The sequence below is a fragment of the Alosa sapidissima genome, chromosome 5 (genome assembly GCF_018492685.1).
Source record: "Alosa sapidissima isolate fAloSap1 chromosome 5, fAloSap1.pri, whole genome shotgun sequence".
Lineage (NCBI taxonomy): Eukaryota > Metazoa > Chordata > Actinopteri > Clupeiformes > Clupeidae > Alosa > Alosa sapidissima.
In genome coordinates, this window is record NC_055961.1 from 20,617,426 (window position 1) to 20,689,514 (window position 72,089).

General features: G+C 42.5%; 1 protein-coding gene and 3 long non-coding RNA genes across 4 annotated transcripts; 2 read left to right on the forward strand and 2 right to left on the reverse strand.

The window, feature by feature from the left end:
* Nucleotides 1–3,370: 3,370 nt before the first annotated feature.
* LOC121708814 lies at nucleotides 3,371–10,600 on the reverse strand. The gene is made up of 3 exons (XR_006031766.1): nucleotides 10,589–10,600; nucleotides 10,362–10,364; nucleotides 3,371–3,437 (listed from the first exon to the last, which is right to left on the reverse strand). It is a non-coding gene; the product is annotated as an uncharacterized LOC121708814 (long non-coding RNA).
* Nucleotides 10,601–13,392: 2,792 nt separating this feature from the next.
* On the forward strand, nucleotides 13,393–15,308 carry LOC121708795. Its single transcript, XM_042091702.1, has 2 exons — nucleotides 13,393–13,512; nucleotides 14,270–15,308. The coding sequence occupies exons 1-2, from the start codon at nucleotides 13,489–13,491 to the stop codon at nucleotides 15,176–15,178; spliced, it is 933 nt and encodes a 310-aa protein (XP_041947636.1). The 5' UTR covers nucleotides 13,393–13,488; the 3' UTR covers nucleotides 15,179–15,308.
* Nucleotides 15,309–32,660: 17,352 nt separating this feature from the next.
* LOC121708813 lies at nucleotides 32,661–33,193 on the reverse strand. The gene is made up of 3 exons (XR_006031765.1): nucleotides 33,073–33,193; nucleotides 32,873–32,946; nucleotides 32,661–32,762 (listed from the first exon to the last, which is right to left on the reverse strand). It is a non-coding gene; the product is annotated as an uncharacterized LOC121708813 (long non-coding RNA).
* A 297-nt stretch (nucleotides 33,194–33,490) lies between these two features.
* LOC121708406 lies at nucleotides 33,491–34,923 on the forward strand. The gene is made up of 3 exons (XR_006031641.1): nucleotides 33,491–33,539; nucleotides 34,582–34,668; nucleotides 34,816–34,923. It is a non-coding gene; the product is annotated as an uncharacterized LOC121708406 (long non-coding RNA).
* Nucleotides 34,924–72,089: the final 37,166 nt, after the last annotated feature.

Genomic DNA, 72,089 nt, shown 5'->3' on the forward strand with positions numbered 1-72,089 from the left:
TGACATTTTTCCTTACTAAGATTAGGTCTGAAAGGCTTTGTGAATAACTTTTAAGAGAAAACTCCTAGCTAAAATCTTTTAGTGCGAATTAGGAATACTCCTAGTGGTAAGATAAAAGGCTTTGTGAATACGGCCCCAGATGCATAAATACCTTAGGGCAGTGGTTCTCAAAATGTTCTCTGTCATTCCCCACTTTGGAAGTGGGGAATTTTCAAGCCCCACCTGACCCCATCAACTCTGCAAAATGGTAATGTTAAAAAAATGGTTCCACGTTGCATTTCCTGTGTTGGTTCGCTGGATCAGATACTATTTGAATTCATATTTCGGTCTGTTTATGACTCCTATGTTTGTGTGTGGCTATTTTGTTTTGAATCTATGATCTTGTCAAAAAAAGAAAGGCATTATTAAAGATGAACAAAAAAAACAAACAAATTCCCTCATCGCGCCCCATGACATGTCTCTATTCCCGACTAGTGGGACCCGCCCCACACTTTGAGAACCACTGCCTTAGGGATACAACCTTAAGCAAACATTGGTGTAATGTTGTATAATCTATCAAAGAGACTCTGCACCTTTGAGTTAGTGGCAATTTTTCCATATCATTTTTTAAACATATGCCCTTAAGAGCATTTTATGTGAGGCATAGTTGGTGAGAAAAAGTTTAGCATGTTCCCACAGAGATACCTGAAGTGGTTTCCCTGTGGATGAATGACTGTAACCCCTTCCTGACTCGTAGGTTTACATATTGTGATATCACTTGTTTAAGAGAAAAAGGCACAGCAATGTGATTCTGGTCACAGCACAGATATTGATATCAGACGGATGCCCCAGCAAAGCAGCCTTATTAATTAAATGCTTTTGCCACTAGATGGCAGCGGAGACCATTTGTAATTGTACACTCTTATTAAAACTAGGCCTACACCTCATTACATTATCTAAAAAAACAATTGTAACGCATCTGGACAATATGAATACCATTACACACATCAATGCCAATTACTACTAAATTGATTTGTAGTTGTATACTTACCCAGAATATCTAGGTCAACTTTGAAGTTAAAGGAGAATTCCGGTGTGATATTGACCTAAAGTGTATTGAAACATGATACCGAGTGTGAACGTATGTCTCATAGCCCATCTCGGCTTGTCCCCTGCACTCCAAAATCTGGTGCTAGTTAGCCGATGCTACCAGCAGCTTTTTCAATAGTGGTGCTTCGGCATCGGGCTAGCCATGCAAATAATTCACTGTTTTACACCCATTTACGAGGCTCAATGTATCTCCACACTTCATTGGTAGACTTCCGAGGGCCCTGACATTTAAAACGAGACATTGAGAACTTTGAAAAAGCACTGATAGTTTACTTACAAGACGATTTATACAGACAGTATCTTCACGAAGTTTAGCGTTTGCAGCCATCTTGAATTTAGTCACGATAAGTCGAGCGACGAGTAAGAATGAACAGGTATGATAAGGGATCAGATTCCAAAAATAATTCAGTGGAAATGCATGGATTCCAGTTGCTGCTACTGGAAGAAACTGCAAACACCAGCATCTTCTTTTTCCAAGTTATTAAAACTCAAAATAAAACATAATCCCTAGTCTTCAACCCTCCTCAGGTTACTGTCCAAATAGAATCAAACCAAAACAAACTTGTAACATGTATCTAGCTAAACTGAAAAGAAAGTAATTTGATGTGATGCTAGTGATATTTTATTAATCCTCCATTAAGTCTGTATCCCCCAGCCTATTGCAAAAATTGTGTCAATCCACTTGTGCAACCACAGCTCTTCACAGTTCCTGGTTCCAGTGTTTTTCCCCCCGCAAATCTTTGATAAGTACCCAGGGGCCTGGCTTGACTGGGTGTGTACTCTGTAAACTTTGTGGAAGTCAAGTCAAGTGAAGTTTATTTATATAGCGCATTTTATCCAAGGTCAATGTTGCTTTACATAAAAATAATGAAAACAGTAATAGCAAATAAAAGCATAGAAGGGCAATAGTCAAAGAATAGTTTGAGTAAAGTTCATAATAAAAGAAGAGTAAAGTTCATAATAAAAAAGAAAACATAAAACACACAAGGTAAAATCATTTAAAAATAAAGAATAATTAAAAACACAAAATCAAAGACACAAGGTAGAATAATTTAAAGACAGATTCAGAATTTGTAACTCAGTGCAGTTAGCAAAAGGTATCTGAGAACAGTTTGGTCTTAAGTCTAGATTTAAAACTGTATACAGTTGGGGCTGTTTTGATGTCATCCGAAAGTTGGTTCCAGAGCTGAACCACATAAAAGCTAAAAGAGGCATCCAGGTTATTCTTCTTGAGAAGTGGCTTTACAACAGCTGTTTTCAGGGACTTCAGGAGTGCCAGGCAGCAATGATACATTTACAATGTGAAGGACATCTGCCGCTATAAGGTGAAAAACAGTTGTGAAGAAATTGGTAGGCAGTGTCTAAGCCACATATGGAAAACCTGAGATTCTGTACCATTTTTTCTGTACCAAGAGTTTTGTAATCAATCAAACTGAACTCTGACATGAAGTTAAGTTTCCCTCCCTTTGTAACTGGAAGTTCCGGATGTTGAGTTAGTGATTGAGAAGATTATGTTGAGTCTGATTTTGTCAACTTTACCTTTGAAAAAAGATGCATATATTACTTGAGAGAAGTTCAGGTGCTAATTGTGAGGGGATTTGTTAACTTCTCAACAGTTGAAAATAGTACAGAAGTGTTATATGTACTTTGTTTGATGTTAGAGAAGAAAGACTGTTTTGCTTTGCATATTTCAGAGTTATATGTGTAAAGCATCTTTTTATGGATTTCATAGGGGATCTGAAGTTTGTATTTGCACCATTTTCTTTCGGTGGAAGGACTGATGCCACCTGCTGAGAAACAGAAGACAGAGCATCAATTAATTCTCGCATGTAACCATTGTCCTATCTGCATCTCCTAGGTTAGGTGGGTGTGGTAACCCTGGAGCCGGCAAGGGACGTGCGGTCAAAATCTCAAAAGGGTTAAACCCTGTAGATCTTGATGAACGGCCTCTGAGGTAGAGGAAAGCAAAAAAAAGCAAGAGCTGTCACACAATTCATTCCTGTTGACACTGTGATTTTAGCCAATTTTGCTTTCAACACTGAATTAGTTCTTTCGACAGCAACCACACTGTTGATGGTATGCACAATGGGTTCTGAAGTCAATTTGCAATTTCTCTTTTTACAAAATGTGCTAATTTTTACAAAATGTGCTCCATTTATCGGAGTTAGTTTCTTGGGGACTCAACATAGGCACCACATCTCATTACAGTGTAATTCCAGTGAAAATTGATCCAAGGGTGTTTTTAAAACATATCAAATAAGCCGCGGAGACTGTAATTTTCGTTGATCAACCACTACAGAGCTTGGCCTGGTATATGCCATAGCCCCAAATCGCAAACAGTGGATTAGCTAAGGGCATTAGCATCCCTGGTTTACCTTAATCCCTCTTTCCTCGGAGCCGTGCCACCACCCTACCCCATCTCAGCATCCTATCGGCCTTTCTTTCCTGCTCACATTCAGGCACCCACTTGCTAACTATCCCCAGGGTTCAGTTCCCCATATGGGCTCGGCAGAGGCCAGCACCTCTTTCCGTTTGCCTGCCTATGCTCACTCTGGTCTCAGCAGTGCCTCTATCTCCACTGGTACATTAAGTAACTTTGACGCTTAAGTCGTCAGGCCCCGCCACTCGCGTTTTGTCTTTCCCCGAGTTCGCGATTCCCAAACTCCCTCGGTCAGCCAGAACCGTCCCCAGTCGGGACCCATCTTCCAGGCAACAAGTGTGCTACCGTTTCAGTGGTGGAAAGTGCCTCCAATAAAAAATGTAAGAAGTGTTTATGTACTCCTATTAATGTGTCTGTTTTAGCTATCGATCTTGTCTCTCCTCCAAACAAAGAATTGACTAATTATCTGCTCTCAGGTCTGCAATTCGGATTTCACCCAGGTCAGGGTTGGTGCCAGAGAGCGGGTGGAGGGGCTATGAGCACTGACGGGGGGGCACCTCACCTCACTTTTATTAGTTATTTTTCCAAAATTGCCATATAATAAAGTGCATCCTTCGACCCTTTTGGATAACTAAAACAATATGATCATGGGGGAAAATAGTGCAAGAACATAGCGGTCATAGCCTATAGCGTTGAATAGACTAGCACACAACGTTTAGAATAGAATTTTAATAGAATAGCGTTGCATAGGCTACAATACAAGTAAGGCTATAACAGACTCACCACTAGCACCACCACTAACTCACCTAGGCTACACTAGGCTTCACTTGTCTTTCCATTCATTTCGAAATGTTCTTGTAAGATCCTGCTTAAAAGCAGATTACACATACTGATAATATCGCAACACTGCACGTAGGCTATGTAATCGCTCAAAATGTTCTTTAAAGTACAGAACAAATTCTAACACATTTACAAAGTGGCTAGGTAGATGCACCAACTGTAATGGAAGGTTTAAGAGCGAACAGGACAGTCAGCATGGCTTTTAGTATTTTGTGCTGCTCTGACAGTCCACTTTTATTGACTGTTAGTCTACTGTTTTTGAGTTTGGAGATGTACTGTTTTGCAGCGACAGGCTACGAATGCCGACTCCACAACTGTCGCATTTCCCAGCTAGGTCAAAGACAGATAGGCTTTTTGTCACTGCATCCAAAAATGTCTCCCTCTGGATAAAGCAGATTAATACCCGTGCTGTGTTGCGCTCACTAAAAGGCGATTCCATCGCCCCTTAAAGTAGCCTACATGATCCAAAGCACTCTCCGTTGCTCGAGTTTATCATTAGCACTGGACAATATTGGAAAATATAGGAAATGCGATGTGTCAGTTTGGCCCTTCATTTATGGTATCTGGTCTTGAGACCTTTTATTGAATCTACTGGTCGAGATTTATGCTCATTTGGCGTTTGGTGTCCGAGTGTGCAGAATCCCTCTTCATCGCGCAGTTTGCGCACACAGTCAACAGTAGCATAGTTCACACACGTGTCAGTCCGTGTCATGTTTTATTTTGAGTAGGCTAAGTGTTCAACATCAGTGTTCAATATGTATTTAATTTCAAATCATAGAAATAATAATATTTAGATTTTTTTTATGTGAGGGAGAGAACTCAGTTGGGCGGGCCTGGCCCCCTAAGGCCTCCGACGCCGACCCAGGTGTCTAAAGCCATGCTATCTCAGTCTTTTATGTGCAAAAACAATCAGAGGTTCAGTCTGGTTTCATGCTAGGTCCATTCAGCTAATCTCCATATCCAAGGATAATTACAGGATAAATCTGCTAAATCAGTCATTGCCGTTCGAAAATATTCAGGGAAAAAGAGGCTCATCATTGACCTGTCTGCTCCCCAGAGTAGCCTCGTACCCAGCATCAATAGTTTAATTCCCTTCAATGACTACTCAATGTGCTACCAGAGAGTAGATGACGCAGTAAAGCTAATTAAAATTGCAGGTTCAAACAGCTGGCTTGCTAAAGCGGACATAACTTCTGCTTTTAATGCCCCTAGATCCTGATTTTTGGCACCTGTTCGGCACATCTGGCAAGAAAAATTCTACTTCCCCGTACGTCTCTCCGCACTGCTGCCGCAGTAGTCCCAAAATCTTCGACACACTTTCAGAGGTGCTTTGTTGGATTTTACAGAATAATTACAACATCCCCCTCTTAGTTCCTCTTTTAAACGACGGGAGCGTACCTATGTTCCCCGGGTTCTACCGTTCGACGCGCATGTCCAAATAGGCCAGCAAGGGACATAATGTGAAATACAGCTCAGTCTTTGCAGTCTGCATGCATAGAAAAAAACATTAACTTGGATTAATCGGCAGAATTTCCCAATATAACAAAATAAATAAAGAGAAAAATAACTTTGTTCATGATCTGTCACTGTCTCACTTGATTTCTAGCCTCTAGACCCAGAGACAGTTGATAAACTAACTTAGCATAGCTTTGCTAGAACTAGTAGACTACCACAAAGTTGCTGAACGTGTGTTATTTCAGGTTAGTTTGCAACAATATACAAGTTTAACCAATTCCTTAGCTGCTACCTAGCTAGTGAATATAACTAGCCGTTCCCATTCACTTTCCGTTTACTGTGCTAACGTTAGCTAGCTAGCAAGCTCGGTTAAAGGGGCTCTAAGCGATGGGTAACGTCACTTTTGTTGACTTTCAAACAAAACAGAGAGCTACCTCGCTACTTCCTCCCCCTCCCTCCCGTGCTGCTCCTGTGCAATTGAAACTCTCCTAAGCGCGCATCTCGTCTGTGATTTGCTGGAACAGTTTGTTATGTTTTTATGGGCTAGGTTTGCCCAGGTTGTTTTTGTTTGTCCACAGAGATTGCATTTTTTTACAGTAAGGACACAGACAGCTAACGCTTGGTTAGGAGATGTTTGCAGTAAGTGACAAAATGTTTTAGCCTTAAAAACGCGGGCATCGCTCAGAGCACCTTTAACAGGCAAAATTAAACTATTTATTTTGTGTCCGAAAGAGTGTTTTCATTGCAGGGCTGCCAACTTTTCAAAAAACCTTGGAGTGAGATTTGGTGGGGCCAACCAAAATTTTGCTGCGGAAATTTTTGTTTGGCTCATTCAGCATTATACCGTACAGTAAAAAAAAAAGTACATTGGTTCTCAGGTGTAGGGACCAGGGTCCCAGAGTTAAATTAACATTGGTATCAAAGGGATCTAGCCTAATGCTAGGACCATGGGCGATGGAGGCATTCTGAAAGTGGGTGGGACATTTCAGGGGGGGGGGGGGGGGGGGTCCTCCCCCAGAAATTTTTTTTGGACTAGATGCAATTTCCTGAATTCTGGTACATTTTACCAGGTTATTTAGATACTTCTATATAACAAAATAAAGCCAGCCTACAAAATTAATAAAAAGTAAATCATGCATAATTTAAAAATAACTGAATATATAGGCTACGCAATAAGGTTTCCATTACAGCACTGCGGACGTTCAATGAACGCATGAAAGCGGATAAAGTAAATTAAATATCAAACTAAAGCGAAAATGTCATGCTTTTGAAGGCCTACCATTGTGCAGTCTAGAAAACCCTAACCCTAGGAAAGTGCACTTTTAAAAATAAATTCAGGTCAGACTTGCTTATTTTTATGGAAATATTTGTGCTGTAGCCTAAGCTATTTTGCACTTCAGAATTATAACCATGCATACACAGGTGGAATAGTTATGATGATATTGCAATAAGTTCACAACCACAAAAACATATGGTCCATTTCACAGTTCAGAAATGTTCAGCACTCCATGAAATTATGCAGAAGTGGTCACCTGTGTTTTTCAGCTAGTTCATTTAAGATAATATATTGGTCATTGTAATGGCCATAGCCTACAGGCTATTCCTTTTTCAGGATGTACCCATATCTGCATGATGTGAATGTTTGCATATGGCTTATGTCAGGCTTTATATCAATATTTGTGTCTCCTTATTTGATTTTCTTTATATTTTTGCATTAATGTCACTAGAAAGCACGGCAATATAAATATATTTATTTATCTGTGTAAGTGGGATTGGCTGGAACCTGACAATATAAGAACCATGATAGTGGGATAATCTACTGAGCAATTTACAAAAATGTATGTAGGCCTACTGACAAATAGTTTACATTAGAATACATTATAATTTCGCCCCAATGAGGCTATGTAGAAATGTGTTGCAATTTCAAAAACAGAGGCATGCTTTATATCCTCGTATTCGGTACGGTTTGCTGTGTATTGTGATATTAGGTTTGCCACATGTTGTGTGAAGGGTTAGTGAGATATTACAACCGAGAGTAATGGGTGTGCACTGTGTGCAAAATGCAAATATGATTAGCCTATATTGCACGTCGGTTCAATGATAATCTTCTCGCGAACCATTTATCACAGCAACTTGGCGCTAATATAATTGGAAAGCTTAGATTCTCGTTCACATGATGTGTGATATCATGTCTAGGTTTAGTTTAGTTGAACCTCATCTGCCAGGTATTTGACCTACCACGTTGACACTTAAGCGTGAAAAATACTCAAAGCATAGGCCTACCTGAAGCCGGGGGAATGCGCCTGGGATGGCTTTTGAAGTAGCATCGCAAATGAGAGAAAATTTAGAAAATTCCACAGACAGGGGGTGCTCTTGAACCCTCTCACCGTCTCTGAAAGCATAACCGTGGCTCAACAGGTAAGATCTATAGGCTAAACTCATTTTTCAGGCATCTGACCGACCGGGTTGACACTTCAGCGTGAGAAATCGTGGGTGTGGCGTGTGAGTGTGTGAAACTAATCAAATGCGTGTCTCACGGCCAATACGTGAGAGTTGGCAGCTATGCATTGGCATCACACACAAGCAATGGCAAAAAATAGTACACAAAATTATATTAATATTTTGTTATTGCTTATTCAGAGAAAAGTTTGTTTTGACGAGCCTTGGAGTCCGGAAATAGTGCCAGTTTTTGATATGTGACGGCTACCATAGTTCTAACCGAGGCAGAGCTTGAGAGGTTAATACTGATAATAAATACACACTAAATACGGGCGGTCAACCCACGTGTTGGATTGTGAGTTTAGGTGGTAATGGAGAAAAGGACGCTATACAAGAAAACTACTAACTGAATATGTGCCATAACTGTAAACCAACTACTGTGAAAGAAAATAATGCTACGGATTGTTCTTCTTCGAATCAATCTGTTGACTTTCCAGAGAGATCTGTGTTGATGGGGTCTTTTTTATCAAGTTCATTCATGGTTTGGAAATGCGCGCAACAAGCAGTGTGGTGCCATCAGTTTTACTGCTGTTTTTAAGTCCAAGATGAAGAACATGTGGACCTGGGACACCGGAGATTTCGATGACGTTTTGATTAAGGAAACTGTTTTTTACAGGTCAATGAGAGCACAGGGTAAAATAAGAGACCATAAAGGAAGGGGTTACATTGCTGTCTGAAATTCCTAAGCAATACAGAGTGTGGAATTGTGATTTTGCAATAAACTTTGTTGAGTCTTAAACAAAAAAAAAAAGGTTTAGATAGGTCAATGGTAAACCAGGGTTGAAGAGTTAATAGATCTCATGCAACTATGTCACGTTTGGGTAGCAGCGGCTATTTCATAGGGACAAACCTTATTGCTCATCATCACCTTTACAAGGCTGTTGTGCCGGTTACATTTTCCGACATGCCGCTACTTAGACATTGGCGTCTAATTGTCGAAGTGGCAGCATTAACATTCATTTTCAAGCGTCCCACTACTGCGACAAGTAGTTTACTAAGTTAGTTTTTCCATTGTCGGAGTAGCGGCACTTGACCTTTTTTCAAACGTCCTGCCATTCCGACATGAGGTCATTAACAGTGGTGTAGGCAGGATTTCTCAACAGAGTGGACTTTTGCGAAGTAGGGTGGGCCGATTTTGGATAGAGAGAGAGTATATAACCTAGGTGATGATTATTTGTGTCTGGTGGTAATTAGACTTGAGTATGGATACCGAAGAATTGTTTTGAATAAAAAAAAAAAAGATGAAGACAACAAATAAAATGTAAAGTAGGTTATTTGCTCTACAATGACCATCATGGGGTTCATTTAACCATACCGACACAAAAATATGTAATTTCATTCTGTCAATTTTCCCGAAAGGGGTTTGGACAGCGGGTGTGCTATAGATTAGCCTATTCTGTTCTTGATGCTTGACTTACGAGAGTTGTGATAAAAAAAGATTCTCTCAAAACACGCAAGAATCAGTCAAGGACTATTGTCCGTAACAAAAAAGTCCAAACCTCAGGTCCTAGAGCCTTATTTGTGCTTCTTATTTATTTTTAAGTAGCCTATCAATTATTGGGAAAAACATTGTTTGGAGTGGATGGCGGGTGGATTGTTGATGTAGCTGTGGTGCAGATGACATGACTACAGCTCATCCATGCATCTAGGAAGTTGGAATTTGATAGGATACAGGAACTGCAGAAATAAATTGAAAATGAGAATTGGTGATGTCAGAATAGAGGTAGGCCTACTAAAAATGTGATTAAAAAAAAATTAGGATAGGTCATGTCGCAATAGCGGTAATTAAAAAAAATATCACAGTAGGGGCATGTCTAAATAGAGGCATTTCATAATAACGTCATGTCGTAATAACGGGTGGACTACTGTTGTGCCATGCAGTTTAGTGTTCTTTCACAGAGATGACTTTCGCCTTCTGCAGCTCCCTGGTGTCCTCAACCTCCTCCTTCAGCATGTTCGCTGGGACACCTGACCAGTTGGCATGTCAATAAGATGGTGACCATTAAATTGTCCTTCATTAAGACATAATGTCCCTGTTGGGTAGGGATGAATGGAAGGGTTTGCAAAAGTTCTCAGCCTCTTGTCTGGAAGCACTTACTTACTCGTTGTACTTGGCTATTTGTGGTGTAGTTAATTTCCCCATGTTCTCCAAAATGTGCCGGTTGGAATCCTTGCGATAGGCCGCAACCCACCTACAGTACCTACCACATCAATGCATGCCCTTACATCACGGCAGCCAAGATGAAGCTGGTACTGCAGCCAGTAATGCCATACTATACTGTATGTAACAGGGTGATACATAGGAAGGGCCAAGGGGCCAATCACAGTAGCCTGACTACGCCACCCTGAGGCCTAATGCATCAGGGAATCTTGAGATTGTACCTCTAAACGGAGACAGCACTCACAGGTTCGAAAATTACATGGTGGAGACATGAATTCGAGCAAAGCAAAAGATTTAAGACAAAGGTTAGGAAGTGGAGATCTGAGGGTGGCAACTATGGAAGTTCACACCGATACCATGCATGCATCATAAAAGGTTCAGCTGTTACACAGCAAAGGCACACAGGAAAGCTACAATACAAGCAATACCCCAGAAACACCACACATGTGCTTAAACTAGCCCCCCCCCTCAGAGCCACCTCCCTACTAAAAAAAACATAAGTTACACAAACTTATGTAGGGAGGACAAGACAAGCAAAACAAAAACCAAACATAACAACTAACCAAAGCAAAACCAAGACAAGACAGCAGCACGACCCATGTTCCCCATCAGCATGACTGTGCTGCCTAAAAGAACAGAACACAGAAGATTAAACAATGAAAACACCACAATATACATAACAGAAAACCACAAATGTCTATGGGGAGACAGCATACCTGACGGTAGCAGACAGGGGCTACACCAGTGGAGTTTACATTGCTACTGGCTGCTGCCCCTCTTAAGTAGCACTCCACTGGTGCCAGATTGATTAAATGCCTATGTCCCGCCCCCTTCATTAGCACTGGCAGGTGCTTTTGGAAATAGCAGGCAGAGGTCTACCTGCTACATATAGATAGGACGTAAGTTACTGAAAGAATTTTTTTTTCTTGGTGTATTGCCCCAGGAACTGCTCTTGCCGTTTAGTTAAGTTTAACAACAATTTAAGGCGAGACACTACAGGTGAATAGGGTAAAATTTTAAAATAATAGACATCACCATGAAACTTCCTCAGTTGATTACTTACACAAGTATGTACAAAAAATGTATTACAAGTTTTTGAAATTTGAATGCAAATTTGCATATATTTTCGGTAGATAGATCTGAACATATGATAAAGCCAGGTACAAAATTATTTTTTCATTTTGTTTGCATACAAGATGAAAATAAAATTACAGAGGGATTTCAGGATATCTGCTTTCATTACCTAGGAAATCAGAATATACTGTCTATAGCCTTAAAAAAAATTGGAAATTTCTGTAAATATCTTCAGAATACTGCTAAGTGTATATCTGGAAAGTTTGGTGTACATAGGTGCTACAAAGGCTGAGATGTTTCTACTGGAAAATGAGAAAAACTCAGCCAAGAGATTCCGTTCTCAGCCTAGACTCGCCTTTGAACTTTCGCGATTGGTTGCGGTTACAAAGGAAGTGTCCATATTTGGATAGCACAACGTCATGCAGGAAAAACAGAGCTTTCCAACTGTACTACACGTTATGTTTTGTATTACGGTCGCGGTAGAGCATGACGCGTTAGAAGACTAACTTTTGGTGAATTTAGGAGAAATACGCTCTCCTGAAAGAGGAAATGTGTCCAGGCTTTTCTGTGGAGAGCCAAAAAGAACATAAATACAGATCCAGGGCAAGTCGCATAATCAATAACCTCTACATCCAAGTAATGATTTGTTCCAATGGCTGAAAAAAAAAAATATCATAGCCTATCACTGCTATATCCATTATGTGTGTATGTGACAAATAAAATGTTGTCTCTTATCCCTCTATGGTACTGCAAAAAGAGGTCACATGACTAAAATGCAGTTATGATGGCCGCTGCACAAGCAAACCAATCATGTAGGACACTGTCATGACAATTGAACCCCAACCCTAACTTTGGACAAAAAACAAATGATACTTAATGACAGAAGTGTTAGGTCATAAATGTTTATGACTTGTTTATAATGTTAATGACACGTAGGTATGTAGATACCTTCAAGTATAGTGTAAGCAAAACTTCTCATGGCTTGAGTCCTTCCCCCTGAACATGCCGCATGCACTTTTGTTAAGGAGCTCTTGATGCGCTTTTGCGCTGAGAAACCATATTCACATTGCGCAGCGGAAATAGGCAGAATCAGCAGGACCTCAACTAGGTGCAGGAGGTTCTGTAAAACAATTAAGTCATAGGGATTAAACAAATAATTTCATACCACATTACAATTTTGACTTGAAACATGTGGCTTATGAGTGTCTTAACACGCTGCCATTCCCCTTGTAGGGCTTCAAGCTGGCATCCAAAGCTAGAGTGCAACATAAAGTTACTGATTTATCATAATCTGATGAACCATCCAAACCATATATGATCGCAACTTGCCTAGCACATCACCAAAGTGTTCCACGAGGGCCTCCACCGTATCAGATCCATATTCGACGGGGTCATCACTGTTTTCAGGCCATGTGTCATGGTTGAATATGGTGAAACAATTCACTGCAGTGTAGCCTTGAGAGTCAGCATTGATCAGACTACCAAAGCGAGAGTTGACCACAGGGATGCCAATTACAGCACTGATGTTTTTCTTTAGCTTCTGATTGCCTAAAACACCAGTTTGGATCCTTCGCTAATCTGCTCTATGGCTATACAAGGTAAATGATTCCCCTATATCACAAGTTTGTCTACCATCAAATTGGCTTCGAAGCTGTTCTATTTGGTAAAGTGCTTAGAGTAGTACTTAAATGACAAACAACGTTGCATATTTTTCAAATACATGACAATGAATATGAAACTTAAAGTAGGTAAGTAGTTTTATGGGTTTATGGGTAGAAATCATTTTATGGGTTTATGGGTTAAGGTAGTAAAATTGGTCTGAAAATAGACAGGATGTATGGGTTAATGATTGGCTGGATATGAACATACTGTGTCAAGCAAAAGCCTAAGTCGCTCTTAGCTGTATCTATTTAGCCAGTTGGATTCCTTTTAAACAGCACCGACACAGACGGACACAGACATCAGCAGACTAAAGTGGTGGATGTGAAAAATGGAAGATCGTCGTCTGCATCAGGTAGGTAGTGAATAGTGAAATTAGGAAGGGTTCAACAGGGCATTACTAACACAGTGTTGTGTCTAACTACATAACAATAAACTAATCAATCACACTCAGAGGTAAAGTTCACTTGTAAAACATCACTTACTTTATATTGACTGACTGGTAAAGTTCACTTGTAAAACATCACTTAGTTTATATTGACTGAATTTGACTGAAAGTAAACTATCACTGCGCATGGAGAATTACCAACAGGAAAAGGAATGCATAGTGATTCCACTTAAAGGGGAACTTGGCAACTATTTCAACGTAATAAACCCGTTTAGAAATCATTCGGATGGTTAAATGACCTGTTCCGGTGAAAATGGTGACTTTCCCTGCTGCGCCTAGCTTCCCCAGGCGGAAAACCAACCTTGCAACATTGAGACTTACCGTCCCGGAAAGAGAAGTGAGAAACAAGAAACTTGTTTTAAATCGTGTTTCTTACCTTGTAACATCCACATAGTTCTGCCAAACTTATGCTAACCGTTCGCTAGCTTGTAAACAAATCCATGTGCTTTATCGTTACCTTTTCCCACAGTTTGAAATAGCATAATGCACAATTTCTCCAGCAGAGGGAAATCCTGCCAAGTTTCCCTTTAAAGAAATAGACCAATGCTTTATATGCATTGTTTATCATCTGTGTACAAAACAGACACAGAACAACAATTAAGAGGACAGAAAACAAGGATACATGAAACAGCAGAGGTCTACTAAGAGCTCTTTCCCCATACAGGTTGACTTCCAATGGAGAAGAAGCAATGAGCATTATGTCAGTAACATGCACATCAAAATAGATGATATACACTTCAGGAACAATTATCTTGATAAATGTGTGGAACCAAATGATAATGGAACATATCAAGTTCCACAATATCCTCGACCGGTGGAATTCCATGTGCCCAGAATATCTCATGTCACTGCTTCACAAGGGCTTCAAGACATTTTGAAATATGGTGGGTTCATAGGAGGATGGAGGAGTGGCTTCCTGCGATGGGGACTTGTGATTGGTCCAGAGGAGATCCTTAATGCGGAGCAGAGGTACCTGGAGACACTCTTCCCTGATCGGAGTCCAGAAGAGAAAGAAAGACAGGAGCCTTTCCTGCGCAAGTTCACCACCTCTCCTGAATTCGGGGACGCGTCTCGCTATGGAAACTTCCGGTTCACTTTCTCACTGGCTGATGTTCTGCAGATGTACAGCACACAATTCTGTAGAGAACAGAGGCCTGTACTTAGGGTTTATGAGACTGTAATCTTCAGGCAGTTGGTCAGGTATATTGTGCTGATTCATAGCCCGGATGTTCATGATTACGATGCTTACCCAGAGCTGGGTGATAATGATGAGGGGGTGTGTACTTACAGGGATGGTGAGATCATCTGGCATGCTCAAGCCATCTCTGGAACACACAGGTTCAGACTAATTGAGAACAGAGAGGAGAGACAAGTTCATGTAGATGAAGTTGACGACGAATTCTATGTGTGGGACCATGTGACCCTGGCCTTTCATATGCCCAGGGGAAAGATTCTACGATTTCCACGGGAGAATCTCAAAGGGGTCCTTTCTACATGTCCTAATGGAGACACAGACCTTAACGAGCTAATTGGGAAAGAGGCTGCAGACAAGATACTGTCAGAGATTTTGTAAACTAATAGCTATGCAAAGAATCGTAAGATTTAGTTTTATTCTGTAGGCAGGGATCGCCAAGGCTATCAATCACTCTTTATTATCTTATAGTTTAAGAATTTCATAAATGATTAATGATGTATCTCTATTAAATGCATGACAATAAACATGAAACTTGAGATGTTTATCTGAGTAGCCTATTTCTTTACCCTGGAAATCCAGAGTTCTCGCGAGAGCACAATGGAATTGTCTCTGCGAGACACTCTGTCAATGATGCACGTTACTTTTACCCATTGCATTCCGGGGAACCAGCTAAACTGATGAAGACAGCGCTGCAACGTAGGAGGACAGTAAATATTGGTCGTAGTGTTATCCGATTGCGTCGAAGTCCTAAATCATTCAGAGTAAACATGGTCTAGTATTATCCAATGGCGTGCAGTGAGATTTTTAAATGCATGCTTGTTGCCGCCCCTCAAGTTGGGCCATTACATTGTTCGTGGCCAGACCCTTAATCTTTCTAGATTACCAGGGTCTGGATTTTCCAGGCTACTGTTCCTTTGGAAGTGCATGTTATAGACCAGTGTTTCTTAACTGGTCTGGCCTTGGGACCCTCGATTTCCCATAGTCACTAAGTTGCGACCCATATGTTAGCGTTTAAGCCAACTAATGCGGTGAGCTACGAGGTAGAATGCGGTAGGATACTTCAAATACTCAGGGTTGCTTTGCCATACGTACTGCTAAAAGGATGTCTAACATGGCCTGTCACAGATATTGTCTATGTCCCTATGGCAACAGGGGCGTAGATTTGCGCGGGGAACGAAGGACTTGTCCACATCAATGTCAAATTACGACTGAAATGTCCCCACCAATATTCAGATTGAAATGGGGGAAAAAAACGCTCACATGCGCTACACAAAGAGTTAAATAGTTTCTCACTTCAGTGCTGCGGATCATCTCGTACAGATCTTGTAATGTGCAGTAGCCTATAAGGGTAAATCGCACTGATTTGAAGTTACCTATAATAAATGATGTTTTATAAACAAAGTTCGGGTGGAGCCTTCGGGATGATTGACAGCAATTAACTCACCCACTGCCGCCGCAGGGTAGGCCTATTTAAGCCGACCTCCTTTTCCATACGTCACACGCTCCGACGTTCGCGAAATCATTCAGTCTGCGTATTGTTTGCATTGACAAGACAGCTCTCATGGAACTGGAAATCCACGCCTCTTCCAGCGATCTGGAGGACAACTTCGTCCCGCCAACACCCAACACCCAGGGCCCTCCGCCGGGCGAAAATAATCTTATTCGTTCCCCTCGCCGCCAGCGTAGGGAATCCAGGACACAGGGTCGCAGAAGGTGCTCCTCCTGCCCCCGTGCGGGGCAGCATTTCCCGCTCAGCAGCCTCAACTCGCGGCAGCACCAGGACCCAGCGCCAGCAAGGCGTTGACCCTACCCACTGGACAGTGGCTCGCATCCGCAGCACTCTCCATTCCCGCGGCATCGCGTTCCGTAGGTCGGATAGGAAGTTCCATCTCCTCCGCCTTCTAACGCAGTCGGATAACCCGGTCTTTTCGCCCTCCCGCTCCCTCACTTTGTTTTCCTCCCCAGACCAGGAAGCAAGCTGCTCCTTCTGGCATCCCGACGCGGTTCCTTCCGCCAGCCATTCAGCCGGACGAAGCACACACCACCAGCCACCTCGCGAACCGGGCACGCCGACAGCACTTTCCGGCATCACACGCTTCAGAGCGTATCATTCCGCTGCTTCAGCCACAGCCACGTCAGCGGCTCAGGCCCATTCCCGCCGCATCTCCGCCATATTTCCGGGTCCAACCCCACTTCTCCAGACGGCCCCGGTAGCGACAGCGTCGCTACTCCCCCCACCCCTTCTTTCCCTCCCCCATCCACCTCCCCTAGCCAGGACTCGGTCCAGGCCTGCCCCACCTCCAGTCGTTCCGACGACTGCTCCCTCCCTCCCCCTCCCCTTTCCATTCCGGGAGCCACGTCTGTACAGCACGCCTCAACTCACGAAGCGTCAGCTCGAAGAGTCACCTCACTAGCTCCCCATCTCTCTTATGAGTTAGCGAGCACCTGGTCTCAGCCGGCGCCGATAGCGACAGCGTCACTACTCCCCCCTAACCCTCTTTCCTTCCCCGTCCCACTTCCCGCGACCCTGTCCCAGGTTGCTCACCTTCCGGTCGCATCAGCGACCGCTCGCTCCCTCCCTCCCCCCTTTTCTCCCTTCCCATCTCTTCCCCGGCTCCGCGATAGACCAGCCCGCAGCAGCGGGTCATCAGCACTCAGCGAGTGCTTCGGACCACGACGTCCCGTTCCGGCAGCAAAACTATTCTTTAGCCACAGCACAGGCCCTGCCACCGCCTCCTCACGCTGCAGCATTCGAACCACCACCCGTCACAGCGTCCACCAGGAACCTCATCTTGTCAGGTGCAGACGTAGACCTTTCTACCATTCTTCCCTCCCTTCCTATTCCCTCTCATAACCGGGATTTAGTTTGCGGCGAACTGGTTTTGTCTTTAGAACATTCCGGCCCAGCATCAAAAATGCTGTCATTCCCCGAGTTCACCGTAGCTTTTACCAACTACACAGAAGTCGTCTGTTTCGTGTTCCCCAGTCGACGCAAAGAGCTAAATGACTACCTGGCCATCATCGCCGGCCTAGCCGTATCCTACGGGGGAGCTCATTTTCATACTTAGGCTACCACCGGCTGTTTTCAGCAAAATGTGCTGCCAGAGTCGGCCTCTGGAACTAAAACCCCTACTGGGGCGCGCTCGATATGGAGCTCCATAACCGCGTTTTCCTAGGACTTAAGCCATCTTGTCCCCTCTGCAATAGCCCCAGTCACGGCGCGGTCGAGTGTCCACTAGTCAACTCATTCCCCAGGGCCGCCCTTTCATCTCGCATCTCCTAAACTGCGCTCAGCAACCCCATCTCTCGAAGACGTCGTATCTCTAGATGCCCAGTGTCTGGCCGATATCAAACTCTGGAGGATGTTTTAGACGAATGGAATGGTCTGTGCGACGACTGCCAATCATCTCCAGAAGAGCTCCAGTTGTACACCGACGCAGCCCCCTCAACAGGCTTCGGAGGCTTTTTCAAAGGGCGCTGGGTTGCATCCCCGTGGCCACTAGAGTTCAGAGAGCTAACAACTAGAAACGAATCGTCAGCCGTGTTCGAACTCTACCCCGTAGCCATCACGGCCATACCTGGGGGAATGAGTGGACCTCCAAGAGTGTGCTAATCCACAGCGACAACGAAGCCGTAGTGCACGTCATTAATAACTCAAGCTCAAAATCGCCTGCGCTTTCCCCTCTTATTAGGCGTCTAATCTGGATAGCAGCCAGCTACCATCTTATTATACGAGCCGCGCACGTCCCCGGTTGCCACAATGGAACTGCTGACTCTCTCTCTCGTCTTAAATTCCAGAGATTCAGAAGCTCGGCTCCAGAGGCGGACCCGTACCCTACTCCCCAGCTTTTCGGAGACCATCTTCCCATAAACCACCCCCTCAGCTATCTTCAGCCCATCACGGCCGACCTAGCCCTTCAAGCCCTCGCACCCAGGACCATGCAGTCCTACTGGACTGCTTGGTCGTGCTTCAAACAGTTCCACGCAAAGCACTCACTACCATTTCCCAGTTTCGATGCAGTCACCATATCATCATTTATCACCTACGCCCACACTTCACTCGGGATCAAAGTCTCGATGTCCACCCGTGCATCGCAGATCTAGAGCAGCTAGACCAAGACACCATTCGATTTACCATCAAACAGAGTAAAACCGATCAGTCCCGAAAAGGACACTCCATATCCATTTAACTCCGCCTCAGATCTTCAGCCTTTCCAATACCTATCTCACTACATCTCATATCGGTCAGCTCAAGCTTCGTCTACTAGCCCGCTCTTCGTGTCAGACGAAGGGCTACCCATCACTCGCCACAGATTCCAGACACTCTTAAAAACCATTCTAGTCAAATCTGGTTTTCCCGCGGATCGCTACTCCGCACACTCCTTCAGGATAGGAGCTGCCACAACAGCTGCGCTCAACGGCTTATCGGAGCAACAAATTGAAATACTGGGCCGTTGGTCCTCGGATGCCTACCAGTCTTACATCCGCTCCAATCTAGCGGATTTACGACTCGCTCAGCAAGCACTTATGTAGTTGGTTGCGGCCTTTCTCTGTGATCTTTTGGGGTGCAAGCGGTCATCGCTCTATCGCGATATCCGCTCCAGGCACTCCAGGACCACGGACAGCTACCTTGCCAAACACGCACTTCTCCCATACATTCTAGTCTAGCTGAAGCAATCATATAGAAGGGCGAACTAGTGAACTACCAGTGAGCCGCAGTCTCCTGCGCAGCATGCAGCGCTTCAGCTTTACTTCACTAAGCATGAAGGGCGATAAAAAAAAATAACTTCAAGAGATTTAATAATTATTCTCTGCGCCCATCTCCACATCCATTCGTCTCGGTGGAATATCGTAGGCCTACACACTCTTCACACAACACAACACATGACAAACCATATATCAGAATAAACAGCAGACCTTACCGAACACAAAGGTGTAATGCATTCCCGTGTATAGTTAGCTGTTCCAGAGTAATCCGGTTTTGAAATGAATTAAAGCAAAATTCAACATGGTCTTTCGGCTGCATTTCTTAAAACTAAGCTGTGCTTACATCGCCTAGATATCCGTAAATATTAGAATCAGAAAATATAGGCAGCTCAAGGTTAAGAGTTTGTCAATGTAGCCTTAATGATTTCTTTTCACAAAATGCTAAGCATGCATGTATTTAAGTTTCTTACAACTGAGCTGTGCTTAAATGGGCATGATTTCAAAACAGACCAAATAGAAAATAAATGTTAAATATAGCCTACATATCTGTAGCCTACATATTAAAATCAGATTATGTAGGCTACACAGTGTAGTTAGATCAAGTTGGACAGTAGCACATTTTAATCATGGATAGTAGTTGGACAGTAGCACATTTTAATCATTTTAGTGGCTGGTGAAAGAGTTGAGTGTTTTTTTTTTTTCCCTCCATACAAATGAATGGTGGAGGCTAGGCTAGTAAATCCGGCCAATTCATAGTCAACGCCATCTTGAACACTGGGGTTCGGATCCAGCGCCAGTCGGCTCTGACCATGCGCCAAGTTACAAAGCTGGAAATGACGCATGGACCAACGTCGATTTTTATTGGATATTCTGTAAAAAGAGAGTCGTCCTCCAGTAAGAGGGTGGCGATAAGTCCTTGCCTCATAACAAGAAGAAGAAAAAGTTGCTCGGGAACGCGCATGGAGTCCGAGTGAAGTCGCCCTGAAGCGCAACTTAATTTCATTGGATAACAGCGGCGCTAACTAAGAGCGGTCTGCCTGCTGTCCTGCTGCAAATATGCATTCGAACATGACGTGAAATATCCGTAGTCGAACTGTAAATAAACTATTCGGTTTTTAGTGCCAAGAGTAGCGCATTTTTACAGTCTATGATTGGTTTGTTTTTTATTTTATTGTTTGCCATCTCATAGCGGGTGCTCTAAACGTATTCTAGCGTTGGCCCATGACCAAATCAAGCCAATAATAGCCACAATAATGACTGGAGCCAGAGCCCTCAATAGCCACCCTGTTTTGAAAATAATATTGAAGATATTCAATATTATTGAAGATAGTATTGAAGATAACGCACAGAACGGTCAGCCTGAGCGGACAATTACGTCCCCAACTCATCTAAAATGTGGTGTCTTTACTTTGAGTTGTACACCGCAGATGGTGAAGTAACCGTTAAAGAGAATGTTGTCTGCGGCCTCAGCAAAAAAACAGTTTACTTGCGCATCCACGACATCCAATCTTCGCGCTCACCTGTGGAGTTACCATCCAAATGAGGCAGCGGTGTCAGAGGCACAGTAGACGGCCAGAGCATCGCCAGGCGTCCAACATCGTATGATGACATACTTTCCGTAAATCCTAAATTATGTCCGGCATCTGCTATTTACTTAGGCTGCGCAAAGCACAGGTATTTATTTGAGGTAGGCTTATTCGAGGCAGACCTTTTCTACGTTATTGTGAGACATGCGTTTTGTTTGGAGCGGCATACCAGGCTATCAAACGCAGACGATTTTCGGTTTTGGTATGAGATTTAATTTACTTTTTGACTTTTATTATATAGTTAAATGTTGAGACTGATGGGCGTTCTAGAGGGTATTTGATGATCACTAAAGTTTTGTGTAGTTGAAAAAGTGTTGGAATTTCCAGCTGTTTATTGCGAGACAAGCCCTTTCCTTCATTCATTGAACGTGCGCTGTGCTCTAATGGAAACCTTATTGCATAGCGAAGTAGCCTAAATTGAGTTTTTTTTTTTTTAATTATGCATGGTTTACTTTTTATTAAATTCGTAGGCTGGAATGCCTCGCGGCAATAATTGTGTTTAAATGTAGTAGCCTAGTGCTTCAGCCTCTGGCAAGCTCCAAAGGGGGCGGCTATAGGTTGAGAGCAACGTGTTGGAGACCCATGGTGTAACGAGACAAGGTCTTTATGCCGCTGTTGTGTAATTTATTGTCTTTAATCATGTTTAGGCTATGTTTGTTCGGGACAAACAACAACGAAACAAGATCAATACAATTTTCTTTATTTGTCATATGATGGATAAACAACCACAATATGCACGTCTTCTCATAGGCTCCTCAAGAAATACGCACTGAATAACGTTTGGCTGTAGCCGCCGGATAGGTACCCGCCCACCAACATGTACGCGCATGAAAGCTCGTGCCCAACATGGATTTTCGTGCATGGCGCTGGTTCCAAATGCTCCATGCAGCGCCATATTTGAAAATGGCGTATGCTAACATGCCGAAGCTAATCTGCACGCTCTTGACCCCCTGTATAGAACAGTGGTTCCCAACCTGGGGTCCACGGACCCCATGGGGGTCGCCAGAAATTGCAGGGGGTCCGCACAATATGTTGCCAGGGCTGAGGTTGTAAGGTTACCAGAATTATATTTGCGCACATTAAATGTATAAAATCCTAATAACACACCCAATTGGATAATCAAAATTCTGTATAATCCAAATAATTTTTTGTTCCACATTTAAATTCATGTAGCTATTTATTACCTCTGAACTTATAAGTTTGTAATTAATCACTTTATACTTTTTGTGTGTGCGGGTAGGAGTTCGGGTAGGGGGCCCTGGGTTGTCTTAGACACAGGCAAGGGGGCCTTCAAGAAAAAAAGGTTGGGAAAAACTGGTATAGAACGCCGGTCATTATTGGGAAAATAAGTCCCGACAGGGCGAACTGGAGCCCGACGCGCCTGCACCTGAAGGCGAGAGCAGAAGATGCAAGAGTGAGAGACAATAGCGACTGAGTTCCATTACCAGAGAGATAATTATTTCAATGAGTTTTTTTAGGATTCAAGAGAGGCGACTTGCCTTTCAGAAGATGAGAGCCTCAGCACACCGTTATTTACTGTTTCATCACGTTACAACAGAGAAGTTAGCTTTCACGCATTCCCTGTTGACGCTGTGGTACATTCAACCCGACCAAAAACACCCGGGTCTACATGTAGTTGGCATTTTAAGCAGGCTGATTTTAATGTGGCTGCCGGGGGGCTGAAGAAGGGAGCTGTACCACTTTACTTTTCATGGAATGGGTGCGAACTACCTGCACCCAGACCGAGCATCTGGGAACGGCGTTCGCGGGCCGAGAGTCCTGCCCCAGAGTCAGACTCGAAGATGGAGACCGAAATGGCACCAGATCATAACTACTGTGTAGTCCCTCAAACAGGAGCGAGGGTGAGTAATTTGGCCGACGAGAACGAAGCTCTACGTCGCCAGGTTAGGGAGCTAGGGATGATCTCTAGGGAGATCAGAAGAGGACATGCGCTTTTATACCAGGTTTGCGTCCTACAGGAGTTTCATGGCGTTTTGGACATTAATTGAACCTGCTGTGACCCACAAGATGGTATCCATAACCAGCGCCAAGACAGCCTCTGCCAGCATCAGCACAGTCCAACAACGGTAAGTAACAAATGTGCTAACAAGAGTTGTATGCCTAATGTAACTCTGAAATTGGATACAAACTTTTATTTCGTAATTGCCCCTGTTGGTTTGTGGAGTTAACTATATCTACAGTAACTAAAAAGTAAAAGCTAACCAGCTGATATTGGTATTATTTTCTGATTTATACTTTGTAATAACAATGTCAAGGTAACTAAACAGAGGCTTTTTGTTTTTATATCTCAACAGAAACTGAGACCCATTGACGAGTTTTTGCTGTTCCTGATGTACCGGTCATAGACGTGCAATTTCAAGAAAAAGCCCTTGTATATGGTTCTAGAGGCATTTCTTCGTAAAAGTTGGGAACAGGACTTTGTATCATAATTAACATGTGCTGAATCCAACTAGCCCTGCTCCCAAGCAGAATTTTGAGTTTTTGACCATCTAATTAGCATAAACAAAATGGCAATTTTGGGCACTTTCTTTGGACGGGCATCATTATACCATGTAAATAAGTTAATATTGTTCACATCTGTGCATCTCAGAAATCTCCCGTGGGCAATAAATAATTACTGGTCAATTATCAGAATGGGCTGTTAGTGGGCAACTCAGCAATGAATTAAAGACCTATCTTGCTTCTTAAAAAACATTCTTTGAGTCATTGTCATCATTATCATTACATTAGCTTTGGGTTTTTACTGACTTGAAATGAAAATACACAGAGATGACATTAGAACATGTAGAATTTAATAAGGAAATATTGAACACTTCAATACAATAACAATTCAATAATCCAATATCAACAATCCACATAGATTTTTACACTCAGGCTCTCATTTGGGAGGCCTACTGGTTAGCGCTTCGGACTTGTAACCAGAGGGTTGCCAGTTTGAACCCCGACCAGTCGGCACGGCTGAAGTGCCCTTGAGCAAGGCACCTAACCCCTCACTGCTCCCCGAGCGCCGCTGTTGATGCAGGCAGCTCACTGCGCCGGTATTAGTGTGTGCTTCACCTCACTGTGTGCTGTGTGTGTTTCACTAATTCAGTGGTTTTCAAATGGGGGTACGTGATGGCACTCCAGGGGGTACGTAAGATTTTAACCCTTAAAACCCAATTGACGCAAAGTGAGTCAAAAACACACCCTTTCTTCCCTGTTAGGCCTACATTGCTCCGCAACTGTTCATCGCAGCGAGATGAAACCTTTATGGAGTGACAGAGCAGAAGTGGGGCTTTCCAACAAGACCACTTGTCTGTACGTTAAAGTATAAAACTAAAACAAAAAACATGAAATTAAATCAAATTGCACCATATTTACAGTCTTCTCTGCGTTCACCTCTGCACCCATTACTCTCGTTTGAATTACTCGAGAACCCGTCAACACATAGATATGACAAGCATATCAGATGAAAGAGGAGACACAGGGCTATCCATCGATAGCAAGTATGTTAACAGACGAAGTGACTGCAAAATAATGTCATGTACAAAAACCAATGCTGCACACCCATTACTCTTGTTTGAATTACTCGGCCTGTGATCGGATAGATATGCCACGCATGTCAGATGAAAGAGGAGACACAGCTATCATTTGATACCAAGTACATCCTTCTGGGTTATAAAACAGACGAAGTGACGGCAAAATAATAACTTCATATAGCTCGACTTACCTCACGTTTTTGTCTGTTTTTGTAGCAAAGCATGTTTATAATCCAATGCTATGGTGTGTTTCTATGGCAAAGAATGTTCATAATCCGGTTTTGAGATCCTACCAAATTCCTGCATGGCATCCAATTCAAGGCACATTGCATCCCAATTTGTTCGGCAAAGAAACACCTTTTTTGCCTTTATTTTGTTCATGGCAATGCAGTAAAAAGTTGTAGAGAATCATGAGTGCAGACACCATAGGCACACACACGTAAACTCGGGTCAAGTCAGGTCAGATCAGTTTGTGTCACAGATATGGAGCACAGAAAGGTCATTTTTAATCGCTAAATAAAAAAAATGGCATTTATTTCTGTAAGGCGCACACCAGGCACGTGCAGAGAAGGGGGCACCTGCCCTTTTGCCCCTTTGATGTCCAAGTGCCCTTTTGACAAGACCCGTTTTTTACTTTTTAAAATGTGTAATACTTCCGCTAGTTCCAACGTGAATATTCGCTAAAATTAATAGTTTGTGAAATTAGAAATGTACAAAAATAAAATTTTTCTGTGATAATTGAAATGCCTTGCGGCCACCAATCCGTGACGTCATACATTGAGTGAACTCTCAGAAGGTGCACGCAGGCACAGTGCTGCAGGAGACGTTTGGGAGCACGGTAAGGTCACTTGGCAGTTAGCCTATCTGAACATGCAATAGTATTCAGCTTAGAGATAGAGAATAAAATGTTTAAAGTTGTTTCATGTTTAATGAAGTAGGCCATCAAACCCGTTTTAATCATGTCATGGTCCATCCATTTCAATAACCTGGCAGCTTCAAAAATCTAAGACTGAACGTTCATAACATATTCTGTTTAGGTTACTATGTTATAGTAGCTTAGGTTAGTAGACCTAGTTCATAAAACAGAGTAGGCAAACCTTTTCTAAATCGTCATAAGCCGACGACATAGGCAAGGCTACAAGCTTGGCTAGCTTTGAATTTAATCAATAAGATGTAGCCTTATAGCCTATGATCTCTGTAGACAATAGCCTAATGAAAACTGAAAAGACCTGTCTGTGCCCTGGCTACAGTAGGCCTACAGTACATGCACTCCTATTGAATTTTCAGAACCAAGGAGAGAAATGAGAAAAATGTGTTACAGCTCTGTCTGCTACAACACGCATTCTTCTTGATACATAATGAATAAATATGAACATTTATAAAATGTTTATCAGTACATCAGACCAGGGGTTCCCAAACTTTTCCACGACAAGGCCCCCCAAATACCACTAGGTTCTGGCCAAGGACTAACCTGATCCTAGCCAGATGAATTTCGTTTCGCTTAGCTCCACCTAGTTTCACTCATGAGTGGAGCTAGGCGGAGCGAAATTCATCTGGCTAGGGTCAGGTTAGCCAAGGACCCCCTTGATGTGTTATTAAACCCATCGACAATACTACGGCAAATGTAAAAATACATTAAGCTAATCCTAATAATTATTTTAGCCACAAGCACTTTGCGATGGAGCATACAGTGTGTAAAAAATGTATTTGGGGCTTTCTGCTATATGAGAGCTATCACTCTACTATTATTCCAAGTCATTATCATGGGAAATATAATGTTCAGATATGCGTCACATTATTATAATGGCATTGTATAACAATCCTCATAGTAATAAGTATATTTTAAACTTTTCAAATGTATTTATTTGTTGCTTTTATTTTTCCTTCCAACTTGCTGAGGCCCCCCTGGCACCCCCTCGCGGCCCCCACTTTGAAAACCACTGCATTAGACTACTTTGCAAATTGCTAAACCATATAATAGCCTGTCCCACCATCATTGAAATAGCATAATGCTAGAATTTAAATGCAAAAAAAAACAAAAAAACAATTCCAGCTCAGGTTCAGATGATTAAAGCTTTATAGGGAATGTAAAACTTAAGTTCCAGTTTACACCATTCAAATTGTGTGTATCTTTTCTAGCTTTCGTATGCATTATGTTCTATAAAACATGATATTATATTCTGCACTGCAAAGATGCCCACTAAAGACAGGAAGCGAAAGCAGAGGGAGAAGGAGCTGCGGGAGGCAGCAAAAGGCAGTGGATCTCTGACCAGCTGGGTCAAAAAGCCAAAAAACACAGGTTGGAATAATCCTCATTACAGAATTAACAAGAACTATCTGACATGTCTTGTTATTAATATCAACTATATCTTCATATTGTTGCATCAATCAGAAAGCAGTATGAAACTTTTGGCCGTAAGCATTTCTCTAAGTCAGATACACCGGTCATGAGCCCTCTCACTCCACCGGGTTACCACCTTAATTGGTTTCCATTATTTTCCACTCTGCTCACCACTCTCTCTACTCAGCCTAACTAGCTCCACCCGTCTCTGCTCTGCTCTAATTACTCTGCCAGCTGCGCTGCATTACCTACTAACCTCTCCCAGTATTTAAAGCCCTGTCTTTCAGCTCTCCTTTGTCAGATCGTCTGCAAAGCTCACACCCGTAACCTGTTTTGTGACCCTGGACCTGCCTGAATCTTGACTACTCTTCTGCCCCAGAAAACCAGACCTGCTTTCTGCCTTAACGACTCCTGACTACTCTTCGACCCCGGTAACTCTCACCAGCCTTCTGCCTTGCAACTACGATTTCGGATTTCCCTTGAACTGTACTTCTGCCTTGTTTCATCTGCCCTGTTGTGTCTGTGCTCCCCCCCCCCCAGGACTTCCGGACCACCCACCACCGGCGTCATAGGACGCATCGCTGCCACTGGGGGGGGGGACACAGACACAGTACATTGGACGGAACCCCTGTGATCCCGGTAGCCCCTGGAACCCCTGGAGCCTTCACTCACTCCCTACTTCCCTTTTCCCTGAGTTTCAATAAACTTTCTGGTGTGACGCAATTGTGGTCCTCTGGTCGTCTGTCTGAAACGTGACAAGACCTTGTGAATTCTGTACTAATAATGTACCATTTGTTCACATTGCAGTGATAGCTGAATAGGCTATTCAATAGTAAATATCACTGTTACTTGTTCTCAGGAGTAGAAAGTGCGAGATCAGATGAGGAGGTTGAGGCAGAAATATGATATAATTTGCATGTAGCCTATGTATTCTCTATTGGGTTGTAATCAAAATTTAAAGTTTTAAATAAAGTTAACACATTTTCTGACAATTTTGTTCCATGTGCCCTTTTTTTAAAAATTTGAGCCCCTGCCCCTTCAAAGGTCTCTGCCCGCCCCTGGCGCACACCACATGTCTAAATTGCTCAGCCCCAGAGAATCCCTCCACTATAGCAATGATATTGCCAGATTCAGGATAGTCTGCCCTACACACACATGAAATGCACGTAGAGCTATGAGCTTGCTGTGGTGAGATACATGTCAAAATATAAGAATTTTTAATAATACGCTTTTTATATTTTAATTCTAAAAATCAATGCTAGTACTAATACATGGCAGATCTGGATAGCCTAGACTCTGCTGAAAAAAACAATATATAATGTGTGTATGTGGCACTTACAATGACCAGAATAAATCCTTATGATGAATAAAGGTAGTGAAAATGCCCTAAAAACAGCTTATGGTTAAAATATACATAGATTTAAAAATAAAGAATCCATGGAGAATCCATGCAAAAATACTTCATGGATACGACCTCCAGATCCTTATAAATTCTCTGTACAAGGTCCTCCTCTCCAAAACCCACAAAATCGCACCACATTCCGGTGATAAGCAGCTGGCCTTGCACCTGCCAATATAGCTGTGGCCTGGCTTCAGGATCTAGGCGCCACTCTTTTCACCTTGACGAGGAGCTACTCGCTCGTCTACAGATCCACTCATGACAACGTAGCCGGCTGATTCGATAACAACGTAACGTAACCGGCCAGCCCGGCTGACCCAGGTAGGCTAGCCTACTCAAGCAGCTCCATACAGAGCTTGCAATGTTTCTGACTGTCTATTTCAGAAGTGAAAGAATGGCTTTGTTGTGGATTTGCTTTTCACCTTGACAAGGGGCTACTCGCTCGTCTACAGATCCACTCATGAAAACGTAGCCGGTTGATTCGACTGACTCGCACTCATAACAACGTAACATAACCGCCTGGCCGGCTGATCCGACTAACCCGGGTAGATAGCCTACCCAAGCAGCTCCATGAGCGTGCAATGTTTTGGACTGTCTGCGCGACCTAATTGCATTTTAATATGCAACATCTATACACCAAATCTAAAGTATGTCTACTCATTTTAACCCCCACCCCATTTTGGAGACGTTGTGTCTGTAGTAGCCTAGGCTACTTGCCAAAGTGGACTGGATTCCCTTCAATATTTTTTTCAAAGTTAGCTCATTCTACCACTCACCACTCACATAGGCTACCTGTATGTCTCAGGCCACGGCTAAACTACGAAAACGTCAGGAATATTTGTACTGTATTATTACCGTTTTTACACCTTTAACAACACCCGTGAAAACATCTTCACTCTGCAACCACTACACTTCCTCCTGTAGCCGTAGTCAATACAATTGCGTTGCAAATACACGAAACCGGATGGAAACATTTCACTCGCTCTCTTGCACTCGCTGGCGGTCCCATGCGCCAATTTAATACCTCCCTTTCGAAAATTTAAGACATCCGAGACAATTTAAGACTTTTTTAGGCCTTAAAAACCGAAAGTTGTATTTAAGTGTTTTTAGCTACTTGCTCGTCTACAGATCCACTCATGACAACGTAGCCGGCTGATTTGACTGACTCGTATTCAATGTAGCCTAACCGGCCGGCTGATCCGACTAACCCGGATTGCTACTCAGCAGCTCCTGAGTCCCATGGTCTGCGAGTCTGCAATGTTTCCGGCTCTGCGGGAAGTTAACCAGTTATCTCGGACTGCCTGCTCACTCAGTCGCTTGAGTTGATTTGTGATTTGAATCACGACTCAAACAGGCTTAACCGGCATGCCGACTACGAGGGCAGCGGAAAGTGAAATTAAGGGGCTGCGATCGCACAGTCCAGGCTAATGAAGTCTACACAACTTTTACAAATAACGAATCCTGATTACCTCTCTGCTGCTGTCTGGGGATTTTGCTAAATGCAAATCATGAAATACAAGCCTTACAGTGAAAGACGGATATCTTCTGATCCTATAACAACAACAACCTAAAACACCACACACCTAAACTGGTAGGGGACGGGCTTCTAGGGCTGCATGACAGCATCGGTTTGGTAAAATATGTTGACATTCAGAATGTGAATACACCACAGACTGTATGGAATGCGCACGGCACAGAAAATGTATCAAAATGTATCGAAAATTAAGTCATCTTTGCGGTATGTCCATAGCAAGCGTTGATATCGCGATAACAATAGATTTTAGATATAGCGTGCAGCCCTAAAAAGGACCCTGAGTAAACTCTTCAACATCTTGGACAATGAATGTCATCCACTCCACAGCACTATTATAAAGCAAAAGAGCTTGATCAGCTGGAGACTTCGCTCACTGCCATGCACAACTGAAAGGCTGAGGAAGTCATTTGTCCCCAGGGCCATTGAACTGTTCAATGCTTCACTGAAGGGAAGAGGAGAGATAGACTTCTGTCTGTCTGCTTCTCCATGTTTAAGTACTGACTGCCCACTACTGTTTTACTGCTACACTGTTTTTCATGCTATATTGGCACACATGACCAATGACAATACTGAATGGTTGTAACCCTATTACTTCAACCTATTCCTGCACTGACATAGTTTTTATATTACCTTGTCTACAGTATACATTACTCTCTTATTTGTCCACATTATTTATGCTGGTCTCTAGACCTTATTATGACCGCCGCGCAGCGAAGCAGCGGTCATATAGGTTTAGTCAGATTTTTTTTTTTTTTCCTTTTTTGCATGTCCAAATTTCCATCAAGGATTCCCGGGACACTGAAAGACCGGGGTAGACGAAACTTGGTGGGCATGTAACCCCATATGGATAGCATAGAACCATCGTTTTTTGTTTTGATCTGTAGCCCCCCTGCTGGACTGCACCCCCCGAAAGGAGGGTAGGGCAGACACAGTTTTCTGTAAATATCTTGAGAACCGTAGGGCCTAGGATGACCAATTTTTTTCCGTATGTTTGCCTCCAGGGGTCATGTTAACCCATTCCATGTGCACTCATGTGCATAAACAGATACACACGCACACATTTACAGTAATCATACGTATGACACATACTCACACAGTAGACATATGTACGTACGCATGCATGCACATGCACAAACACACATACGCAGGAAAACACACAAGCACGCACATACACACACCCACACACATAAACATAAACTTGTACACGCACACATGCACACAATTCAGGAATTTCCTGACAGGAAAACAGGCAAGATGGGGGTGGGGTTGTATAAAATGAATTTTACATTGTTACATTGGTACTTGTTGTCTAGCAGATACCAGTGAGAATTGAGTGTGGATAATGCAATTTAGTGAGAGTTAGAATCATATAGGCCTTTCAGCGTGATTTCTTTTTGTGGAAAAAATGTGCTGGACTGGGCGGCGGTCATATTTTGTACTGCTCTGCGGTACATCTAGTTCTTGCACTGTTGCACTGACTACTGTTGGACTACTTTTTGCACCTTCACCATGACACTCACTCACTCGAGCACCTTACCTTGCACACAGAATTACAGGCCAGTCCCGGCCCTGTCACTGCAAGCGTCTCATGATCATCTTCAAGCACACTGGATTTTTAAATTTAATTTATATAGTATATTTAGTTTTTCTTATATTCTACTGTCTCTATTGTACAGTGTTATATGTATATACTTATTTTTACCCTTTCTGCTGTAAGTGCATGTTGTGTGTCTGTATGCTACTGAGACCTTGAATTTCCCCTTGGGGATGAATAAAGTAGCTATCTATCTATCTACAGTATATCAGCATAGTGAGTGTAGATATCCGTTGAAAGGTGGTGCAAGTGTAACAGTTGAGATGGGAACATAGGTTATTCAATTAAATGAAAGTAGTAAGAGGCAAAGGTTATAGAAATATAGTAGTTCTTTTATTTTCTTGTTCTTCTTTCTCTTTGGTATTTTGTAGTTGAATAAGTTATATGTATAGAAATTACCAAGGGCCACAACAGTGTAGAGGCCAGTACAGTAGGATCAATGGTACGAAATAATGGTACGAAACAAACGAAATAAATAAGCATCCACCACGCAACCACCTGCTCGCCATAGGAATCAGTTACAGGTAACAATTACAACAGACTACTATGGTCAGTCAATACTCACAGCAAATAATAGTACAGTAAAGCCAAACCCTTAAAGCCAAGCTAGGAATACCAGGTGCCATAAACTTATGTCACTGCAAGCTAACACACCACAATCCCCCAGACTCACACAGTAGACTAACTAGGGGGAGATTGCCACACCGGTGCACGCCACTACGGTTACACTGCCACTTACACGGACCACAGCGACTGGATGGCCGTTTGGAGGATGCATTTACACAACACAAAACCAACCAATAAATGAAATAAGGTAAACAGGAATGTTAAACAATAAGACAGCTACCCTTAGCTAGGGTGGTAACACGGTTGAAATTATTTAAACCCTGGGAAAACAGTGGCCTGAAGAAGTGGGCCTACGAAGGGAATCACTAAAACACACAAACAACCACGCAGAGAGCAAAATCAGTCCAGCTCATTTGATACACAAATGCATAGTACATAGGCATAGACATTGAAATAAACAGTCATAAAAGCATGTTACTGTGGTCAGTAATCTATACGATCTCCGTCATACGTCAAATACATTGTATTATATATATATATATATATATATGTATTATATATATATATATATATATATATAAAAACATTTCTACCTTCCGACTGTCCGGCTACCACCATCAAGCCAATCCCTAGAGGGGAGAGGCCGGGAGAAGGAGAAGGAGCGAGATAGAAAGATAGCCGCTATAGCATTCCTCCTTGAAATGAAAGAAAGAGAACGGCTATAAATTCATAGAATGTCACTGATTACATTGGGTGACTCACATACATACGGTAACATTACAAGATAAGAATATGCACAACTTACGGCTTTTAAAAGACGGCAAATACGCCTGCACAACCCCAGCAACGCACTTAACGATCTGCTGTTTTACAACGGGGCTGCAACATGGAATGTTTGGTCAGAACTTTTAGAGCGTTGATGAAGCGCACAAATCACAGTATCTGTAGCATGATCCTTAACGTTTCCCATGCTATTTAAGGAACAAATTGAAGCATAAAACCTACCAGAGTTCTTCCAGCGACGGACACTAACAAGCACCTGCACGCCAAACAATTCAACGAGACCGGCATTGTCTGCCAGGAGGAAGCTACGTATTATGTTACCACCCCTGAAAGGGCGTGAGCACCTGGATTTGCGTGGCGGCACCTGGAGTCAGCCCTACCACACAAGGCAGAACAAAAGGCATAAATTAAATTATCAAGGGATAGCTGATGCTATAAATAATACATGTATGGTTAGGAATATGGATGATAAGGATTTTTGGGTTAGTTATTCAAACAACTTGGGTGGCCTCATTATAGGCCAGTAGACTTGCACCGTAGTTGTGTTCATGTGAAGAGAATTTGGGCTGAAAATAGAGAAAAAAACATCCACCAACTAGTTAATTCAAGCCAGACTAATTCACCTTCTATTGCAGAACCAGAGGATATCTGTGCTGATGCTGTGAGAGATGTGGTGTCGGAACATTCAGGTAATGAACAACACGACACAGACGATGACATGTCCAGCACTGTGTCTGAGGTTATCTCGGATTCTGTGCATGGCACGACTGAACCTCCACAAGTACTTTAAGAAGTATTTTACCTGAAGCAACTTATGGTCCCTTTAAAAAATCTATAGAGAAACATGCGCAATTCACCTTAAAGGAGAATTCCGGTGTGATATTGACCTAAAGTGTGTTGACGCATGATACCGAGTGTGAACGTATGTCTCATAGCCCACCTCGGCTTGTCCCCTGCACTCCAAAATCTGGCGCTAGTTAGCCGATGCTACCAACAGCTTTTTCAATGGTGGTGCTTCGGCATCGGGCTAGCCATGCAAATAAATCACTGTTTTACACCCATTTACGAGGCTCAATGTATCTTCACACTTCATTGGTAGACTTCCGAGGGCCCTGACATTTAAAACGAGACATTGAGAACTTTGAAAAAGCACTGGTAGTTTACTTACAAGACGATTTATACAGACAGTATCTTCACGAAGTTTAGCGTTTGCAGCCATCTTGAATTTTAGTCACGATAAGTCGAGTGACGAGTAAGAATGAACAGTAAGGGATTAGATTCCAAAAATAATTCAGTGGAAATGCATGGATTCCAGTTTCTTCCAGTAGCAGCAACTGGAATCCATGCATTTCCACGGAATTATTTTTGGATGCCGAAGCACCACTATTGAAAAAGCTGTTGGTAGCATCGGCTAACTAGCGCCAGATTTTGGAGTGCAGGGGACAAGCCGAGATGGGCTATGAGACATACGTTCACACTCGGTATCATGTTTCAATACACTTTAGGTCAATATCACACCGGAATTCTCCTTTAAAGCTCAGTTTCCACAACTTTCCAGAGTCTTTTTAGTTCTTAATATGAGGGTATAACTCAGCAGCCGACAAAGAGTTTATACAGATAACTTGAGGTAAATTAAAACACTAGAGACTGAAGAGCTCGATTAGTTACCCAGAGAGACAGACTAGAACTACAATGTCTAATTCAAGAAGTTGCCCTGATTCATTGCGGTAGGCCACTAATTTAATTCAAGAGGTCGACAGCAGGACAACAGTTCATCTCCCTGAGTTAACCTGCCTCACCACCGGCATCCTGCCCAAGGTAAGTCGCTAGTGGCGTTACCTCAGGGTAGTGTCATGTTACTGTAGTTGTATTAACCTACCTATTATACAGTCTATGGTATTAACTAAACAAATGATTGTTTTGAGTCATACCATAACTATTAAATTACTTTTGTTAACATTACAGCTGAGGCACTAAGGCTTTTTGAGGCTTATCGATAAGCGCTACCAGCTGGCGCTAGCCTAAGGCGAAGACGCCCTCCTACACCCACAATTTCTTTTGTTTGGCTGGGAATAGGGTAACTAGTGTTAATTTCGTCAGACAAGACGAGAGGAAATATGTTCGTCAACGACCTTTTTTTTCATGACTAAGACGAGACGATGACGAGACGTCAGTAATGTCCTGAAACGCTGACTAAGACTATCTTAAGATGCATTATTGTTGACGAAAAAAGACGAGATTAAAATGTTTTGCATGAAATAAAAACTAAGATAAAATCTCCCTTCATGTTCGTCTACAAAATGAGAAGACAGAATATCTAGCTGTTACGTTTTCAAAATATTCCGAATGAGTTCATACGCAACAGCTTTCCTGTAGGCTAGTCTACGTGCTGCTGCTGCAACCCTGTGGCTGCAACACGAAACTACATGGAACAAGAACACTGGAGATTTCTGCCAGAGTTAGCAAGCTAACTACCTAAGCTTTATGCCACTGCTACATACCCAGAAGTTGACGCTTCTCTCATACAAATTAACATCCCCCAGAATGTCCATACGAAAATGTTCAGCATGTAATGTCAACTATTCATCTAGTTAGACTGATGATGCAAAGTTTGCTAGCAAGTAAGCTAATATAGAAAGTTCGCTAGCAAGTTAGCTATGGCTAAGATGGAGAGTCTGTTTGGGGAATGTGTTGTGTTTGGGCGCATATCGCCATCTAGCGAGGCGGAGTAAAACATTAATACATTGGCCTACGACAGTGTTTCTCAAACTATTTCAGTTTCAGGACCACTTAACTAACCCTAGCTAAAAAAAAAAAAAAAAGATTAGACCTACTTCAACAGTAGCCTATAATTAGTCTATAGGCCTACTCACTGAACCACTTTGCTTATTGTCTTTGCACTTTGCTTATTGTGTCAGAGGATTCATTCTGTATGATTTAAACTGGCATATCTTACATAGACAGTGTTGCAGAACTGTTTGGATTTAACTACAAGTTATTTGGCAAACAACTCATCTATATTATATTTTACCACGTCTGCTCGCGGACCACTTGGTGATCCCCGGACCACACTTTGAGAAACACTGGTCTACGAATATGACAGTGGTCCAGTCAAATCTTTTACTGTCTATGGTCAAATCCCAGCCGAGCTATAACTGTAGCTCGACTTACCTGTGCATGTAAACATACGGACTGACAAAAAATCAGAATGAGTAATTATAACAGACGAGTAGCCCTGTGGACACACAATATTGTTGGAAAATTGAGATGTGTGAAACACTATTTGACTCAAATGGTAATCAGAAATAATTTGTTTTAAAAAAAAAAAGACTAAAATGTGTTGACTAAAACGGACTAAGACTAAGATACCTTTAGTTTTCTTTTGACTAAAACTAGACTAAAATGACGAGACTTTTAGTCGACTAAAACTTGACTAACAAAAATGATATTTGAATGACTAAATATGACAAAGACTAAAAAGGACATTTCGTCACAAGACTAAGACTATGACTAAATTAAAAATAGGTGACAAAATTAACACTAAGGGTAACCCAAGTATGGATTTTGGGAGAGAGGACTGCCCTAACGGCCGCCAGACTTGGAGAGAAAAGAATGATTTTTTCCGGTGAGTCAGTGTCATGTTGTGGAATATGTCCACTTCTGAATCCAACTGTCCAATTAATTATCACTCTGGAACAAGGCGTCCGAAGAAGACAATGTAGACAGAAGATTTTCCCAAAGACAGTTGATCTTTATTCACCGTATTGCAGTGTTTCTCAAAGTGTGGTCCGCAAGCTATTACAAGTGGTCCGCGAGCAGACGTGGTAAAATATAATACAGATGAGTTGTTTGCAATATTGAAACAACTTGTATGTAAATCCAAACAGTTCTGCAACACTGTAAGATATGCCAGTTTAAATCATATGAATCCTCCAACACAATAAGCAAAGTGAAAAGACAACTAGATGTACCGCATAGCGGTACAAAATATGACCGCCGCTCAGTCCTGTACATCCATTCCGCGAAAATAAATCATATTAATGGATTTGTCTCCATCTTCTACTCCATCCCCCACTCTTGAAACTTTTGTGTATGCTTGTTTGGAATGTGTGTTTGCACACATTCCTCACACAAAGTTGCCTACTGCAAAGGTGAATAGATTTGTAGCACTTGCCAAAAAATGTGTAGCATTGTTATGAAACCTTTAAAATTTCTAAACAATCACAAGTAGGGCAGTTCATCGCAGTCCATCCATTGCAACTGGACTGATGAAAGGTACACCTGTAGGCTACATTGTATTTGGGAAAAGCAGAAGGTAGCAGCATAATGTATTTATTTATTTATTATTAAACAAAACAATCCCTGTCAGTTCCATGCAGTTTTCAACAGCTATCAAGAAGAGGTCATGTCATGGATTTTTGTGAATGTTTCTTCTTCTACATATTCATAGGTTTAGTTATCTAGTTCATATGACATTCAGCTTTATTGTCAATGCACAAATTAAATACCAGTAGTCTAAAACAAAATGCCATTTTACCCAGTGGTGCAAATAACTGACATGTCCAAAAGGGCGTTCATGAAATGTGTTGCGAGACTGTTCATACACATTTTAACGGGCCAAGTTGAAGAGCTACTGTCCGGTATTGTTGGTGCAAATAATATGCTGATTTATGTTCCCTTGCATTTTGCAACTATGAGGTCCATGGTTAGTCTGGCTTTTGCCAGACCAAGCTCAATCTTTTGATTTTCACCCAGCCTAGTTCATGGTAGGCGCCCGATATAGATATAAATACTGTATTGTTTAATTTTGCGATTGAGATATCCACACACTGGCGCCCCCCCTGCGACGTGTTCGCCCCCCGGTTTCAGAGCTATTCTAAATGCAAAAATGCATAGAGGGACAAAACCATGGCTGTTAACGAACTATAAGCTATATAAGGTAGGCCCTATGCTAGGCCTATTACACAACACAAATTGTCACTAGGCTATGCTGGCGACCCAAAGAAAATCTCCTTTGGGAACCAATGGCTTACAGTATCAAGCGGACTTAAGCTGCCACCTCTTGGCGAAAAGTTAATAGTTTTGCATATCAGTAGTAGGCTAGGCTAATACATTCACGTAGCTGTGTGAATCACGGAAAGGGTGAATGAAGTGGACACTTCTAAATGGAACCCAACCCACTGTACAGTAGCTCAAGGTCTGTGGCTAAAGCAGCCATAATGAAAGCGTTATCATTGTTTAGATACTTCACACACACGTGTTTTTAATCGCATAGACTACAACTACCAAGCTGGAATCAAAGTAAATCGACTCCTCTCTCACACCCTAAACACGCAATTCGAACAAACAAAAAGCGCCTCAGTCTCACGGTATAGCCATAGGCAAAACTATCTGACCAGTGTAACGGTACTAATTCATCCATCGTAAAGAATGATTTTTGTAGCACGTGCAACAAATATGTGTAGGTACAGGCCTGCCCTGAATACATCTCAATGTGCGCTCTAAAACATCTGGTTTAAATGTACATTACATTAGGCTGACGCATTTTGGAGATGTAGATCACGGGTGCGTTAATAAATCTACATTGCGGCGAGTTGACACAAATTATTCACTTTGACGAATTTATGTAGTTTCAGTTACTTTACTTTGAGCCAATCTCTTCCTTACTTGAATCACCTTTGAAAATAGAGGATTGAAGTAGCCTATATGGGTGTTTGGGAATGAACGTTGACTCAGATGCTTTTTGAGACTTTGAGCAGAAATTGAGATCCTGTGTTTAGGATATATGCATCATAAACAGGTTATCTTTCAGGTAGCCTATATATTTTCCATTAGAAAACCATCACGTAGCAGCTAACTCACTTAGCTCCTGTTAGTAGCCTAGGTTATGGTCATAAGCGAATGAGATGACAGTCGAAAGATACAATTAGTGCTGTTATTAATTTGCTTGGTAGCCTATAAACACATTTATGGTTTTCTACAAATACATCAATAATCAAATCGGCCTCCATCACTCAACCATGCTAACGGTAACATTAACATTATTTTACCTGCTATTGATAGGATTAACGTAGCCTACCTGCAGTAAAAAACAAGCATGTCTGATAAACATTCTCAGATTTATTTTGGCTTCAAGAGGAAATGGGAATTACATGTCATGAAGAAAGCATCCTACCCTTATTAGACGTTCTCTGCGGTAAACTACCGTACAGTCTTGTCCTTGTAGGAAGCGTAGTGTCTTTCCAACCCACTTTAGATCAACTTCCAACAAAATTACGTCTCACTGCAACAATGCGCCATCTAGTGGACAAAAGACTATGTGACGCCAATACTGGAAATGCAGCCAAATTATTATTATGATGAATATTTGGTTTTCCTTTATTCCTACTGAATTTGTAATTATGTATCGGCTGTTCTAATTGCCGATACTGATGGTATACGTGTCTGTGTGTGTATATGTGTGCACCACCATCTACAGGCCAATGAGTGTACAGTCACTAAATGTACACATAACTTAATTTTTTTAGACCCTCCCCAAGGATGAAATTCTACGAAACTTGGCATACCCCCAGAGAATGTCAGGTTAATCATACACATAAAATTTGGTGCAGTTCTGAACATCTTAACTGAAGAGAGGGGCGATTAAAGCAGAGTGATATTGCATTTTCATTTTTTACCGGGGGGGGGGGGCAAATCACAAATGAGTGATTATGGGCTAGGTTTATGTGGGCCCTTGAGACCAACATACCATAAAAAATCCTTCATCCTCTGTGCCACGGTTTAGGTAGTTATTTAGGAAAAACTGCATTTTTTGGGTTTCGGGGGGCCCAGCGCGGAGGGGGAGTGGCCCCCGGGGACCAAACAAAATTTTTCCATAAAAGTCTAGTGGGGCTACATACCCACCAAATTTCATGTGCCCTGGTGGTTCGGTGTCCCGGGTATCGTTGACCAAAAATTCAGGAAGTAGATGACGGGGGGAAAAAAAAAAAAAAAACTTTGACAATCCCTATTCACCCCTTGCAGACACGTGACTTAAGTCGCTGGACGGCAAAAAGATGGGAGACGAACGGCAAATTACATTATGTCATAAAGATTATGATGAACTGAACACCATTACTATAGACCCTTTCAAGAGAGTTCCATTATCAGCATCATAGTTGGCCCCACAAGACTTCCTTTTTAACATTCCATATGTTATCTTAATGCAGAGGAAGTAGATTGGGGCCCAAATAGAACGTTCAAGCATTGTTTTTGTTTACCTTGTTGAAAGGGTCCATAACATCTTTGTAGTTCAATGTATTGCTGTTTGGGGTCTGATAGTCAAAGAAGATGCCAGTGGTGTTGTTAGATGAAATGGGTCATGATCGCAAATGTAAAGTTATTAAAACTGGTGGTAACAGCAAGGGGAGATAACGTTATGTTAGGCTACTGTAATTAACATTATGGTAAATGAACACCCATAAGTATTTCTGGACTAAAATATTGCAAAGCGATTTGGTTACTTTATTTGTCTTGCTTTTATCAGTTGTAACATAGTCAAAACGTTAAGAATGTCATATCAGAACATGAAATAATAACTAGCTGCCACACTTAGAAGCTAGCTATTCTAGCTAACGTTTATTGTAGCTCATAGTGCTAGGGCTAATGTAACTCGTCAGTTTGTATGTTGCCCAGCGAATAAACTTACTTCTTACATGTCTTAAGTTAAAGAATTGAAAGAAATAGGAAATTTAAAAAAAACTTGAACGGTATTATCTGTTTACATTCAGATCTTGCCAAAGACTTTGCCTAAGTGCTATCTGCCGTCCTGTTCAGAGTCTATGGTTGCTATAGCAACCGCTGCTGCGCTTCATACACTGAGGAGATAAGCATGCAATTGTGGTTGAAATACTCCCGAAACACAAAGAAAACAAACCAAAATATATCTATGCAAGAACATGGGATGTTGTTGTATTCCAAACAATAAGCCAACAGTCGTGGAAGGGCATTACTACGGTTAAATCTCACTATAATCTCCTAGCTGTGCGATATGTCCCATTACAACCCATTGATTTGATTCGTGTTCTTGCCGTCCACTAGGCTATTTTGCTGTGGCGCGAACAAAACGTGACATCACTTGCAAGGGGTGAATATGACAGCTTCGCTAAAGCAATAGGGAGGAGACGTCATCAGCTGGAAAGCCATATAAAGGTACCTTTATATGGCTCTGGTCTGGCCTACACAAGATACAATGACCTCTCACTGCTCACAGCAAATGTACATCCCTTTACATCCTGAAAACCCACAATACCAGCTAATAGGCTAACTGAAATAAAACCAATCTGCCAATCTCTAGGTATGGTGAAGGGTATGTGATGATGTGGGGCTATTTTTATTAGCTCTTTTAGAGAGCCATGGACCTGATTTCATTTAGAATTTGACAAAAGACTAGCCTAGAAATCTAGACGCACCCTAGCGGCAGCAAATTACATTTGCTTCCAGGGCTAGTCTAGCAACTCTCCATTGGCTTGTGAGCTCGAAAAATTAAACTTCTATCAGGCCAATCAAATCATGTATAGAGTCGTTAGGCGGGCTTAACATAATGATTGATGGCAGAGTTGCAACGGTTTGGCTTGAATTCCCTGCTACTTGAAAACAAAGAAGATGGATGTTGCTGTTGGCCAGTGTGACACGAGTTAAGCTTGTTTTAAGATGGCAAAAGTTTGAACTAGCCAACTAGCTCCGCTGGTGGGAAAACGCATGGGACTCAGCGTTGTCCTATTGCGTGCAGAGGGAATTTGAAAGACAACCGATTATCCCGCCCCTCGGACTGAGCACTGCGAACGGTGAGTGCCCAGACCCTACATTTTAATGTGGGTCTGGCTCGTCAGGTTAACAAAAGACTCCATTCCGTATGTATTCTAGTATGATATGGAGACACATGTATAAAAATTCATATCTAGCTTTGTTGGGTAACAAACTTAAACGGGAGGCGAGTGTGATTCACTAATATTAGACTTGCATGCATGTTACAAGGACACTGCCATATCATGTAAAGCCCTCCTTACACTGACAGACTTTGCAAAGATTTGGAAAAGATTTTTGAAAGACTACAGTCTCAGACCCTCTGACATCTAAAGACAAGTGATAGAGTTGTTGAGTCATAGACTATGATTTTGCAACAACTAGGGATCATGCAGGCTTACTATAAGACTGCTATTAGATTCCTTTAAATTATTTCCATCGTGCACAACATATCAACAGGAACTCATATGATAGCCTACTCATATCAGTCATTTTTTCGTGTTTCTGCAGCATTGTTTCATGTGTGACATCCCTAACAGATATAGAGTTCTGTCACGTGGAATAGCCGACTAATAATTTATAAGAAATTAAATAACAAATAATCATATAGGCTACAGCTGTCGCCTACTGTGCCCCTTCCTGTTTGGTGTTTTATATTGTTCACGTCACTATTTGCATGAGCCACGACTAAAAAGACTTCTGATAATATCAAACATGTTTGATATTGTTGTAACGGCAAAACTAGAAAATTACTGACTCCGACTGACTTAAAATTGACTTCAGATTGGCACCTTACACTAAACAATCCAGTTGACGGGAGCGCGTTGCGATTCCAGTACAACTCCCATGATTTCTGTCCGACTTTGGAAATTTAGTCGCCGACTGTGAAAACAGACCAAAATCGTACAATGTAAGGCCGCCATAACAAACATGGTACTGCAAAAAAAAAAGGGGTTACATCAACTTTATTAATGTATGGTGAATAAATGTTACACTACTCTATAGTGGCAAAATATTGGGCAATTTGTCTGTAACCCGCCAGCGGGCCGCCAGAGAACCGATGAGCAAAATGCCAGCCTCTTGCTGAAAAAATGAAAATATTATTCTCGGTCCGATAACAGAATTTCGGCCGATAATTTGCGTCGATATTTTTTAAAGCTCTAATTTCCTGACTGGGCATACCAGGGTTTCCGTTGTCTGGTAATTACTGGACATTGGCTGGGGAAAAAATGAAATGTCCGACAAAATTAAATCTCTCCGGTCAAATTGTCCGCTAATAATCCCGTCCCCCTAACGCAATCTGAATTTGAGAATAAGCCTTTATGTAGGCCTATAATAAAGCAAGAATATGTCCTCTGGCTATGCTTTTAAATGAACAGGCTCTACCGTTTGAAAGTTATTAAACACGCATAGCATATGCTGCATTTCAAATAGGAAGCGCACGCTTAAAACGTCCGTGTTAAACAACGAACAAATGAGGGAGACGGTTCAAACATGGCCAGACCCTAGAGGTGGGTCGGTCGCGAACAAACTAGTTTGTTCGAACTGGTTTGCCTTTCCAGTTCTTGTTCGTAGTGCTGTGAATGCCTATGGCCCAGCTTCCAATCGTATGCCGTTCGTTGTCTGTATTGTTTCTAAAACGTTCTCATTGAATTAGCCAATGAGGGGCCTGAAAGCATAGCAACCATTTCCATGAAAAAACCCCAAATGGGCTAGTAGGAGAGCATACGATAAAAAATAACGATAATTGTTTACATTAACAATACCATTTTGCATTTCAATATTGGCATTTACATTTAAATATCTGTCTAATGGTAAATGCATGCTGTTTTTGTATTTTCTGTGTCATGCCAGGTTAATAAATGTCTCTTCAATCTGTCTCGTTCGTTCGTTCTCACGCCAAGACCCCCCCCCCCCCCACCTGTTTCACTTCGGTCTGTCGTTCTCGTTAAGTCAATCACTCGTTCTTGGCTAGAAGCAGAGTGATTATGGCTCTGTAGCCTAGGAAAAATGGGGGGACTTGAAACCTTTTCATCAATATAATCATTTTTATCATATTATTTTATCATTATAATCATCATAATTCATTTAAAAAAAAAGAAATTAGCTGATCTAACCGTAGTCTACTCTATTTACCTTCAATATGTCAATTTAATGTCAAGGTGAATGAACACATTAGCTACTGCTGTACACATAATAATGAAGTTACAGCTATATATTTGCCACTACAATTGCAGTGTTGTGTTGACCGTTTGCACAAACGAGGAGCTGAGAACCTGCATTCCATGATTCACCGCTGAACTACGTTGTACCGGAAATGCAACTGAACGAACAAACGAATCATCTTGGCGAACTGAACGACGCGAACTGTGTCATGAGAACAAACGATAAAATCCACCTCTAGGCGAGGCTACTGCTATTTTGTTGACTGCTGAACCATGAGGAATATTATGAGTTTTGTCCATCATTGGTGGTAGGAAAAATACTGCAATTAAATTATGCTTATTAAATGCTGTCCCCAAATCACTTATCACATTTTATTTTTCAAGAGCAATATTATTATGACCGCGGCGCAGCGAAGCGGTCCGTCAATGATTCCCAGGACACTGAAAGACCGGGGTACACGAAACTTGGTGGGCATGTAACCCCACATGGAACCATCGTTTTTCGTTTTGATCTGTAGCCCCCCCGCTGGACTGGACCCCCCGAAAGGAGGATAGGGCAGACACAGTTTTCTGTGAATATCTCGAAAACCGTAGGGTTTAGGAGGACCTTTTTTTTTTGTATGTTGATCTCAAGGGGCCATGTCAACCCATTCCATAACCACTCCTTTCATGTATAGCGCCACCTAGTTAAACACAAAAAAGTAAAAATGAGGTGTTGTAATTGAAGGTATCTGTGACCTAACATAGTCAAAACTGCACGCCAAGTTTTGTGGAATTCCGTTCATGGGGGGCCACACAATAAATTAATTTATGTTACTATACACCAACTGGCCTGTAGGTGGCTGGAGACAGTTTTTTGTGAATATCTCGAGGGTAGGGCAGACACAGTTCTCTGTGAATATCTTGAGAACTGTAGGGCCTAGGATGACCATTTTTTTCCGTATGTTTGCCTCCAGGGGTCATGTTAACCCATTTCATGTGCACACACAGATTCACAGTAATCATACGTATGGCACATACTCACACAGTAGACATATGTACGCTTGCATGCACAGGCACATACGCAGGCACGCACACACACACACACACACACACAAACAATCAAGAATTTCTCAGAATTATGAACAGGCAAGATGGAGGTGGGGTTGTATAAAATGAATTTTACATGTGAAATCTATGAACTAATCATGTTTTGGTACTTGTTGTCTAGCAGATACCAGTGAGAATTGAGTGTGGATAATGCAATTTAGTGAGACAGTTAGAATCATATAGGCCTTTCAGCGTGATTTCTTTTTGTGGAAAAAATGTGCTGGACTGGGCGGCGGTCATATTTTGTACCGCTCTGCGGTACATCTAGTTGGTTATTGTATCGGTATCGGCCACAACAAACCACTTAATATCGGTTATCGTTATCGGCCCTAAAATTCCATGTCAGTGCATCTCTAACCTAAATAAAACAAGAAGCTAGTTGTTTTTATTTCATTTAGCTGTTTTTTTATATCTTTTAACTGGATCATTGGCTTCCATGTTATCAGGTACTGACAGGAGGCGTGGCAAGAACGCTGATCCATTGCCTCCCAAAAATGTTTGAACAGAACTGTGAAGAAATCCTCAAGGATGAACAAAGGGGAACTTATTGTTAGAACTACTTACACTATAAATAAATAAATAAATAAAAAGTTACACTATTTACAATTTACAAGTTCTGCTCAATATGTGGGAGCATAGGAGCGTTATAATATGGCTCCAAAATCCCCAAATTAGGCAGCCAGGAGTCGTCTATAGAGATTGGCAATATCATGCACTACTTACAGTGGGCAGTGCTTCGACTTGGCCAGCTTCACTGGTGGTCCGCGCGTGGGACCACGCAACTTTAATTTGTATTTTTCCAGTGAGACGCTGCAACAACCCAAACAACCGGTAGATGGCTCAAGTGAGCAGGGTGTCTCGTAAAAAGAAATGGAGCCTGGAAAACCCTACACAGACTTCACTACAGACTTTAGCAGACTGGTTTAGAAATAATGTAATAGCCAGAAATATGCCTGCCCTGCCCTAATAAAGAAATATTTGGTTAACTGCGAGTGAATCCCGTTTGCAGCCGTAGAGACGCAGGACAAATTAAACATTCTGGTTTTCTCCAAGTGCAACGATGATAGACAGACATCATTTGGACAAAATATAGAGTATTAACCTCCGTTGCTCAGCCAAATGCCTTCCTGTTACATCCTGTTATCACGGAGTTACAGGCGATAAACGATTTTTGATGGTCACAAGTTTACTTCATAGGGACTGTTCGTTATTTATTTAAGGGGCTACCGGAGGAGTTTTGGGAGCATTAGTCCAAAAAGACGTGACCCTCCCTCGCCAGCAATAAATTTTTCTATTACCCTCCAAAGTGATTATGAAAAAATCACTGTCAACTTTTTCTGGGTTTATCGCCTACTGTATTTTAACGTTTTCACATATTTGGCCATAAGCCGTTTATCATAGGCTATCACGAAACCAAACTACAAAGGCGAACACTTTAACAGGGGGAATTAATTGGGCATGAATCATGCTGAACGCTATTTCGCTACCTTAGAATAATACGGTTCTATCTGCGTTTTGAGTAGGTACAACCGGGACGAATGAAACATTCCGGTTTTCTCTGAGTGCAACGATGATAGACAGTCATCATTTGGACAAAACATGGAGCATATTAACCTCCGTTGCTCAGCCAAATGCCTTCCTGTTACGTCCTGGTATCACAGAGTTACGAGCGATAAACGATTTTTGATGGTCACAAGTTTACTTCATTAGCGGTTTATTTTTTTGGATTATTAAAGAGTGTTTTTCATTTAAAGGTTTGACTTTGTGCTCATTCAGTAGAGCATTTAGTGCTCTCCCCAATCTCAGACGTTCACATTGCATGTTTGTTTGTAATGGATGCAACCGCGAGATAGGCTATGCGTTTGACAATGAGTTGTTAACAGAACCAAGACATATAGCCCAGCAGCAATCTAGGGACTGATCGTTATTTATTGAAGGGGCCACCGGAGGAATTACGAGTGCTTCAGTTGGAAGTTGCATGACCCTCTCTTGCCTGCTAGAAATTGTTCAATGACCCTCCGACAGAATTGTTAAAAAAGACATGACCCTCCCCTGCCAATTGTCTTCCGCCCGCGCCACAGCCACACACTTTGTGATAACATTCTTAAATCAATCTTTCCCGTGAGCTTGCATGCTACCAGTCCTTCCTTTTCAGATGTGTTGCGCCTGTTTGCACAATTTCACAAATAATCATATGTGATTAATAGTATGACAAATAATCCCTGTGCACGGGGACCAAAACAATGCATGCCAACTTTTTCCGTGTTTATCACGTATTTTAACTTTCCCCGCTGTCTTGCCGTTTTAATGTTTTCCCGTAGAACATCCCATATTTTAATACTCTCATAACAGCCCTGCCATCGGGCCTGTCTCTGTGTTGCCCTGTTGCTACCCCTTGCCCTTCCAACGAAACAGATGTCTTCAAATCATCGTTTTCCTTGCTTGAAGGCGAAGTTAGAGTGATGTTAACCTATTTAAGTTTAACGGCGCGATTGTCGTGAGAGCACGATTCATTGGCGCTTGCATGTTCGGCCTTATGTCTACATGCGCACCTGAGGCTACTCAGCTGCAAGAGAAATAATTTCCCCTCTTTGTATGTTCACTGCAAGTTGGCATAACTTACCAACTCTGCACTGTAGACTGGCTATTTATATTTTTCTGTGAAATAAGCAAATGTATTTGTTCAACTTTATGAAGCAGAATTACGCATAGGGTACTTGGAACATAATACATTTGACAAAGGACAGATGAATGTTGCTAGGCTAGTGACAAAATATTAACTTTCAGTGTTTTACGATGTCTTTGTCATGGGGAAGTGTTTTTCCCCATGCATTTATTCTAGGTTACTGTCAGTGACTGCCGTGAGAGAAGCGGGTTCTGTGTTTCGTTCATGTCAGTGACTGACGAGAGAGAAGTGGGGTCTGTGTTGTGTTGTGTTGTGTTGCGTTGCGTTAATTTATTTTCATTGGGCATACCGTGCCGTCCACAGCTCTTCAGTTCTGACAAAGCCAAAATTACTCCTTTTGAAACAATGAGTGCAGGAAGCGCGTTTGTATGGTTATATTGCTTGACGGGGGGGGGGGTCCCAAGCAGCTTTCAGCCATAAGGCTACTTTGAGAACATTTCAATTCACCCGACACTAATATTCAAAATGTTGAAAACTATTTCGGCATAGCCTATAAAGCAGTTTAATTAAATGGAATGTTAGTTGTAAACAAACGGGCTACTTGGTGAGGCTTGGCCTCACAGATGCGCTCGTGCCTTAGATGGCAGGAAAAATCTTCACGATAGGCCTATTAACTAACCACCCGATTCATGTTGGCTGGGGGGAAGGGGGGGCCATCAGACAATTGTGCCCAGTTAATCCGGCCCTTCCCCCAAAAAATCACACCTTCCCACCTCTGACAGCTTAAAAGAAGTCAAGAGGACTCCTTACTCACAGACCTATTCACAAACCTGCGGTTTTGAAATCCTATGCAGCTACAGGAGCTTCCAATCGCGAGGAAGCAATTTTGCATTGTAGGCATAACTAACATGCAATAGGCCTTTATCACGGCAGCCCACGGGCAGCTGAAGCAGGGCTGTTCAATTTCCTGTTGGCAGGCAAACCACAGGTGTTCCTAAAAACATTAACGAGGCCTCTGGTTGAAGTAACTGTGGCCGAATCTGACACTTAATTAGAAACACCTGTGCTCACACAGGAACAGGGCTGTTCACTTCCTACTTCGGCTGCCGTGATAAAGGCCTATAACGCCGCCAACAACAACCAAAACTAGGCTAATCATTGTCAACATGTAAATTAAATGTAACATTATTGTGAATCAAATTAAAATGTTCTCTTTTGCAAACGTAGGCATAGTAACAGAATAATTTAATAATGTTACAAGATACTACATCAATCCGTATGTTTCATTGGGCTACTAGGCTATTTGTTTTGCCTTGATTCATTTAGGCTAGGCCTTTTTATTCAGGGGCCATATTCACAAAGAATTTTAAGGCTAAAAGTAGCTCCTAACTGGCGAATTTAGGAGCAACTCCTAAAAATAATGGGCGTGTCACTCCTAACTTTAGGACTCCTAATTTTTTCACAAAAAGTAATTCACGAAGCATTTTAGACCTAAAAGTAGCACCTAAGTCTGGGACAGCTTAAGTCGAGAGGACTCCTAACTCACTAAGACCTATTCATAAACAGCTTTTTTGTGGCATTTTACGTTGCGATGTTTTGAAATAGCCTATGCGCAACAGGAGCTTCCAATCGCGAGGGAACAATTTTGCATTCATAAAAGGGATGCAATAACGCCACCAACAACAACCAAAACTACTCATTGTTAACATGTAAATGAAATGTAACGTTTCATTGTGAATCAAATTAAAATTCTCTTTGCAAACGTAGCCTAGGCATATGGTGACAGATTAATTTAATAATGTTGAAAAGGTAGGCTACTGCATCAATCCATAGGCCTATGTTTCATTAGGCTACTAAGCTATTTGTTTTGCCTTACTCTTTATTCATTTAGGCTAGGCCTTTTTATTCAGTTATTAATCATCTTCCGTCCTTCACACTACTTGTGTAGCGCACGCATTCTCCGACCTGTCACCTGTCAGTCATCATCGGAAGAGAGGTGTTTGGAATTCCCGCGTTACAATCGTCAGCCAATCAAGGTGGTCACTTCAGTCAAGCTCGTGCATGAGTAATGACGTCATCCATAGCCACGAAGACTCACTCCTAGTTTAGGAGTTGTCTGAAAGGCTTTGTGAATAACTTTTAAGAGAAAACTCCAATCTAAAATCGTTAAGTGCGATTTAGGAGTACCCTACTCCTAGTAGTAAGATAAAAGCCTTTGTGAATAGCCTACGGCCCCAGTTATTCATCATCTTCCGTCCTTGTGTAGCGCACGCATTCTGAGACCTGTCACTCATCATCGTAAGGGAGGTGTTTGGAATCATGCCCGCGTTACAATCATCAGCCAATCAAGGTGGTCACGCTTGCCCATTTACCCAAATTAATGGTTGAATATTACTGATGATCATTGTTATTTAAGAACATGCAGTGTGCGTAGGGTACCAAAAACATCTTGCTCGTAAAAAAACATCATAACGCACATTCTGGCGGGTCTGTTATTTACTGTAGGCTGCGCAAACCACATGCCTTTATTTTGGGCAAGCCTGCATTCATTCATTCATTCAACCTTTATTCTCGGAGGGTCATTGAGGGAAGCCCTCATTTTCAATGAAGCCGAAATTACAGAAGCGAAGCAAAGCGCTCCACAAACAAGACAACATTCGAGGCCTTCTGTTGAAGAATTTTATATAAAGCCTGCGCTGACAGTAATCCTCCTGCCCCTGATAGGCCTACCACAGCTGTGGATAGTGTGGAATGTTCAAGTAATAACACAATCCAATGTGTGTCTCAATTGTCCCCCGCTGACCACCTCACACATTTCTCTAGATTTTGCAACGAACTTACATGACACAATGCCATAAAATATGCCAGTTTTAGGACACAGAATAATGTTTGTAATGATACCAGGTAGGCCAGGTATTGTCGAAGGTGCATGGTGAAGTGAAATTCTTACTTGGGAACATTTGCCGATATCATCGCCGATCATCAGAATATTGCAACAGATTCTGTGTTCTGGACTGCAGGTAACTTGTTTTAAGCCAGTGGTTATCAAACTTTTATTTCATTCCCCACTTTGATCAAGGGGCATGACTGATGATAGTGGAGATAACGTGTTATCCCGAGGCTTTTGCAAGTAGGCATCTTCGACGGTAGTCTATTAAAAATATAAGTTTTCGATGTCCCAAACGGAGAGCCATACTTTATTGTTTTTAACGATCTCTATGCTACTCACAAAAATGTCGGCATGGGGACATGATGAAGTAGGTTATCCAACTGTCGTGTGTGAAATTATTGTGATTACGAGCCAGTGGTTTTCAAACATAATGCCTGACTCGGACATCTAACTAAATGCAACAGGCTCATATCGTCCTCGCATTCGCAAAATGAGGACCAGTGTTTTGTCAAATTGCAAATAGCTATTCGTTTTAACTATTTTTTTTTATGATAGTAGCCTATACAAAAAGCACTTCATACTATCTTAATCTTGGAATATGGGGAGGGAAGTGGCGTGTCTGCAGTCAGCCAAATATGAATGTAATTCTGCGGCATAAAGCAGATGTAATTGTTTATCGTACAGAAAAATAAAAATGACATGTCAAGCAGTCAATTGACTACATTGCAGTCAAAAAGTAGGGCAAATTAATTTACGAAACCAAAACGTGGGTCATAGTTGTCTAAGCCTCTATTGCGTAGCCTGTTAAAAACGTCGCCAGATAGTATTAAATCGGCAACAACATTGTTTTCTGCAGAAGCCTACCCAAGGCTACAGATTAATTCTGAACAGTTATTTCTCTACTGTCTCAATTATCACACCACTGTTTTGATTTGCGTAGTTGCGTTAACCCCAACACTGACAATAATGTAGACAGCAAATTTCGATTTCGATTTTCGTGTAGTCAAGCCTTAAGCCATACCCAAGTAGCCTAAATCGAGGTAATGTTTAATTATGCATGATTTATTTTGTTATTGAATTCGTAGGCTGGGATTACTCTCGGCAACAATTATGTAAGGGACGGCAGGCAGAGCGATGTACAGTGGCAGAGCGACGCACAGTGGCTGAAAGTGGTACTAAAGCTTCACGCCGCGTAATGCGCGAATGAAGTGGTCATTTGAAAGCGATGCCCACTGTAGGTGTCCAAATGTGGTCTTCCCAGTAATGTGCAGCTGCCCCTGAACTTGGTGACAGTAGCTGTGATTCCTTTTCATGTGGTAGGTGCCACCTTCCTGGTGAAGGTAAAAGGTCTTGTGTTTCACCGCTTCCTCAAAGGTACTGTCCCTCCATCTGTATGGACACTTCACCTCAATGATGCCTGTCTCTCCAACGAGACCATCGGGGGTGGCACCAAGGATCCCAGTCAGACAACCGTAAACTACACCTTCAGGCCGTTGCCCTCCTCAAACGCAGCAATACCCTCTTTTTCATTCACTATGCCCCACTGCACAGCCACAACTCCAGAAAGGTCCTGGTTCCCACAGAGCCTGTTGATGAGGGAAGGGGTGGCATGTTTTGCGGACAGCACTCCCAAAATTGCGGGGCGTCAAGCGACCTTTCCGCAGGGCATGCCAGAGGTGATTATCCACTGTTGCTGTCTGGATGGTCATTATCTGGTCCAAGGACAGCCTTAAGGCAGCAAGGACAGCATCACTGCCCAGGTGTTTTGATGGCAGTTATAATGCTGTGACTGCAGAGCTGAAGAAGGGATCCCTGCTGAGTTTCTGGCTCAGGAGTGAGCAGCCAGGAAAACCCCCATGAAATGACCCTGGAATTGATCCAGTGGCTTGTAACTGCATGCAGGGAAAAGTTCCTCCACTGCCTTGATGATGGAACACTGGGTTTTTTCCATCTGCACTCCACGTCCGTGGAGCTCAGATTATGAACAGCCCAGATAATCATAGCAGCAGCGTGGCTGCATTTATACTCTCCACGAGAACACTCGCAGGAGGTAGAGGTGACATTGGCCAAGTAACCTGAGTAAGAGAAATAATGAAAAATCACACTCAACCAGCTATCATAAAACCACCAATTACCAACCATTTCATTCGAAAATTCTAAAACAACAATGTTTTTTAATACTTCAAAATAACATTTAATAAATGAACCGTATATTTTTTAGTAGGCATAGGTGTGTAGATTTGAACAAATTCTAGTTTGGTTCTTACCGGGGCTTTTACTGCCTGAAATATCTGATTCTGTTTACCACGCTCTGAGTTTAGTGCTGGGCTGGTGGCTGCCTATTTCCAACCTTTCTCACGGCACACCAACGGTTAGACCGAGAATTCCCGTTGCAAATCAAAATTCCACTGGAGCTCCAAGTGGATTTTTACACCGCAGCCTTACAACACTGTTTACAGCTCTTTGAGTCACGGTAAAATACATTTTTTTAGTACATAACTAATTTAAATACACTTAAGGTGTGGGTGCTTGCGTTTCTTTAGGAATCCGCCGTCTTGGTTTGTATAGAAATTAATATTAAAGGACAATTGCGGCACAAAATGAACCTAGCGTGTACCGAGTTCGTTCATGTGTACCGAGTTCGTTCATTGTCTGGGATACGTTTTCATGCTAATCGAACCACTAATAAGCGCTTAAAGGGACACCAGGCAAGCTTGATGCTTTTTCTCTACGAAACTCCCCCTCACTCGGTCTGAAGCTCTTTTCCTTTTCTTTGCATCTTCCGCCATTATACACACGTTTGCAACAATCGCTAGCGTTTCGTTAGCCTGCCTCTGTGCTGTATGCAGGATGTAAACTTGTAAGTGGGATATTCTTCTTACAGGCAGTAGGGGCGGGCGAGAGTCTTCATTCGCCCTGTAATGAGTCATTTAACCATATACCAACTTACGAAGATGATTAATTAACACGAAAACGTTGCCTGGTGTCCATTTAACGCTAGTCTTCGGGGCACACGCAAAGTAAAAAAGAAATCGCTATTTCTATACCACTCTAACAAGGCTCCAAATAGCACCACACTTCACACAGTAGCATAATGAGGGGCCCTACATGTAAACCAAAGCATTGAGAACTTTGTAAGTGTACAGACAGTTTATTAAAAAGATAGTTTAGAAACAGTACCGTTCACGTATACAAGTAGGCGCCATCTTGGGAAAACAGTCACAGCATTGCTCCAGTCCAACGTTATGCAATGTGCACAATACCAGCTTTTGTGAATTGTAAATGGCGGATCAGATAGGCCTAAATCACTGATTTGGAGATCTTAGTAATTAAGACTAATGAATAGCTGCCACGTTATATTCAAATTTGACTTACTGTAATGCTAATACATAATACTAGACAGTGTTTTATATAGTCTGTGCTCTGTTTTTAAGTTAGTTGCATATATCCACGTCGTTCTATTAAATGTCATTTCATAATTAAATAGCCTTCCAATAGGTTGAAGCGGAGCTTTGCTACCAACGTTATCGAGTGGTTTCTCGCGCAGATGTGCACACGCATGCATTGAATAAAAAGCTCATACCACGACTGTTTAATGACACCAAATTAGCAAGTATTTCCTACTGATTGCAGAAACATTTGTTTTCTTTTTCTGTTGGTCCACCATTCCTTTATTCAATTATCAGATGAAGCCCCGGGAATAATTTCACTCCACAGACCAGCAGTGTCCACGTTGCGGACATAGAGAAATGCTGGCCTACATGATGCTTTTGTTTTGATGACACGTGGCGGTGCGACACTGGTGGCTGGCCTTGCCAGATCGGGTGTTTTTTCCACTACATTATTAAGCCCTGTTTGCAGTGTGTTTTAGCCAGGTTTTTGCCTAGAAGGCTCTATAGAAATCTGGCACCCTATTGAAGGAGGTTAAACTGAGAGCGTGCAGTTCACAGACACCAGAATGAATGAGTTCACAGTAACGTTCATTAGGCAGTAATACAGTACGTTCAGTTCACATTCGCCCAAAATATGAACGAGTTCATGAACTTTCGTTCAATGAACGCATTCAGGCACAACACTGCATTGCACTGCACGTTATCTCCACTAACGTCGTCAGTCTCACTCTCAATCTATCAGTAGCAGCTAGACTAACATTATGGAAAGGGCTAGCTTTATTAGCTAGAGTAGCCTACCATAAGTTATTACCTGTTCATCAGTAGCTGTTGGTGCATCTGGAAAGACCGATGGAAGCGCATTCGTTGTCAGTGACTTGTGGTCATTTATGTTGCGGGGTTTTTTCAGTCATCTGGGGGGTATTCCATCAACCTCGCTAATGAAGGCGGCGCGTAACAGAAATAGCCTGGCTTGAACAAGCGTAGACTTTCACTTGGGGCTGAAGCCGTTCCATTAACTCAAGTTAGTGGCATCTTGGCCTCGTTTATTCAAGCGAGGTTTAGTTCAGCTTCATCTCTGCTCGTGCACGAGGTAGAACAGTAGACCAAAACAGTAGATTGACGAAAAGAGGATATATGTCGTAAAATTAAGACAATTTTTTCGATTTGGCAAGCACCATCTACAGGATTTTCATCGAAAGTCATCCAATTTAACATTGAGGGAAAAAAAATAGATTGCCTACAGAAATTGGAGAATAATGAGCATACATTTAAAACAACAATGCTAATGGTTTGAAATCAATTGCTAGTTTGATTGGCTTCACTCTTGAACACAGATTATCCAGTCTATGCTTGAACAAAACGAGTGAATGAATAAATAGTATGAACTCAAAAACTACTTTGGCTTATATTCAAAACTATCTATAGCCTACGTTCTTAGATTAAAATGGTTCACTCCAAATTATTGTCTAGGTGTAGGTGGTCATAAAATAAATTAGTATCACAGACATCCCAACCTGCAAAAAGTCATTTCAGGGAGGTATTACGTACCCGCCCCCCCCCCAAAAAAAGAAAACTTTAGCCTATTTAGATACTGAAATACAGATTAATATTTTTGTTCAATGTCTAGTCAGTACACCAAATAATGAAGATAGAAATTGTGAAAATAAAATATGTACATTTTGGTAGTTTGTTTTTTTTTCATGGCAATTAGCCATGTATAGGCCTGAATATAGAATAATATGCACATGAATTGGCACTAGTTAAACTCACCTCAACATGTCTTTTGCAATCATTTTACCTGCCATGGGCAATGCTAAAGTCACTGTTACAAACAGTGCAGCGTGCAAGACTAGGCCTATCATTATCTTTTACTCTTATGAGACCAGGGTACACTTTGAAATGGGTCTTACATTTTCCTTTTTTGGGGGGCACTGACTCCATGACGCTCCTGTTCCTAGATACACTGAACTGATTAAGTTCGGGAGAAAAGAGATAAAAAGCCCGCCTACACTGAAAACTGATTGGTTGATTTAGCAAAACAGGCCAATCAGGATGCTCGCTGTCTTGGATGTGCTCAGGCACACACGCACCACCCCTCTCTCCCCCCTGTCACTCAGATGCACTCGCGATTTGAAGTCTTGGTCTCGCGCGCACGCTCTTGATCGCTTGCTCTAGATTCCGGGAGATTTTATCTAATTTGCGGGTGTCAGGGAGCCGCTGTTAATATGCGGGAGACTCCCGGAACTTCCGGGAGATTTGGGATGTCTGGTATCAACATAATAGCCTATTGTCTCCCATAAGTCCCAAAGTGTTTGCAATATAATTATCTGAAATGCAATAGCTTTCAATTTGTCATTTTGCCTAGTATTTAATCTGTGTAGCACACAGGGGAAAGTCCGTAGGAGTCGATTGCTGAGTGTGGAGTAACATGCTCTGGACATTCACAATTTCGTCGCGGTTTTTTTTTTTTTTTTAAACATAGTCCAGTACATACAACTTCATTTCAATTTCAAAAGAAATACTTGACTGTTTACAAAAAAAAAAAAAAAAAAACGGCGACGAAATTGTCAATTTCCAGAGCGTGTTACTCCACACTCAACAATCGACTCCTACGGACTTTCCCCTGAAGATGGCAGCAAAGATGGCAACATTTCCGGAATTATCGAAATAAGCCAGGTTTGGCCTTTACCGAGGTTGATGGAATACCCCCCTGGTCTAAAATGATTACTACACATTCGCCACTTAAGTAGAGTCTCCGCTGGTGTCTTGATGTCTAAGCCAGCAGCAAAAAGCCACAGTTGGTTCCTTTCTGGATCTTGCAATGGAAATTTGTGGAAACTTTGTGGTGCCCATCTGTAGCGTTTATTTTTACAATTTGTAAATGCACACTGAATCACCATATTGCCTAGTTCTTAGGTTCCAATGCTTCAATACCACTGTACTGGGCTACTACTATAGTGCTGCAGCAGGTGTTTCGACTGGAGTGCAGTACTACTAACCGGAGCAAAATAAAATTCTGCCGCTGCTGAAAAACTAGTATCTCAAAATGTAATATGATCACTGATATGCAAGGAACCATTTACAGTTGACTTGCGCTAGCCTAGCAACAGCGAACTTTGCAACTAGAAGGACTGGATGAAATGTGTTGAAAACGGTCTCCACTGATAAATATCACACTAGAAATGAGGTCCTATGTCCAAAATTCTGAACTACCCCTTTATAGGACAATTCCGGCGCAAAATGAACCTAGGGGTTAATAACACATGTGTACCGAGTTCGACCGTTCGCTGGGATTTGTTTTCATGCTAGTCGAATGTGACCAGTTTTATTGCAAACCGCTAATTAGCGTTTAACGCTAGCCTTCGGGGCACACGTACAGTAGAAAGAAATCGCTATTTCTATACCACTAACAAGGCTCAAAATAGCACCACACTTACACAGTAGCATAATGAGGGTCTCTACATGTAAACCGAAGCATTGAGAACTTTGTAAGTGTACAGGCAGTTTATTAAAAAGAAACACATTACCGTTCACGTCTGGTTCACATACAGGCAGGCGCCTTGGGAAAACAAAACTCCGGGATGTGAAGTGAATCTCGTGTGAAACGTTATTGCCGAAAGATAGGACTGTGCAAAACTTTTTTCCCATGTCCCGAAAAGAAATTGGAGGCGGCGATCCATACCAGAGGGACCAGATGGACATCCACTCAGTAAGTACACTATACAAGTTATGTTAACATCGGAGCTATTATTTCTGATCCTATATTTCCGGCCTATATTGAGCAAATTACGTTTGATTTTAGTTCACACCGCCTGGCTGTATATGTGAACCAGACGTGAACGGTAATGTGTTTCTTTTTAATAAACTGCCTGTACACTTACAAAGTTCTCAATGCTTCGGTTTACATGTAGAGACCCTCATTATGCTACTGTGTAAGTGTGGTGCTATTTTGAGCCTTGTTAGTGGTATAGAAATAGCGATTTATTTTTTACTGTACGTGTGCCATGAAGGCTAGCGTTAGCGTTTGCAATAAAACTGGTCACATTCGACAAGCATGAAAACAAATCCCAGCGAACGGTCGAACTCGGTACACATGTGTTATTAAAGATGAACTGAACTGAAATAATCAACATTGATAATGTGTTGATTATGACAATTAAAAATAAATGACACTAAAAAAATTTATTAAAAAAATCAATACGTAGCCTTTTTTAAGCAACACCAAAATTGCGTTTGTTAGTATTAGAACGCTGCCAGTTTCAATGACGTCACTGGCATGGTAGGACCTGAGAAGTTCTATAGGCAACGGCTGCAGCATATTATGTATACACGAAAATTAGTAATTTTAATGGCATTGGTTACACATTTGAGCCTGTGAGGGACAGGCCTGTAGTGTCTTGACTACCACTAGATGGGGGACGATCGGTTTCAGGCTCCAGCTCAACCTTCAGTAGGATTATTTGGGTGAAAATGACTGTGGGCGCTGCGCATGGACACTGGAATCTATCTGTTGCAAAGCAGTGGCGAAACGTAGGGAAAATGTTTGAGGAAGCCAAAGTGACGGGAAAAATATGTTTATTTATGTATGTGTTTATTTCGGGGGGTATACATTTTGTGCAATGTACAACATAGATACATTTTGTGCGGCACAACATAGGCTCCTGTAGACCTAGCCTACAGGTCATGTAGAAAACTGGACAAGGGGCGCTTGAGACAGCAACACACACGCTGTCTCTCTGTCTCCCTCCATCCCTCACACACACACATTGCCTACTGTGCATCCTCCACACAACTGCATAATCACTTACCACCACTACATTAGGCCTATGCGAAGGCTACGGTGCATATACAAATAAGCTATAACACGCATTGTCACAGCAATGTATAACGCAGTCTTGACTACTGGCACTCGTAACAACAACTCACACGGGCTCTCTCTCTCCCTCGAAACTGTTACAAACTTCGTTACATCAAGTTGACCCCAGATACACGGAGGATACACAAGTTTGCCGTTTATTTTAACGTTTAACGTTAGTGGAGAGTTTGCAGATTTTTACCTTGTGGATGTTTATTGCACGAGTCTCTTGGATAGCAGCACTGCGAGTTAAACTCCCTCGCATCAACAATCTGCCCTGAGACGGTGAATAACTGGCTTTAGGGTACAGACCCGCTGTGGTTTAGTTACCAGCTAGTAAACGCATTATTATCGATCTGTGATATCGTCGGACTCATGGTTTATACTCTCTATGGTCGTAGCTTGTGGAGTTTGACATAAGAGTGTTTCCAAGGTGTTTAGCTGCTAGCCCTTTCCTAGGTTGGATCGTATGGTAGCCTATCTAACACTGGACCTCATCTGAGGCTACTTCGTCCAAAGTTACAGACCAGTTTCCATAGTGCACATCTTATCAATAGTTTGAATGTCGTGTGTTTCTGCTCATTGACAAAATAGCATTCAGTATGATTCATGCCCAATTAATTTCCCCTGTTAAAGTGTTCGCCTTTGTTTCACTAGTTTGGTTTAATTTTGTATGAGATTTTGTGATGTAGGCTAGCCTATGATAAACGGCTTATGGCCAATATGTAACTCAGCTAGGCCTAATGTTAGTTTCCTCAGCCATGTCAGCTAGCCTCAGACTCATTATCTGCTATGGCTGCTAGTGCAGAGTAGCTTACCATGCCAGTGACGTAGCCGATTGTTGAAATCCAACATGGCGGCGCCCGTGTAACAACAACAACACTTTCAACGTACAATTGTATCCCTTTTAATAAATTCAGCCATTTTAATCATTGTACCAATGAGAAGAAATAAAATACATCTGTTATATCACCTTTACTTAAAATTCCAGTTCAGTTCATCTTTAACCCCTAGGTTCATTTTGCGCCGGAATTGTCCTTCAAAGTACAAGGCTGTTGTAGAAGGAGACCCCTAAGCACTGACCATCATGAAGGTTGGCTCTAGCATGCTCCTATCTTATACTGCTCCTGTCTTATAATAATTGTTAATAAAATGACCATTTACAATTACATTGGCTGCCTCCTCTCTCTCCTCTGACTCCAGCACCATGGCTTCCGCCTCTCTCCTCTGCCTTCACGCCTGCCTCCCCTTTCTTCTCTGTTCTCACGGCTGCCTCCCGTTTCTTCTCTGACTTCGCGGCTGCCTCCTCTCTCCTCTGCCTTCACGCCTGCCTCCCCTTTCTTCTCTGCCCTCACGGCTGCCTCCCGTTTCTTCTCTGCCTTCGCGGCTGCCTCCCCTTTCTCCTCTGCCTTCACGGCTGTCTCCTCCCTTCTCTGCCAGCCATGCCAGGCTTTGGGGTTGCAAGACCCTAATTGTATCCCAGCACGATTTTATAAGGATAAGCCTAAACCTGAGAGAACTGCAGATAAACAGCTTTTGCTGACCTTTAGCCCGAAGCGTGTTTTCGGAGTTAAGCCTATTTCTATATTTTGTCTTTGTGGCTGTCAAGTGAGAAAAAGCTGTCTTGCACAGATATGTGGAATGGAAAGGCAACTCTGTTTTCACTGCCATCTCAACAAGACCGGGATACTCATGGAGCATGACAGCCAGAATACGGACGGTGAAAGTCGGCCAAATCGCGACAGTAGACCAGAATCGCAAGAGAGCTCCAAAAGTTTATCCTCCATCACAGGTGGCAGATTGCTCATCTCTGGATTGACAAACGGATCTCGTATCCATTACTTACTTTTCCAAGGGATGGTATTTTGCGGGAAGGCATGACTCAAAGTGATCCAGTGTTTTAGTACTGTAAGGTGTTGAACGATAACTGTTGACACCTGCCCCAGACACACACCCTCATTGGCAAGAGATGACACACAGCGGTCATAAACACCCCTATTGACCCTATCGGCCCAGACTGATAGCTTCTGTTCTTTTTTATTTTTTTTTATTTACTCAAGCATTTTAATGGTCAAAACAATAAAAACAAAAAGCAAGAAAAGAATAATCACAAGTAAAATTAAATAGACAACAACCGTGATGGGTGAGCATTTGCATCTTGAATAATTCTGTTCTGTCTCCGGTGGGGGGGGTTCACTGGCAACATCTCCATTGCATACATCATTCTCGCTCCTCGTCCTCGGGGGGGTTCAATCTCTTGTCCACGTATTCTCTCTCCCAGGCTTCTCATCCTCGCTAGCTTCTTTTCGAAGGCCATGATTATCATTGGCCTGAAAGATGTCACACGCTCTGCCCTGGATCGACAGTTTCAGTATGTTAAAATTGTCCAGAATGTCAGAGAGGTATGCTAATTTTATGACCCAGGGCTGATCCCGCAGGTGTGGTGGATATTTTATTAGTCAAGAACAACTCAATCTCGTGCTTCAACTCTCCGCTCACCCCATGACAGCTAACGGATATCAGCAAGAGTAGATGTCTGTTGAGGAAGCATAAACAGAAACTTGAGTGTTGATCGAGCATAAAATCATAACTGACAGTGAGTGAAATTGTTGTCCATCAAGGTGTAGCGTTAATTAAAGTAAGCTTACTTTTTCAATGACCGTGGGGATATCCTCGTCAGCGGCGGCTTCTGGGGCTGCAGCTGATGCCGGCGGGAGCGCCTCCTCCACGACAGAGGCAGGGGCAATAGCGTACAGCTAGTCAGAAAACTTACATGACACCATGTTCATCATAACCTGTAACTTAGCGTACTAGCCTATGACACGGCAACAATTCCATTAGAACAGCGGTCCCCAACCACCGGGCCGTGGGACATTCCTAACTGGGCCGTAGCCTACGACATGAGTTTAAAAAAAAAAAAAAACGCAAACTAAATAAACTCATAATGTCACGTTTTTACATGGCATAGGCCTATATGCAGTTGTTTGATGGCACGCATGTTTGCATTTTGCAAGGTCTATTTTCTTACGTCTGTCTGTCCTACATTCAACACTTTACATATTGCCTTCAGCGCTGCGCAGCCTCAGGTCAGCTCACTTCACTTGATCAGTTCTTGCCGAACGGTAGTGTCACACAAAGTTGGTAGTAGCCTATACGCCTAGTAGCCTATTATTATTATTACCTATTATTATTTAATCTAGTCTATAACCTAATAGGCTATACCATGGACTAGGCCTACACTTAAATTAGACTGCATTTACACATCTAACAACCCATTATAAGGAATACGACGTTGCCCGCTGTTTTCAATACTGCCTCGACAACGGTGTAAATCCGTTAGCCTAAAGAAACTGGACAATTGCCTTCCGTAGGCTACAGTACATGCCAATCATGGATACTACAGGACAAATGGAAAGCAGAGCTTTGCAGACATAGCTTCACTGACTATTAGACAGCTTAATTATATTTGGATCATGGAGACAAACATGAGAGCAGGGGCCTCATGTACATTGCTTGCGTACGCCACTTCTCACACTCACGTCCGGATGTACGAAGACTGACTTGAACGTGAGTGTGCGGTCCTCCACACAAACTTCATGTCTGGCGTACGCACACTTCTAGTGGGGTTTTGTCCGTTGTCGACACTTAGTGGCGATGTTTAGAAATTGCAAATAAGTATTGGTTCACGAGTCAGTGGCATTACACGCAAAAGCCATTATTTAAAGTCAATCAATCAATCAACCAGTCTGTCGATATCAAATTATGTACTGTGACGCCCCAGCTGGTCAGTGCTGGGTCTTGTCGCACTTCTTGCTCTTTGTCTGTGTTGGCTCTGCTGCTGTTCTGCGTGTGGCCTACAGGGGGAGCTCTGCAGAATGGCGTGGGCCAATTGCGCCAGCGATTAGGGCAGAATATAAGTGGGTCCCGGGAGCCTGCTTCAATCTCTCTCGCTCTCTCTCCGCTTCCGCTGATTGCCGGTTCCAGAGTTGCGGGGTGCTGTCGTTGCGGCCGGACGGGCTGCGCCCTGTTCGTTTTCTTTTGGTTTTGCACTTCACCTCACTATGCTGACATACACTACAGTCTTGCTTTACTCTTCATTCACTGACTTTTGTACATAGTTCATTTATTTAATAAATATTTTCTTAATTTTGAGCAGCGTGTGGTCTCCCCTTTTATGTTGTGTTTGCCTTGAGCCGGGCAGGCACAACATATGGGGGCTTCGTCCTATAATTACAATCTGGACCCTTTTTCCGTGCGTTTTTGATGCGCCTATGGGGTAGGTAAGCTGCTGCGTTTAAAGTGGGTTAACGATACGTGGGCCTATGACGTTGGAGTAGCCTAATGAAACACACACGTGCAAGAGTGGTTGGTAGTGGTTGGGGGAAACCGCATGTTGCTTCTTTTGTTTGGGGCTTTTGTGAACGTAATTGGTAAGGAGACCTAGTTACTGGTAATTTACTTTCAGTTGTGTTTATTTGTTTCCTTTTGTTTTGTCGTGATGTGTTTGAGCAATTCATGTGGCTGGATTAAACGAGTTTGGAGCTGTCGTCTTTCCTCGGCTTAGAGCGCCTGTGCGCTGGGGCCTTAGGCTGGTGTGCCACTGTGTCTGGGCCGAGGACATCGCCGTGGAGATCCGGGTTGAATTGACTTCGGTCGGGGCAGCTCGACTCCAGCGGTATTTGGTGAGTAAAGAACTCGGCTCTCGGGCACAGTGTGAAGATAGGTTAGTATATGGTGGGTAAATGTTTAGAAACGAGGAAGCTCCGTAGTTTGTCCGCTTTTATGAACTTTGTGCATCATGATTTAGTTATTTGGATATAAGTTACGGCAGTTTGAAAGATCTGTATTTTTTTTTTTTTTGAACGAGTGTTGGTTAAACGTTATGGTTTGTGTGAAAGTAGCCTACATGTAACGGTATCATGAATGTGTTGGAAGAATTTTTACAGGCTCCGTCGGAGGAGTTGTCTAAATTGACAAAAGATCAGTTGTTCAGCGTAGCAGAGCATTATGAATGGGAAATTACGATTGCTAAGACTTCTAAAAAAGAGCAAGTGTTTGTTTTCATCCTTAATAAGTTGAAAGAGAGTCGGGTGTTGCCTGCTTCACCAAGCGACACCGAGAAATCCGTATCTCCTGGAACGTTAGTAACGTCAGACGAAAATCAGATGGCAACACAGCTAAATACATCATTGGATTCAAGCACGCAGCTTTCTAGCCATCTGACGTTCGAACAACAAGCAGAGTTGCTGAAAATGCAGCTCGAGCAAAAGAAGTTAGAAGCGCAGGAAATAAAAATGCAAACCCAACTCGAACAAAAAAGACTGGAAGCTCAGCTTGAACAAAAGAAATTAGAACTTCAAGAAAGGGAAAAAGATCGTTTATTGGAAAGGGAAAAGCTTAAACACAGTGAATTATTAGAAATGGAAAAACTGAAAAGCAATGAGCTTTTAGAACTTGAAAAGCTTAAGCATAAAGAGCTGGAAAGGGAAATTGAAAATAAGCGGCTCAGGTTGATTGCTGACGGTAAAATGTCTGCTAGTGGCAATGGTGGAAATTTATCTCCGTCTTCTAGGTTATCGTCAATGATTAAGTTTCTCCCAAAATTTAACGAGCGTGACCCAGACGTCTTTTTCTCCCTGTTCGAGAATGTTGCTGCGGATAAAAGTTGGTCTGATGAAGGTAAGACTCTCCTTTTACAAACAGTTTTGGTTGGTAAAGCGCAGGAGGCCTTTGTTGCTTTGTCTCCTGGTGAGAGGAAAGTTTATCGGTGTGTTAAAGAGGCAGTCTTAAAGTGTTATGAGTTAGTCCCCGAAGTGTATCGCCAACGTTTTCGTAGTTGGAAGAAAACTGACAAGCAAACACACGCAGAGGTGGCTAGGGAACTTGTTACTTTTTTTCAGCGCTGGCTGTCATCTGAAGGGGTTGATACTTTTGAAGCTTTAACTGAGCTTCTGGTCATTGAACAGTTCAAAAACATCTTGCCAGAGCAGGTAGCTGTATATGTCAATGAACATAGAGTGAAAACCGTGTCAGAGGCAGCTGCGCTTGCCGATGGATATGCGTTAATACACAAGACTCATCTGCGTGGTTTTGTTCCGCGTAATAACGCATATAGTCGGCAGGATCGCCCGCCTCATCGCTTTTCACCTGGTCATTCAATGTCTCAACCTGGTAATTTCAAGTCTCAACCAGGTAAGTCGAGCAGGGCTCGTGATTGTGATGTACAAGATAATTGCAATTATTGTTTTGAGCAAGGGCATTGGAAGAGGGACTGTCCGTTGTTAAAAGCACGCAACAAGTCAAGGGCAAGTGGGAAATTTGCTGGTTGTGTGGCTAAAAGTAGACCTGCTGTTGTTGATAAGCATGTTGAGTCTGTTAAAGCTGATGTGTCTCCTGCTTCTAAGTCTGTGTCCAAGGCTTTGGATTCTGAGCGTCCAAATGTACCAGTGGAGATGGTGGGAACAACAGGTGTATCAGATGTTGATTACAGTCCATTTATTTCTGATGGTTTTGTCTCCCTGTTAGGCGAGGCTCAGAGGACTTCAGTGAAAATTCTCCGCGACACAGGGGCTTCAGAGTCTTTCATTAGCCAGTCTGTTCTGCCTTTTTCATCGGTCTCAGATACAGGGAGTGTTGTGTTAATCCGTGGTATTGGGCTTCAATCTTTTTCGGTGCCATTGCATAAAATCTGCTTGTACTCTGGGTTTGTTAATGGGGAGGTCACCATTGCTGTTCGTCCATCTTTGCCCGTAGATGGTGTGGACATCATTGTGGGAAACAATATTGCGGGTCATTGTGTTTGGCCAGAGGGGGCGCCAGCACTGCCTCCTGTGGTTAAAATGGAGGTTAAGCCATTGGCTGAGCCTGACGAGTGTCTCAAACAGTTTCCAGAAGTGTTCACGGCCTGTGCTGTGACGCGGGCCATGGCTCGTACACAGGCTGAGGACACATCTTAAAGTATCCAAGTCTAGCGTGAAATTGTTTGTTCCAAAACTACCAACTCCTCTTTCTCGTAGTGAAGTGGTGCATGCCCAGAGTAAAGATAAAGATCTTGCAAAGTATTTTGATTTGGCCTCAGATGAGTCTAGTAATTACCGTGTTCGAGATGGCTTATTGCTTCGCAGGTGGCTGCCACATGCATGCACGGAGGTGGCAGATCCAGTGTTGCAGGTTGTAGTGCCTGAAGAATATCGTGGTGTGGTATTAAAAACTGCTCATGGGGAGGTGGATGGACATTTTGGTGTAAAGAAGACCTACAATCGGCTACTTGAACATTTCTATTGGCCGCGAATCAAGAGATGTAGCGAGTTTTGTTAAAGCTTGTCATGTGTGTCAAATTGCAGGTAAACCAAACGCATCTATTAAACCGGCACCCCTACATCCGATTCAATCTGTAGGTACTCCTTTTGACCATTTAATCATTGATTGTGTTGGTCCATTGACTCCCTCCAAATCTGGCTGTTTGTATATGGTTACCATCATGTGCCAGGCTACACGCTATCCAGCTGCGTATGCTTTAAGGAGCATTAACACAAAGTCTGTTGTGAAGTCATTAGCTCAATTTATATCCATCTTTGGTATTCTGAAGGTAATCCAAAGCGACCGTGGGTCCAACTTTACATCCACGGCTTTTGCCGAGGCATTGAGGCAGCTACGTATAAAGCACAATCTGAGTAGTGCCTATCATGCGCAGTCCCAGGGGGCGCTTGAACGTTTCCATTCATCATTGAAAGCGTTGTTACGGGCATATTGTGTGGCGTTAAAGGAAGACTTGGAAGAGGGGCTACCAAGGTTGTTGTTGGCAGCTAGGGCTGTTGTCCAAGAAAGTACAGGGTTTTCACCCAATGAGCTGGTGTTTGCACATGAAGTGCGCACTCCCTTGTCTGTTTTGAAAGGTGACTTGGATGTCTCAGAGCCACCTGAGAATCTGTCTGATTATGTGCTTGGTTTTCGCAGGAGGCTGTTCCTGGCCTGGAAGATGGCCAGTGAGAATCTAACCGCAGCTCAAAAGAAGATGAAACGACTCTATGATCGTAAGACAGAAGAGAGGGTGTTTAGCCCAGGGGGTCTCCCCTTTTATGTTGTGTTTGCCTTGAGCCGGGCAGGCACAACAGTACATATTATTGACACCAAAGGCGTATGGGAACAACCTATCCCCAGCATGCATCCACATAAGTGACGATATAAAGGTGTGCGCAAAATTTGGCAATAATCGATAGGTTGATGATGGCAGTTTTGACCTTGTTAGAGGATGTTGCTAATGGTTGCATTCGAAGGGAACGGGTGTTTCTTGATTATTATGATTTCTTGGCCCATGATGATGACTGGCTTATCAGCCGATTCAGATTACCAAGAGCTATCCTCTTGGAACTCTGTGCTGAGTTGGGCCCGCTTTTGGAGAGAGAGACGGCGAGAAGCCACGCATTGCCAGTTCCACTACAAGTCCTGACCACCCTTGGTTTTCTGGCAACAGGAGTATTCCAGAGGGAACTGAGCGACCGGTCAGGAATGAGTCAATCGTCCCTGGGCCGCACCATGCTGGCTGTTTTTAATGGCATTATCCGCATGTCAGCCAGGTATATAAGGTTCCCATACGATGCAGTTGATTAGGCAAACATCAAAGCGCAATTTGCAGCGATTGCCGGTTTCCCCAATGTAATCGGAGCGATCGTCTGCACACACATTGCTATAAAGGCGCCATCTGACGGGGAATTTGCTTACGTTAATAGAAAACATTTCCATTCTTTAAACGTGCAAATAATCTGTGATGCTCAAATGCGCCTTACGAATGTAGTGGCAAGGTGGCCTGGGTCAACCCATGATTCATGCATCCTGAGAAACAGCATGGTTGGGAATAGGTTGGAGGCTGGCAGGGTGTGTGATGAGTGGCTAATGGGTAAGCAATTTCAAACACTTAAAGGGAAATTATTGGGAAATCTAGAAATGTTGCGTAGCCTATGATCTAATTGTTCCAAATGCTCATTAGGAGACAGCGGTTACGCTTTAAAGATGTGGCTGTTAACCACCCTCACCAACCCACAGCCTGACCGAGAGCAGAGATACAACAATCTCCATTCCCTCACTTGGTCAGTTGTGGAACGAGCTATTGGGCAGCTGAAAGGCCGGTGGCGCTGCCTTGACCGCAGCCGGGGGATACTGCTGTATCGCCCTGAAAATGTGTGCCGCATTATAATAGCTTGTGGAGTCCTGCATAATGTTGCGCACAGGCATGGCGTGCCACTGCGCGAGGTACTGAACCCACCAGACGACATAGACCCAGGACCAATTAATGTGCAGCCCGACCAAGATGCCATTCGAACCCGACAGCAGTTAGTGGCCAGAATATAAAAAGGTAAACGGAGACAAATTCATTTTTTGACCAATTATTTTAATGATTGACTTATGTCAACGAGTGTGTCAGTAATTTCTTTTAGGTGGCTGTTGATGTCAGCTGACGATTTCCTCCTGTGACTCCAACACAGTCGGGTGGACCGTAGCAGCAGGGGGATGGGAACCACTAGAAACACCGGAGACGCCTGGCTGGACAGGAGGGTCCGGCTCAGCCTGAGGAGTTGTTTGGAGTGGAGTGGGTGCCATTGAATGCTGGGCTGTCTGAGTGAAAAGAATATATATATATATATATCATATTAAAATCACATTATGAAAAATAAGCCAAAGTGTTTCTTTTAAATGAAGGGGGTGTAAATCGACACAACGATCTTCAAACACAACATATTAACAATGTGTGCGTATAAGCGGCTATCCATTACAACATACAGAGGGAAATACAGGCTAGGCCCTAGTAGGCTAGGTATAAGAAATTGTCGTGGAAAAACCGGTCCACTTCCGAATCCAATGAACAATTTATCACTTAACCCTTTAGGCGCCAGAGTTTTTTTTTTTTTTTTTCGAAACGTTCTATTTTGACATCTTCATTTCAAAAGGCTATATCTTAAAAGTGATAAGAGATAGAGACTTTCTGTAAATTAGAGAAATATTAAGGATGACCCAAAGTTTATGTAGAGATTAAATGTTTATAATATCTAATTTGCATATTATGACGTCATATGGTGGCGGCCATCTTGGATTATAGAATTTTCATGAAAAGTTGCATGTTTGAATGATAAAATGCACCACTTCTTTTCCCCCAAAATGTAAGTAAACAAACTGTATAAATCATTACTAATAAATGGCAGAAACAAACCAAATGCATGTAGCGGTAGGCTGGCCTTTTGCTGTAGAGATTTTCCATTTACTACATACAGTAGGCACTCTGATTCCATGTATGGGGCACATATATATTATTCAGATGACACACAAACACAAGTAGACAAGACCTGTTTAGTTCAAAAGCTCACTTGCCACGGCAAGGCACAGGTCAGGAATGAGATGACGAGACAAGACAAGAGACAATGTTAGTATTTGTTTTCTTTTTGTTGTTTTTGTTGATGTTTTTTTGGTTTGTTTTTTTCTTAGCTGACAAAGACACACACATCACAAGGACATGAACACACAAAAAAGAACACATGTCCTAAATGGTCAGGGAAAAAGATAATCAACAGTGTAAATCATTACTAATAAATGGCTGACAATTTTTTTTTATGTAGCAGGCCTTTTGCTGTAGAGACAGTGTTTCCCCTACAATGTATTTAACAGCGGCGCAGCGCCGCCGCTGGATTTTCAGCGCCGCTGCAACATAATATCACGAGATTCACTTAACACACTGTAAAAGCACAATGGCCAACGTCATCTCGAAATTGTTTTCTGAAAGTCTTGAGTAAGTTAAGTGCATCAAATCCCCACTTAGCCTCTCATTATTCAGGACATATATGCGGCATGATGTGTCAGGTGATTACAAGCCCAAAGACAAGTCTGCAGCCCATATGGCTAGCCTACGTTCTGAACACGGTTACATTGTTTAGCTATCCGACTGATGGGGTCTTGCTCCGCCACAGTGTAGCCTATGGTGTCATCGTTCACTTGTAGGTTACACAATAAATAGCCTACTTATAGGCCTGGTGACAATAAAAAATGATATTAGTTATATTTCATCACGAAGCTGTTTGTATGCCGTGAATTCGCTTGTAGCCTATGCCATATGTTAAGCTTGAGCAATTCCTCTGATCCAAAGCCTGCTTTGACACATTGACACTAATGTGAAACATTCATCCTCCTCTCCTAGCCTACATCAAATAAAAGAAACCAATTCATGATTACCGAAATGAATTTAACATGGGGGGAAAAAAGTTTGTTGCGATTTAGCCTACTGTTGTGATGCGGTTCTTTCTGCTGATTGGATTTACGTCCGGTGTCGTCAACTCTGAGAACTCTTGCTCCGGCTGACAATTTTATCCAGAGAGCTGATTTCCCAAAGATGAGCCTCCATCAACATTCAACGACAAATTATTAAAACGTAAGTAATGCAATAGAGTAAACCAATGTGCTACAAGGTGTATGGTCTTAACGTTAATTGTAGCCTAGACTTGTAACGTTAGCGTAGGGCTACATGTAATGTTTGCATGGGAAAGCTAGGCGAACACAGTCTAGGCCTGTTTAAACTTTCTGATAGTTAAAGGAAATATGAGCATATGTTGGCATATACGTATAGCCTAAATTCTGTCCACTTAGCTATAATAGGCTATCACAAACAGACCTTTTCTACGTTTGCGGCATTAGACATAGGAGCCTACATTCTCTTATCAGAAAGACGTGTTCTCATAACTTCAGCGTTCTCTTGACGGTGAGACGAACGGTCGCACTTCAATCAAGTAGCCTAGGTCCTTTTCGAGTTAATTGTGAGTGAGTTGTATGGTAACTGTGGGAGTGATGTAGAAGAAAAGTGAGTATTTACTTTTTTATACGTGGGTTTGTTGTTTTGGGACTGAGAAATAGACTACAAGGAGAGCATCTGGCTACGTGCATGCGTGTCAGCATTAATGGCCCCCCAACAATTCAATTCAATTACCAAAGAGCCTTAGAGATTTGAAAAGCCCAGAAAAATTAAGTGCTCGCAGATTGGGTGTGGCCTTTGCCATTAAGACAAATTTAAATAAATTGTAAATAATCTTTTTCTGGGTTGTGCCATTTCATTTTTCTTCTATCATTTTTAACCAATAATGTAAAAGAAAGCTGAAAATGTCCACAAAAGAAACACGAAGGTATGATATATAAAAAAAAAAAAAATGCGCAACAACCCCCCCCCCCCCCCCCCCCCCAAATAGCACCGCTGCTGGAAAAATTTCTAGGGGAAACACTGAGAGATAATGACTATCCATATCCTATCCATACAGGGCCGGCATTCCCATCATCTTGTGATAGACTATGCATGGCCTAATGGCTCTCCTGCCCCGTGTCACCACCTCTGCTCCTGTTGCGAGCAGCATGGCCAGATCTGCCTCGCGTCGAGTGGAGAGAATTTGCGCAGCTCAGACTAGGCCTACTGTCATTCTCATTGCGACTCCCCACACTGCCTCTACGTTCCCCCCTAACTGTCCTATGATTGGTGGAACCCATTGTCTCATCATGCATAAATTATATGCAAAACTGTCTTCTGGGTTTTTCCCAGATTCTGTTTTTTTCCAGTTGTAACAGGGCTTCTTATCTTGCCACCTGTTACTTGGCCTTGCTGTTACCACCATTACATCATCCTCTCGCTCTCGACCATCTAGTTCACTGTGAACTCCTTCACCTCGACCATCTAGCCAGGTGTCACTGTGAACTCCCTCACCCCACTCCTTGACTGCTGGTCTGGTCTGTTTAAGATGTGTACAGGCCTTGAAGTCTCATAATAATTGCAGTAATATCAAAGTTTATAAAAACCATACATGCATCCGTTAAGTCATAGAAATCCACCACAAAAGTTCTGCAAATAAATGGAAATTAGTATACCTTCGTTGCGTTCCTGGGTCACGTCGGAATCTCCCTCAGCAGGCGGGACCACACCGAAGAGAACCGTATCCCCAACTACAGCTGCCACTCTCTGCTCAAATGGTGCGAGCTCCCCCACCCCGGCTCCACCGCCCCTCTTACCCACGCTTTGTCGGTGGACAGCAAGTTACCTGGGCATACACATTGGACTTTCAGACCATATCACTGTTATGCTAATGCCCGCATACAGACAAAGGGTAAAAGCGAACAAACCGGTTCGTAAGCAGGTAAAAGTGTGGCCTGAGGGAGCCTCCGATGCTCTTCAAGACTGCTTTGACACAACAGACTGGGAAATGTTTAAGCAGGCAGCCACTTACAACAACCGGACAGACATAGAGGAGTATACAGACACTGTAACCTCTTACATCACCAAGTGCATCGATGATGTGACCCACACAAAAGACATCATCACTCGGGCTAACTGGAAGCCATGGCTGACAGGGGATGTCCTCAGGCTGCTGAGGGCCAGAGACAAAGCCTACAGAGCTGGGGATGAAGCTGGCATGAAAAC

Bases quoted from the DNA above. Each gene is read 5' to 3' on its own strand.
- LOC121708795 (XM_042091702.1), top strand. From the start codon at position 13,489: ATGGAAGATCGTCGTCTGCATCAG. The intron at 13,513-14,269 runs GTAGGTAGTGAA...TTCCCCATACAG, and splicing joins AAGATCGTCGTCTGCATCAG to GTTGACTTCCAATGGAGAAG.